The 60,948-nt window shown below is 37.9% G+C and overlaps 3 protein-coding genes and 1 long non-coding RNA gene across 13 annotated transcripts; 2 read left to right on the plus strand and 2 right to left on the minus strand.

Moving 5' to 3' along the window:
• The first annotated feature begins 635 nt into the window (after positions 1-635).
• On the plus strand, positions 636-25,516 carry Acsm3 (acyl-CoA synthetase medium chain family member 3). The gene is made up of 15 exons (XM_027940861.3): positions 636-765; positions 3,342-3,461; positions 8,649-8,922; positions 9,786-9,996; positions 13,389-13,596; positions 15,888-16,031; positions 16,233-16,389; positions 16,656-16,735; positions 17,435-17,558; positions 18,486-18,566; positions 19,844-19,945; positions 21,069-21,196; positions 21,286-21,385; positions 24,938-25,057; positions 25,430-25,516. The coding sequence occupies exons 3-15, from the start codon at positions 8,722-8,724 to the stop codon at positions 25,514-25,516; spliced, it is 1,743 nt and encodes a 580-aa protein (XP_027796662.1). The 5' UTR covers positions 636-765; positions 3,342-3,461; positions 8,649-8,721.
• LOC139702921 (uncharacterized) lies at positions 10,556-16,224 on the minus strand. Its single transcript, XR_011705476.1, has 2 exons — positions 15,747-16,224; positions 10,556-10,941 (listed from the first exon to the last, which is right to left on the minus strand). It is a non-coding gene; the product is annotated as an uncharacterized lncRNA (long non-coding RNA).
• On the minus strand, positions 24,908-34,173 carry Eri2 (ERI1 exoribonuclease family member 2). Of its 6 annotated transcripts, none has more exons than XM_071605505.1 (9): positions 34,049-34,167; positions 32,086-32,153; positions 31,917-32,000; positions 31,313-31,440; positions 30,520-30,676; positions 29,188-29,288; positions 28,695-28,776; positions 28,024-28,112; positions 24,908-27,826 (listed from the first exon to the last, which is right to left on the minus strand). In XM_071605505.1, exons 1-9 carry the CDS (start codon positions 34,147-34,149, stop codon positions 26,489-26,491), a joined length of 2,148 nt encoding a protein of 715 aa, XP_071461606.1. In that variant the 5' UTR covers positions 34,150-34,167; the 3' UTR covers positions 24,908-26,488. The 6 variants fall into 6 exon arrangements, with proteins under 6 accessions (XP_071461606.1, XP_027796660.2, XP_071461607.1 ...); XM_027940859.3 differs by having other exon boundaries at positions 34,053-34,129; XM_071605506.1 differs by lacking the exon at positions 31,917-32,000 and having other exon boundaries at positions 34,049-34,173.
• Rexo5 (RNA exonuclease 5) lies at positions 33,730-57,259 on the plus strand. 5 transcript variants are annotated; one of them, XM_071605502.1, is made up of 20 exons: positions 33,730-33,748; positions 34,530-34,671; positions 36,317-36,429; positions 37,398-37,524; positions 38,509-38,605; positions 41,137-41,280; positions 42,396-42,484; positions 43,564-43,679; positions 44,710-44,848; positions 44,991-45,085; positions 46,121-46,223; positions 48,304-48,386; positions 48,951-49,068; positions 49,178-49,282; positions 49,662-49,799; positions 52,451-52,543; positions 52,797-53,013; positions 53,259-53,446; positions 54,324-54,442; positions 56,944-57,259. In XM_071605502.1, the coding sequence occupies exons 2-20, from the start codon at positions 34,534-34,536 to the stop codon at positions 57,026-57,028; spliced, it is 2,307 nt and encodes a 768-aa protein (XP_071461603.1). In that variant the 5' UTR covers positions 33,730-33,748; positions 34,530-34,533; the 3' UTR covers positions 57,029-57,259. The 5 variants fall into 5 exon arrangements, with proteins under 5 accessions (XP_071461603.1, XP_071461602.1, XP_071461604.1 ...); XM_071605501.1 differs by lacking the exon at positions 33,730-33,748 and adding an exon at positions 34,281-34,364; XM_027940507.2 differs by lacking the exon at positions 33,730-33,748 and adding an exon at positions 34,299-34,360.
• The last annotated feature ends 3,689 nt before the right edge of the window (positions 57,260-60,948 follow it).

The raw sequence follows: 60,948 nt of genomic DNA on the forward strand, positions 1-60,948 counted from the left end.
AAGGGGTCCAAAAAAGCCCAAGGCTGGAACGTGCATGGTTTGTTTGAGAAAAGGCAGGGTGCTGATGTGGCTGAAGTACAGTGACACAGAGGAACAAGAACAGGCTGTGCGCAGAGAGGACCCTGTGCCCTACCATACAACTTCTTGTCGACATGAGGATTTTACTTACAGTGAACTGAGAAGTACCAGAGGATTCAAGTAAGAGTGACCTGAGTGTTTATGTTTAGTCCTGACCAGTTCAACAGATATACAAAGCAACTGGTTTGCTGAGACCTAGGTTAACTCATACCCACTCCTCAACTTCTTTTCCTTACCTTTCCTTCCCCCGCCCCCCGCATTTCAAATATCTCTACATATTCTTCCATTTGTTATTTCCTCCTTCTGAGAACTTCCTCTGTCCCTTCACAAGACTAACCCTTCCAGCATCTTCTGGGGCACTGTCCTGCTTGTGAATAAATTGCTTTCCCAGCCTGCTAGAAGCCTGCCAATGAATGTAATCATTACCTGTAAGCAGGACAGCCAAGGATTGCATAAACTTTCAGTGTAAATTTAGCCCTGAGTTCCTGCTCCTCCCTCCAAAGATATTCTACCAATCAAGAAAAGAAACCATTCTGGGCACATTGACTACTTGTGACTGTCACACCACTTCTCTCCTCTTTGGCCACTAACAAGACTAAAGTAAAGGTGAGAAATCAAATTTCAGGACTGCTCTTCCAGGAAATACATCTGCCACCACCTTCAGCTGTGTCAGAAGCCACAATTTTAGTGAGTACCTGATTTGCTGTGCTGATACAGACTTTTTTTTTTTCGAGCAAAGATAATAAATTATAAAGAAGCAAAATCAACTGATCCAAAGACATGCTGTCACTGAAGTCAGGGGCAGCCAAGGAATTTCTCAGTTGGTGTGTGAAACTCCATTCAGTAAGTGATGAGGAGTATGCACACAGAAAAGGCTGTAAGCACAGCAGCTGAATTTTCATGTCAAGACTTCTGTTGCTTTTTGATCTTTTTAAAGCATGTTCATGCATTTACTAGGTAAAATGTTTTCAAACAAATTTTGAGACTGAAGAGCAGCTAGCTGAGTTTTTCAATGTATTGTTCACTTAGCTCCCACCCTGCTCAGTAGCAGATGGAAATACATCTTCTATGTCTTCCAGAAAGCATGCAAACAAGTTCTAGGAAACTTTGAGAAACATACAAATGCAAAATCTAAGAATTTGGGGGTAGCTGCTATTCTCCATTAGGTGGTCAATTGAGGGAAGCTGCAAAAGTTGTATATGGGAGAGGTTTCAAGCAAGATCTTATTGGGGACAGGAAGAATGTCTGGGCCATAAACAACAAAACACTGTTATTATTTGGTAAGTTATGGGGAGGAGTGTTTATGGAGATGTAGGGAAGCCCTGTTGGCATCTATGATTATACAGACATAATGCATTTCAGATGAGACCTTAAATACTTTCAAAAGGCCATCTGACCAGCCAGTGGTGCTGTCTTGCTTAGAAGAATTTTCTCTGGCAATATTTCTGTGGACTTGGTGTAAAACTCTGGTGTCATCCAAGAAAAGTTACCTCAGTTCTTTCATCTACAAGGAATTTTACAAATGTTAAGATCATTAAAAAGGTAGGAACTGAGCTTTTATGGGGAAAAGGCAATATTATGGTTTTGGTGAGAAGGATGTTGTGTATTGTCTTTCTGGTAGAATAAAATGGTTAGGTTCATTTTAAGCTCCAAATGGCTGTTCAAGTTTCTTTTTAATGTATGTTTGAAGGATTATGGATGTTGTGTATCAGGGATAGGGAAGAAATCATACTGACTACTGATTCTACTTAGTATCAGCAAGCTGACTACAGTGTATTTATTCCTAATTACAATATGTGCATACTTGTTTAATAGTCTTTAAGCTTCATGGGGGCAAGACTAGTTATATTTTGCTTGCATCTGTATTTTCAGCATGTATTATATGCCTGGCATGTAAGTGCTTAGGAAGTGTCTGGTGAATGAATGAGGGTGTCATTCAATTTGGATATGCATGCACTTGCCTTTATGTCCTTGTTTGTAAAATGGAAATGACAAATCAATGCAAAATGTTCAGCACAGTGAAGCCACTCACCAGATCTCAGCAAAAATGTCATTCCCCAGAGAGACCTCCTAAAAAAGGCTCCCTTTTCTCCTGTTACTGTTTCTTTTTATACAGCACACTTATTTGTTTTTTCTCAACAGAAAAGAGTCTTGTTCATTCACCTGTATATCCTCTATGTCTGCAAAATGTTTTCATAGTAGGTTCTCAGTATCTGCTGAATAATAAACGAAACATACTAAGCTACCAAGAATGAAGTGTAATGTCCCAGTTCTAACTAGTCTAAATTCCTGCCTTTTTATTTTAAGAGGATCAGAAATCATTTTATTGTATATCTTAACTATTTTTAAATACTATTTGTTTTTACATCCAAGTAATGAGACAAAGAATCAGGATATTTCTTTTGAAGGAAATAGTTTCAATTTTTCATACAAACTGCAAAATAATACAGACAACTCAAGTGATTATTGCTAGGAATGTGGGTTAAAGAAGTTATGGGTACGGTCATGTATAACTAAAAAGAACAAATGAAAAAAAGAAATTATGGCGTAGCCATTTATTAGAATTTAATGTAGCTATTTTAAACAAATGCAATGAAGAGCATCATATACTGATATGAAGAGGTCTCTAGAAACACATTTTAAAAAATGTTTTCAGTGGTCAGAACAGTGTGTATCTAGGCTATCTGTTGTGTAAAGTGGTGGGAAAAATAATCTATAGTCATATTTGCTCAAATGCACCGAAAGAAAGCTGAAAGATGCATAGAAAAAATAACAGAAATTCCTTGAGAGGTATGGAACTGGGAAGACTCAAGACTCAAGATTTTTCACCATGTACTGTAGGGCATGATGTAACGTGGGGCATGTTGCATCAGAAAAGAGGAAACTTAAATTGCTGGCTGCACCCGCTTCCCAATCCTGGGGCCACAAGTGGCCGAGAGAGCACCTAGCGATTAGCCAGAAGGCATTGCCCTGGGTTGTGATGAAGAATCGGACCACTTCTAGGATAGGCTCAGAACCCTTACTGCGTGTAGGATGGGTGTAGATGTAAATTCTCCCCACCCTGCTGATCTTTACCCTGATTGGCTCCTGTACATTATATTAGCTGTGTAGGTTTTCTCATTAAATGACATCCTGCTTTGACTGTTCTCCCTGGCCTGCCTGATTGTCCTCCGGCAAGGGAGGGCTGGGTGTGGGCGGCCAGTCAACCTTTACCTTTCTCAGCTCCAGGGTGTGCTTTCCCCATCTCTCCATCTCTCCCGCAGGTCAGGTGGAAACTGGAGGCTAAAAAACCCTGACATCTGGCGCCCCACGCGGGGCACGAAGAACTCAGTTCACCAAGAGTGAGAGTATCGAGCCCAGCCAAGCCAAGCGAGTTTTCCAAGGTAAGGGTACCCCTAGAAAGATGGGGCAATCTTGCACTAAGTAGGACGACTCAAATTGGGAAATCCTTGTTGAGGACAGACTTGGGTCACAGCGAGTCAGTCCTCTCGCTGTCCAGGAGGAGAGAGGCTTAAAGCCTCACTCTGACCATGGCCTCCTAGACCTTTTTGATCTCCGGCCTGGTCCTCTGGGTTCCGCACCAAGTGCTCCTGTTCAGGAACACATGGTAGGCAGTCGGGATAGGGAGCCACCTTCGTCACACTCATCCCCATCGTGTATGGCTTTCCCGGTAAATGTTAACCCTGGGGGCAACAGACCGGCCTTATGGTATCCCTGGGAGGACCAGGACTTGAAAGAACTCAAAAAGGCCATCTCTGAGGATGGACCTAATTCGCCCTGGGCTGAAACCATCCTCCAGGGTCTGGCCCACCAACAGTGTACCACCCAAGACTGGAAAAACTTAACCAAGGCTGTGCTTCCTGGTCCCCTGTACCTGAAATGGTGTGCTTTCTTTAATGAGGAGTGCCATGCTCAGGCTGAGAGGAATCAGGCTGTTAATCCTCCGGTTCCTGTAATTTATGGGATGTTGTCGGGGTCCAGTGATCAATTTTCCATAGGCCTTCAGCAGGCTGCTATCCCTGCCCCCTACCAGGAGCAGGTATGGGCTTTGGGGCTGGCAGCATGGAAAAAGTTGGAGGAAGGCTCCTCAGAGCCCCCAGTAGCAGGAATTACTCAGAGGGCTACTGAGGATCTTGCCACCTTCATCGATAGGGTGGAAAAGAGCCTCCAAAGGAAATTCCCCCCAGGGCCTCTTCGGGACCAGTTTGTCAAGATGCTGGTCTGGGAGGGGATGACCATAGACCACAAACTAGCCTGTGCGGGGATGAAGGACAGATCTATGGGGAGGTGGATAGGTGGCCACTAAGGATGTCGGTACTCAGGCCCACCAATCACAGTCGTTGGTCGCGGCCTTGCAGGCCCAAACGGCTTCGCTTGCTGAGGTCCTTACTACTGCCCTAGCCTCTTCCAGTGGAGCCGGGAGAGGGGTTTGTTATGGATGTGGTCAACAGGGCCACTTCAAGAGAGAGTGCCTTACAGGCCCAATAAGACTCGGTGCCCCGCGGGGGACGTCCCTCAGGCCAAACTAAAGGTCATACTCCACCTAAGACGCCCTGCCCCCGGTGTAGAAAGGGATTTCATTGGCAAAGGGATTGTAAGTCCAAATTTGATGTTATGCTGCTTCTATGCCAATCACTCTGGTTTCATCCAAGACAAGATCAAGAGACGACAAAAAGACCTTAAAAACTGTAGAATGAATTGCAATCTAGCTTTCTATGGACTGGGCTAAACGGGTGGCTCCCTTATCGAGCCAGAGCTGTTCAACTGATGGTGGTCTGGCAGCAACATGCTGTCTTACAAGATACTGACTGGGAACTCTATGAGGTTGGCCACGGCCCCTACCAGGACATGCAGGTGTAAGCCAGGAGCAGAAAGGTTTCCTTCGTAGGCGATAGCTGTCTCCCTTCCATAAAGCTTCCCATTGGGTCTGCCGACCCTGCAGGTGAACTGCCTGAAGAGCCAGAGTGGTAATCAATGACGGGTAAGATCCCCAGAGGGGGACGACCTAAGACAGGCACACTCTCAAGTAAGGCAAACATCTGCTAATAAAACAAAACGGGGGAGAGGTAGGGCATGATGTAACGTGGGGCATGTTGCATCAGAAAAGAGGAAACTTAACTTGTTGGCTACACCCGCTTCCCAGTCCTGGGGTCACATGTGGCTAAGAGAGTACCCAGCGATTAGCCAGAAGGCATTGCCCTGGGTTGTGATGAAGAATCGGACCACCTCTAGGATAGGCTCAGAACCCTTCTGCCCTCACGACATTCCTGCGTGTAGGATGGGTGTGGATGTAAATTCTCCCCACCCTGCTGACCTTTATCCTGGTTGGCTCCTGTACATTGTATTAGCTGTGTAGGTTTTCTCATTACATGAGATCCTGCTTTGACTGTTCTCCCTGGCCTGCCTGATTGTCCTCGGGGAAGGAGGGCTGGGTGTGGGCGCCTGGCCTTTACCTTTCTTGGCTGGTCCTGGTTGGGGCGTGCTTTCCCCATCTCTCCCGCAGGTCAGGAGGAAACGGGAGGCTAAAAAACCAGACAATGTACCTTTGGTATTTTTTTGAATCACTTGAAGTCATTATGCAAAAAATTAAGAACAGAGACAAATTACATCTAAACACTTAGTGTTGACTCTTTCCTTCAGTGGAAAGAAACCTATTGCTAATTCTGTTAGGACAGACAGCAGCCAAAATGGCAAGTAGCATTTTGCCAACAAAGAGCAAAGACGAGTAGTTCTTTCTCTACCCAGTCCCCAATGCCAAGCCAAATGACATTTGAGGACTTAAGAACTTAATATCCAAGGAAACTAGGCCTCAGAGTGATTTTATTTCTGTACCAAAGAACAGTTTTTTCTCTTTAGAGCCTGACGTTTCTGTTAATGCTTTTCCTCCTACACCCTTTAGGCAAGAGAATAGAGATGGGCAACACTTACTAAACCCGGATCCTTAGAGAAATCTTATCTCAGGAAACCTATCCTTTGATTTTCCTGTATTTTAATGTTCTATATCAGTCCAGTTCTGAGCTATTATCAACACTATTAATACTATCCAGAAGAATTCCCTGCAATAATAGAAATTTTTTTATGTCTGCACTGACCCATACATCATAGCCACTAGCCATGTGTGGCCATTAAGCACTCGAAATACAGCCAAAGTGAGTAAAGAACTGATTTTTAGATTTTATTTAAATTAACTTAAACAGTTACATGTGGACAGTGCAGGTAGTCACATAACTCTGATTAAGTAGCAGAGGTCCTTCTTAGGTCTACTGTAATCCTGAGTTATTGAAGTTAACTGCATCCAAAAGTTCTCACTTCTAAAAAAATTTCTTATTAATTCAACATGTTTCTTAAGCACCGACTCTATGCCAAATTCTATTATAATTGTCAAGGATAATAGCAGGGATGTAACAGACAAGGAAGGCTCCTCCCTCATTAAATTTATATTCTACTATAACCAGCAAACTGCAGCCCATGGGATAAATCCAGCCTCTGCCTGTTTTTGCACAGCCTGCAAACTGAGAATGGTTTTCCCATTTTTAAATGATTGAAAAAAAATTTAACCCATAAAACTCCATCAAATTCAAGTTTTCATATTCATAAATAAGATTTTTTGGAAAACCCATCCACGCCCATTAGTAATGTATTATCAATGGCTACAACAGAATTGAATAGTTGCAACAGAGATCAGGTATGGTTTGCAAAGACCTGAACAGAATGTTTATTGTTTATCTCTTTATAGAAAAAGTTTGCCAACCCCTGTTCTAGTAGAATAGTAGAGAGTAATATGGCAGGCACTATGGTAAACATTTTTGCATGCATTATTATATTCAGTCTTTGGAGCAACTCTCTGACAGAGGTTCTATTTGTCTCTCCACTGGTAAAATGTCAAACTGAGGTTCAAAGTGGTTAATAATCCAATTAAGGTTACAGTTCATAAGTGACTAAACTTGGACCCTATCACATGTCTGTATGGTTCAATAGCTAATGTATTTAGCCAACGTGGTATGATCCAGTGCTTTTTATGCTTGAAGGTACACACTAACCCCCTGGGAATCCTGTTCAAAGATTAACTCCATTAATTCAGTGGGTCTGGGGCCTGAGATTATGTGTTTCTAGCAAGCTTCTAGGTGATGCTGATGCTACTGGTTCAAAGACTATAGCCTTTAGATGAATGATTCTTAACCCTTGGCCTTGCATTAGAAACCTCCAAGGAATTTCTAAAAATATGGACCCAGGGTCCACTCCCAAAGATGCTGATTTAATTGGTCTAAGACTTAGTCATCAGGTTTTTTTAAAAAAGCTTTTCTAATGGTTCAAATATATGGCCAAAATTGAGAATCACTGCTTTATGAAATAATACTGGACTGAAGTAAAAACATTCAAATGGGAATTCAAAACAAGAGAGTTTGGGTTCTAACTCTAATATGACAGGTTGAAACCAGTTGCCTCTCCTCTCTGGAGCTCCAGATGTCTTTGTAAGTGAAAAATGAAGCTCAAACCAGATGATCTCAGAGGGCTCAAGAAAACTGACTTATCAGGTCCTCACACAAAGAAGTGAGAAGGTCAGAAGAAGTATCCAGGCTTCCAATTTAGTACATCAACATGAGGCCCAAACTCCAGGTCCATCTAGGAGAAAACTAAGCTGATATCTGTTTTTATGTATTGTTTGGGCAGTTTATCAATACAGAAATGTTTCCAACAGCCAGGCTGCCTTATGTACCAAAAAGCTAGAATTGCAGTTAAAGTTATGATTTAATGATTATGAAAGTAACACATTTACAAAAAAGTAATTTACAAAAAGTAAAATTTAGAAAATTACACAAATTATAAAGAGGAGAGCCCCAAATATTCATAATCCCTAGAGCAGTATCTTTAACAGCCTCAACAAATAAATAACATTGTGATCAAATTATTTCCCACAGAAGAAGGGAGGGCTAGGGAGCCCCAAGGGGCCTCCCCCACAAAAATCCCTAAAGGTTAAAGCCCTATTATTACATCTCCAACAAATGCAGCTTCTAGGACTCGAAGGTCGCGTGGGCTCTTACTGAGAGCATGGGAACTGCAGCCTATAAACTAGACAGATTATAAACTACTTTCATGACTATTTGGTAGTGGGCTACTCTTCATTTCTTCATCTGTAGATTATCCATTGTGAAAAACTCTCCTTAACTTTTTGTACTCCTTTGAAATCTGCAGATAAAAGACAAGAAGGCTTTATCCTTTTGCAAACAATGAGATTACCTGGGTATTCCAGATCTTTATTTCTTTAGAAATACATGTGGGAAGCAATAGTACATTAGAATGGGCTGAGACCTGATCGTTCTGGGTTTAAATCCAGCCCAAGTTCTCTTGCTAGTAATTTTCACTATCAATAAACACTGATGGTAACAGTATGCACTTCACAGTGTTAATGTAAAATACTGAGCACAGTTTTTAGAATATAGGGAGTATTCAGAAAATGATTCAATGATGGTGGTGGTGGTACTAGTTAATAATAATAAAACTTAGCTGCTTTGGGGTATGGCTACCCTTGGAACAGAAATAAATGTATGACCTTTTTGTTTGTCTTTTAGATTAATTAGTCTCCATGGAAATCTTGAGTGCTAAAACATCCAAGAAAATTGACGCTAGCTAGTGCTTGTCGCCATGTCGCTACTACTCCGTGCCAAGTGTTTTCAGCGCCTCACAATTTCTGGTTTTGTGAGAGATTTGCATGGAGAGCACAGAACAGCAACCCCTCAGAATTTCTCCAACTATGAGTCCATGAAACAGGACTTCAAATTGGAGATTCCAGAGTACTTCAACTTTGCTAAAGATGTCCTGGACCACTGGACCAATATGGAGATGGTATGGAGAAAGGGGCCAGTCAGATGACAGTTTCTGAGCTGGGAGCAATTTTGCCCCCTGTGGACATTTAGCAACGTCTGGAGACATTTTTGTTGTCCTAGGAAAATGAGGGTGGAGGAAGGGGACTGGGGGGTAAGGGAGGCTGCTACTAGTATTTAATGGATAGAGGTGAGGGATACTGCTTAGGCAAAAAAAAAACTCATATAAAGGACAGTTCTTTACAGAATAAATAATTATCTGGCCCATGATGTCAGTATAATCAGGTTGTTTTTTTAAAAAACAAAAAGTATACTGAAGGCTGAGGTTGTGGCTTAGTGATAGAGCGCTTGCCTAGCACGTGTGGGGCGCTGGGTTCGATCCTCAGCACCACATAAAAATAAATAAATAAAATAAAGGTATTGTGTCCAACTACAACTAAAACAAAATATTTTTTAAAAAAGTAATAGTGAAAAGTGACTCTAGGCCTGGGGTTGTGGCTCAGTGGTAGAGCGCTTGCCCAGCATGTGTGAGGCACTGGGTTCGATTTTCAGTACTGCATATAAATAAATGAATAAAATAAACAGTCTATCAACATCTAAAAAAATAAAAAGTGACCCTTAAGAGTCAGAAATGGTAGGAAATGAGGCATAGATACAGTAGTCAGAGAAATATGAAGGAATGTAATATTCCTTTTTGGTAAGAGAAGCAACTGCACTAAATAAGAAATGACATCACTCCCTAAAAATAAGGACCCCAAAGTTATTTCCAAAGACTCAGTGTAAATCCTAATGAATATATTCAGAGGATGTATTCCATTTGTTCCTTGAAATAGAATTTAACTGTCTAACAACTTCTAAATCCATGACTGGTTTGTCTTTCCTTAGGCTGGACAGAGGCCTTCCAACCCAGCCTTCTGGTGGATCGATGAAAATGGAGACGAAGTGAGGTGGAGTTTTGAGGAACTGGGATCTTTGTCCAGGAAATTTGCCAATATACTTACAGAAACCTGTTCCCTGGAAAAGGGAGATCGAGTAATTGTGATTCTGCCTAAGATCCCGGAGTGGTGGCTTGCAAATGTGGCCTGTTTGCGAACAGGTTAGTAATGTTTGCAATCCAATCGTATATAAACTACGCCAGAGGAGAGATTTTTTTAATCATGAGATACTTATTTGGATATATTATTTGAAGAAGAACCCTGGAAAATGTAGTATTATTCTCAGGACCCATAGAAATGTGTTGGAAACATGCTGTCTTTTGACTTACATGAGAAGTTAGGTTAGTGAAATAGATTTTTAAAGTGAAATAGATTTATAAAGCAATTAAAGCTTCATACCTACTTTCCCCTCTCCTTCTATAGGATCCAGTATATTTACATAGTAAAAGAACTCAATTTTTCATGCTTTTGTTTCTGCCCTGGTTAATTATCCCCAGCTGTTCCCCTAAGGCAACCACCAACTCCTCATTCCTAATAAATTACTACGCCTTATAAATCTGACTGCCTACCTGCCTCCAGATATTATTCATTGCCATTGCTTTATTTCACATCTTTACCATCTCCCAAATGGATTCTCCCCAAATTCTTTCTAATTCTGCTCTTAAGTTTGTGCCCATACACCTACTCCAATCCAATTCCAGTCTTTTCCCTAGAACACAATTTATGCAATCATTTTGCTGTTTAACATTATTTAATACTTCTCCATTGCCTACCAGATAAACTCTGAAGTTCTTTAGATGCACCATGAAAGACTAGCATTTTTTTTTTTTATTGCTGTAACACCATTATACTCCATGATTACGCAGAAAAGCTATCTCTTGGCTTTTCTACTTACCAATACACTTAATCACATGGACAATTCTTACCGACTTTCCAGTCTCAGCTTAATGTTACCTTCTCGGACAACACACCCTGATATCCTGACCCACTGAGCTGCTCTCTTCCTGGAGTCTCAGGATGACAAGAACTTTGTGAATTCATCAGTTGTGGCCATTCACTTAGTAGATCCGAAGCCTCTTGATGTCAATGCATCTGACAGTGGAGCTCTGCATTTCAGGGCAGAGGGACAGGTGGCTCTTAGTATTATGCTTATGGAATGGAATGAGTAAAATGATATTACCAACATTTTCATTTGCATGAAAGGTAAAAACACTCTGGCATGAGTAGCCCCTTTCTCCTAGCTTAACAGACCTACATGAGAAGACAAAGTTTAAAGTTTGGCAGTTTGCGGTTCAGAACAAGTGATATTCACAATTCAATTTATTTGCACCAGGATTTGGAAGTCTGACCCATCCTTCTAATACTCACACGTCACTCCATTCAACAGGTTGCTGGGTACCTGCTGTTTTAGGTGCTGTGGGCTTAAGAGTCCAGGGATAAGACAGTCATGAGGAAAATGAACATATAGTGTGATACAAAGGAATTGGTGCAAGAGTCACTGCTGTCAGGGTACTTGACATAAATGGAGAGGAAGCCAGGGGGATATTAAGCTGAGACCTGAGAAGGTGTGGGTGATGGGAAACAAAGTCAAATGGAGAAGCTTGTGCAAAGTCCCTGAGGCAGAAAATAACTTGTAGGTTAGAGAAAATGAAAATAGGCCAGTGTGAATACAGATATTGATTAGCAGCCACATTATTCAAGGGACAATAAAGTGAAATTCCCTAACAGAGATTTCTTCCCTAGACAGGCTTGGATGTACCCATGGGTTACTTTTGTGTTGCTGTGACAAGAACATCTAGAGGAGGGAAAGTTTATTTTTGCTCATGGTTTCAGAGGTTTAGTTCCATGTTCAGCTGAGTCCATTGCTCTGGGCCCAGGGTAAACAGAGCATTATGGTGGAAGGGAATGGTGGAGTGAAAGGACACTTGCAGAGTCCAAGCAAAGTCCAAAGACCACGCCACACACCAGAATCTCATGCAAAAGATTCAATGTCAGTAGCATGAGGCAAACGGACAAGGCTGTCCCTCTAAGGAGAGCAGCACTGTGTCGGCACTCACAGAGCAGCTTTCTAGCCTGCAAGAGAAATGTCATAAGCTGCTTAGGAGTTGTGTCATAAGCTGGGGTGGGGTTGATCTTTAATCAGGCACAGTTCTTATGGGAAGTTAAGCAGCATTGCCTCAGAATGGGAACTTTGGAGCCTCTAGATAAATTGACTCCCAGCCTAAAATGGCCAATCTGATGCCAATATTGATCTGATGCCAATATGGAGGAGTTCTGTTCACCTCATGATGGCCAGCACAGGAAGATCGAGGGCAAAGGCCACAGGGAAGATGACCCTTTCAGGGCACACCACCCCAAGGGCCCACCTCCTCCAGCCACAACCCACCTGCCTAAGATTACCACCCTTCAGTCTAGGTGGACTAATTAATTAGGTTCAGCTCTCACAATCCAATCATTTCACCTCTGAACATTCCTGCATTAACACAGGAGTTTTGGGGGGACCAGTCATATCCAAACCATATCAACTCATCAGTTTGCTCTAGTGAATTTCCTTTATCTATTTTCTGTAGCAGCAATACCCATTTCTGAGACCAATTCTGTGTTAATATATCATATATTAGGATACAGTTTAGTCTTGCTACTTTGTGAATTATTGTCTGTCTACATGTCTCTGTTCTGATCTATTAAGTTGAGTACATAGTTTAGCTTTAGGAGACAATCTATTTCCTTTATTTCTAAGTTCTTAGATCATTCTATTACCCTCAGTGCCAGCAACAAACTCATCACACTTTAACTTTCAAATACTCTTTTTATGTATTATCAAATGCCATTACAATAAAAATCTTAGTATATAATTATTAAAATAATTATATTAGTGTATAATTAATTAGTGTATAATTATATTAGCATATAATTACATTAGTATGTTATTAAAAAGTATTAATTCTCAGTAAGCTTATTCCTTACTTTGAGTAATATTTTCCATAAAAAACTGGCACTCAGTTGCAGATATTTAGGACATTTCTATGATGTATGTGGTTTCTCTGGCTTTAAAATAAGCATTTGTTTATTTGCTCACTTTCTCTTCAAGAGAGGCAACACCGCCAGTAACAGTATTATTATAATCCCCATTTTATAGATGTAGAAACTGGGCATTTACAACTCAAGTACTCAATAAATATTGGGAAATATTACTTTTCAATCATAACCCTCTTTAAACTCTATGTTATGAATGATCTTTAAATGTAGGATAATTATCCAGCATTTACTCTCCTCTCACGTGAGGGCTTAAAAAGGTTTAGCGGGCTGGGGTTGTGGCTCAGTGGTAGAATGCTCGCCTCACACATGCAAGACCCTGGGTTCAATCCTCAGAACCACATAAAAATAAGTGAAATAAAGGTATTAAAAAAAAAAAGGTTTAGAGACTTTTAAGTACTCTTTTACTTGAAGGGTAAAAGCAGAATAATGAAAGACAAATAGATATCTTACGTGGTAAACTGACTAACTAATCCATAATGAGAATAAAACTTTCTTCTAAACATTGCTTCTTTAGGGACAGTTCTTATCCCAGGAACTACTCAGCTGACCCAGAAAGACCTCCTCTACAGACTACAGACTTCAAAAGCGAAGTGCATTATTACCGATGACTCACTGGCCCCAGCAGTGGATGCTGTTGCATCTACATGTGAAAATCTCCACTTCAAGCTACTTGTGTCTCAGAACTCCAGAGAGGGTTGGGGGAACCTCAAGGAGATGATGAAGTGAGTAGCCTTCCTTGTAGAACACAGAAACAAAGGCAATAACAAAAAGTAGTGATCAAACAAATGCTAATTAAAGCAACAGGCAAAGAAAACAATTCCTAATTATTGCTTTAGTAGTACTAAGCTCTGAAGCAGGGAGGGGCTTGCAGTGTTTTTTTTTAGGTTGCGATGCCCAGGAAGAAATTAAGGAGATGAAAAACAGTGTATAAGATGTTTATTAAGGTGTTTTTTGGGGAATCAACAACTATGAAAGAAAGGGAAGGATGTGGGATTGGGCAAAGGAAGAAATGAACCATGATATATTCCCTGTAATAACTCTTGGCCAACCCACTGGCACCTCAAAACTGTTTATAGCTAAAGCAAGAGGTCCCGGCCTTATATACCCACATCTATCAGTTATTGGATGGTGACTGTCCCTAGAGAGAGCTCTCTTCATTCAAGGCAATCTCTAAAGAGGGCTCCTAGCTCCTGGGGAGAGTAAGTCCTTCATCCTGTAGAGGGATCCAGCAGGTACATCATCGTGCCAACCACAAAGCTGTTACCATCTTCCAGGGAAATGGATCATAATTGGTCCTCTGTGTAGGCTCTAACATCCCCTGCTGATAGCACCACTTCTGTTGGGTTATAATTAATAAAACAGCATTGATGTTAATGGGTGCAATTATAAAATGAAGTTACACTGATGTTCAAGTCCTTCCCTGGGGTGCTTCTAGGAATCAGTAGAACTTTGCCAGGTAGTGGCCATATCTCAGCATTAGGCTGGCAGAGATTTCCTTTTCTATAATGAGCTGCCTACATTTTTGCAAGAATTTGGGAGCATGCTTGCAACTGTGGACTTGTTCCTACCTCCTTTATGATAGCCAACTCTTATCAAAGACCAAGTACTATTCTAACAAAAATAGTATTAAAATGGCAATGATAGCTAACATTTATATGGAACTGTTTGTGTTTCAGAAGCTGTTCTAAGCTCTTCAGATATATTAAGTCACTTAAATCTTACAATGACCAGAGGATAGGTATTATAAGTATACAGATGAATAAGGTCAGATGGTAGTGTTTGGCAGAGCTGGGTTTTACAGCCAGCTGGCTTCTGAGCCCATACTCCTAACCACTATATTTACAATCTCTAGTAGTAAGAGATCAGCACAATAAGCCAGTTTTAGATTTTGAGGACAACCGTACCTGTGATGGAGATGATAGGCACATGACTATAGGTATTATTTTCAAGGAACACAATTCTGGACTCATAGACTGGGTTTGAAACCAGCTTTTCTATATTTCTTATGGCCTGGATATTTCTTTCCTCTCATTCTGAACCTAGTATTCACAGATAAATCTATAAACTTCTTAGATACCTGATGTATACGCATGCAGAGTTTGCCTTCTCTTGGCTGCCCTAATGCACAAATTATTTAGAACTAAAAGATCTTCTTCCTCTTTCACCAGAGTCCTTCCTTCCCTGGATAGAGGACTGTATCCTCTTCAGTCTTATTTTTGATTATACCCAGAACTGTGCAGAATCTTGTGGGGAAACAGAAAAACTATCCTTTCAGAAGTTGGCAAATATTTTCTACAAAAGAGAAAGGAGCTTCAATATTAAGGTTTTGGTGGGCGTAGACTTATGCTCTGCCATTACAGTGTAAAAACAACAAAAGCTAATACACCAATGGACATGGCTCTGTGCCAACAAAACTTTATTTACAAAAATAGGCGGCAGGTGAGATTTGACTGAACAGCCATAATTTATAAGTCCTTGTTATTACTCATGATCTGTATTAACATAATCATTTTTAGAATTCTGTGTGTGTGTGTGTGTATGTGTGTGTTGTGTGGTGCTTGGGGTTCCAGGGCCTTGCACATGGGAGGCAAGTATTCTACCATCTGTAAATGCAGCCCAACATCCTCATTTTTTTTTTTTAAATCACATTTTAAAGCATTCACAGTAGAGAGGAAGGGGAAATTCTTCATAAGTCCATGATTTTAAGAGGGTAGAATTCTTATTCTGCCCAGCAATTGTTTTTATGCTTTAATCCTTCTTTATCATATAGTAAGAAGCCACAAAATCATTTATCATCTATAAGTTTTTGATAGCAAAGTTTATTTTGATTCTAGAAAGCACCTAAAAAGATGGAGGTGGGGGTAACTTTTACCTTGGGATTCAGTCCAAGTCACTGGGGCCTGATTCATAAGATGAAGAGATCAGAGGAGATGGCTTCTCAAATCCCTGTCAGTGGCAACAGTCTACAGCGTTGTGTTTTCTGTACATAATCATTACACTCTTTCCTTTGCAGACATGCCAGTGACAACCACACCTGTGTGATGACAAAACACGATGAGATGATGGCCATTTACTTTACCAGTGGAACAACTGGACCTCCTAAAATGATTGGACACACCCACAGCAGTTTTGGTTTAGGATTATCTGTAAATGGAAGGTACTTCCACAGACCTTCAGCTTGAAGTGTCAAAAATGAAATGATGATTCATGTGTTGGCCTTTAAAATGTGTTTTCCTACAAATTTAACATTTTAACACAATTAACAAATTTATCCATTAAAAAAATTTATACATATATTTATACATGTCAAATTTCTAAAATTTAACAGATTTATACATCAGGATTATTATTCTCCCAGGTTCTGGCTGGATTTGACACCCTCGGATGTGATGTGGAATACCTCAGACACAGGCTGGGCAAAGTCTGCATGGAGCAGCGTTTTTTCTCCCTGGATCCAAGGAGCATGTGTATTTGTACACCACTTGCCCCGTTTCGAGTCAACTTCCATCCTGCAGGTAAGGCAGAGCGAGAGGGAGGTCCACATTAGAAATGCATCAGCATTATCACTAACTGGTGAATAGCCTAATTTGCAAGATCAGATAGATAACATGATTTAAGATATTTCACATCTAGAAAGTCAATAAGCCTGAAAAATAGAGAAAAGTTGTAAGTGCATTTACATTAAAATAAGCAATGTCTACATTGTGCTGTGCCTACCATAGATATTTAAGCATATAATAAAGCTGTAGTAGGCCAAGAGTTTGCTTTTTCTAAATTGCAGACACTCTCCAAATTTCCCATCACCGTCTTCTGTTCAGCGCCAACTGCATACCGAATGCTTATACAGAATGATATGAGCAGGTAAGAAATGTTGGTAAACAGGCACTTAGTAGAGGGAGGAAAAAGCTAGAAAATAAAAGACCTTTCTGCCTAAAAACATTGCTCTCGAGGAGGGGTGCAGGATCTAGCAAACTCTTCCTTTTCTTCCTCCCTCTTGCTGACATTCTGTGAATGGTGATTACTGTGTCCAGGGCAGGTTCCCCCAAGGAAGGAGAGGAAAGGCAGGGTGAAGCCATGTTTACAGCTGAGTCCAGTGTTTATAGGCAAGAAGATACTTAATCTTTTGAATGGTGACTATTACCTGAGCAGAGACAGCAGAGAAGTTCCTCCTATTTGGAACCTTGTCTCAGCAAACAGAAAAGAAGATGCATGTCTCTAAATCTATTATGGATTCCATTTGAAAGGGTAGATTGGTAATCTGAACCAATTTTACTATACTCACAATGCTCAACACTTCCCATCTCCAGATGTGAGGGAAATTTTAATTGATCATTAAAGATGTTATTATGGGTTACCTTCCCTAAGGATCCCTGGTTTTTCTTCGCACAGAGTTGTGTCCTCCCCAACCCAACCCTCAAAATAAAGGAGAAAAGGAAAAGAAAATTTGGTATTTTCTGTGTCATTTTATGATCTGCTTATTTTGTATCAGAAGTAATCTTAATTTCCACTTCTTTACACTTTCTCCTCCTAAACCTAACTGCTTTCCTGTCTTCTGAGAAGCTATAAATTCAAAAGTTTAAATCACTGCGTGAGTGCTGGGGAGCCAATCAACCCAGAGGTGATTGAACAATGGAGAAACAGGACGGGCCTGGATATCTACGAAGGATACGGACAGACAGAAACGGTACCCGACCCCACTGAAAAGATGGGGCTCAGCTTGATTTAGTCGGATGAATAAAAACCAAAGTCTCTGTGATGTCCTCGTGCATCTTCCAGGGATACAGGAAGGAGTGGTGTGGCTAGAAAACAGTTATAATAATAAAAGCCTCAGGAAGCGAGTTGGAAAAAAAAATCTCTGAAATATACACTTGTTTAATAGCCACTTGTTGAGGAAAAACTGTTATTAACTGATCAGCATGAAGGCATTAAGATATTTTTTTAAATGAAAAAATATTGGATCTATGTAAAGAAAGGTTTCTCCTAAAAGTGATAAGGAGCTTCCTTAGGGCTGCCTCAAAATGGAAAACGCTGGCTAAGCTCCTTGTTACTTGAAATATTGAGTCTATTAGAATCTCCTTGGCAAACATATTCCAAGAAAGTTCTTTATAAAGAGTTTGCAGAGATGAGAATAAGAAGAAATTCTAGGGGACATTAATGAAGTAAGAGCAAAGGTGGCTATTTGGTAGAAGGAAGGGTAAGATGGAGCAGATGAGCAAAAGGTTAAAAGGAAGTTTTGTCTTTTCATGATGCTTCACTGTATAATGCTTGAACTTATCATTGTTAATGTATTACTTGATCCAAAATTAAAATAACCAAAAACAAAAAGCAAAATTGACAAATTATTTAAACAGAACCATCATATCAATATTAGTATACCCTTCTAATGAGTACAAATATAAACCTACTCATGTTTTTATAAACATTAGTTATGGATTTACGTCTTATAACTTTTATTATGTATTTTGTACATTTTCCATCTCTATACTCTGTGAGAATAGAGACTTTATTTTGAGCATGGTTCATACTAAGTTCTTATTAAATATTTGTTGAATGATAGATTAGTAAATGAATCTTAGTTACTTATATCCCCTTTTTCTTCTTCTTACACTAGGTGCTAATCTGTGGAAATTTTAAGGGAATGAAAATTAAACCTGGCTCAATGGGAAAACCTTCTCCTGCTTTTGATGTTAAGGTTTGAACATCCCCTTCCATGACAATGTCTAACAACCCAATGTGTTTCCCACCTGTCCCCATATACCACTCCTTGTTTTGGAGACAATTCCATGTTACTTCCATGATACCTTAATTTCTACAAAGATGGATATGGGCTAGAAATTTTAGCTGGGGTCCCAATTACTTTACAATATCTATATTGTACTATGTAGTTCCAAGCATTTCATAAGTATAAACTCATTAGTTTCCAGGAGGAACCTAAATACATACTAATATTAGAACCATTTCCTGATAAGGACATAGAGAAGGAACAAATCCAAGGTCACAGAGCTGGCAGCTGCTAGAGTAAGGATACAATCCCAAGCAATCTGCCTCCAATATCATACTCAACCACAACATCATATGCATCTGCTGAGGGGGGTCAGTATTTCTTGTGGGGATCAACTAGGCCAAAAGAGGCACAAGTTCAGAGTGCCTGCCTATTTCCAGGCTTTTGTAACCACTGCCATTACTACCAACTGGTGATTAGAAAATATTCTGCTTCTCCATCTGCACAGTGTACAGGGACAGAATTGTTCTCAGACTGACCCAGCTGCAAAGCTAGGGACAGACAAGGGAACTTTCACTAATATGAAAGAGAAAGCAACAGCAGCCAAAAGGCAAGATGGATTCACTTCCAGGGGAGGGAGCTCAGATTCTATCTTACATGGGGCCTTCCCTGGAAATTCTGATGTAATAGATTTTGTATAGGACCCTAAAATCCATGTTTTTATTTTTAATAAGATATATTGCTACATAACCTGGTTCATGCCTATAATCCCAGCACCTTGGGAGGCTGAGTTAGGAGGATCTCAAGCTCAAGGCCCACCTGGGCAATTTACCAAGACCTGATCTCAAAGTAAAAGAGCTGGGGATGTAGCTCAGAGGGACATTGCTCTTGGGCTTGAGTCCCAGTACCACGGGTGGCGGGGGAGATAAAGCAAATTGCAAAACTATATATTATAAAGTGATCTTATTTTTTTCTATGTCTATGTTGCTAAAAGAATATTACCAAAATGTGATTATTATTACTGGATGATAGACTTTAAGAAAATTGTTATCACATTTTGGCAATCTGCATTTGATAATATTTTATGTGTGCAAGAAGAATTTAAATATATACATTTCTCTAAGGCATACTTAAAATATATTTTTGAAGTCTACATCCCTAAGTGGTAAAAAAAAATACAAAGTTAAGATTTAAGATGTGATATTGAATAAAAATTCTCTTAAAATGTTTTTTCTGTTTTATCTTAGATTTTAGATGAAAGTGGCAATATTCTACCTCCTGAACAAGAAGGAGATATTGGAATTCAAGTTCTACCTAACCGACCATTTGGCCTTTTTACTCATTATGTAGTAAGAGACTTGTTTTTAAATCTCTTGTTTTCTATTTCTCAAAACTGCTTGGTTAAAAAAAAAAATCATTTAGGCAGGTACTTGTCCCTTTCTGAAGAGATTCATTTTCCTGAATGGTAATTCCACAGAAAGGGAATTGAAAAAACATTTGAATGCTTACTAAAGAGCACAGTGGTCCCACAGGCTAGATAGTCATAAAGGCAAGAAGGGAGCCCTAGAAAGAAGACAGCCTGTTACATCCACATCCTCTTGACATCCACTGATCCTCTTAACCATCAAATCATACCCACTCATTTTCCTGACATCCGATTAGCGCTGTCTCTTCTTAGGAGGAGTGGGAGGAACAAGTATTAGGGCAATCTGATTAAGTAAATTCCTCCCTCTTGAGGCTTTCCAGTTCCTTACTGTTTGCAAGCACATTTCATCTCTAATCATGATAAGCAAATTAAAGCAAAGTTTATTTCAATATAATAAGAGGCATAGGTCCAGGTTCTACTTGCTCATGAACTTTACATACTATGACAATTCTTCATTTATTTTTCTTTTTATGCCAGAGTTCTGTTTTTGGTGTTGGTGCTTTCTTTTAACTCTGAGTATTCATTTCTCTCTTTTTCTACCAGTGTTAGGTATTAGCCAATTAGCAAAAGACTTAAATTAGCCTATTTTTGGCAGGGGGCAGGGTCCTGGGCATTGAACTCAGGGGCACTCAACCACTAAGCCACATCCCCAGCCCTATTCTGCATTTTATTTAGAGACTGGGTCTCACTAAGTTGCTTAGTGCTTCACTTTTGCTGAGGCTGGCTTTGAACTTGCAATCCTCTTATCTCAGCCTCCTGAGCCAGCTGCTGGGACCACAGGTATGAGCTACCCCACCTGGCTTAAATTAACCTATTTCTCTGAGCTCTTCCAACATTTGTTTTGTGACTTATCTATTCTTTGTAACTATAGTTTTCCTCTCTTAGGTTGGTTGGATTGGGTCCATGTTGGAATTTCATCCCAATTTCATACTCTGGTCCTCTTCCTTCTAAGGGTTTCTCAAAGGAGATAGACTTTTTCTTTGAACATTTAACAAACCAACTGAACAGAAGAGTCACATTAATAAAAGCCTATTTAATTTTGGCAGGATGATCCTTCAAAAACAGCTTCAACTCTACGAGGCAACTTCTATGTCACGGGTGACAGAGGGTACATGGATAAAGATGGATATTTTTGGTTTGTTTCAAGATCGGATGATGTCATATTATCCTCTGGGTAATTTTCTTCTCCAACTGTGTATGTCTGTGTTAACTGATCATCAGTATACAGGAATGAGTCTTGACTCCTGCCATATGCTTTTTCAGTTATCGGATTGGGCCATTTGAGGTAGAAAGTGCCTTGATGGAGCACCCTTCGGTTGCAGAGTCAGCTGTTGTCAGCAGCCCTGATCCCATCAGAGGAGAGGTAAATGAACTGATTCATTTCAATTATAATTGATTGGCAATCTAACACATATTTTTACACAGTACTTCCTTGAAACAGAATAACACAAATGCTTCATTCACTACATATGCAAGCCTGACAAATATTCATTTACTTAGCCAGGTAGATTAGTAAACCATACCTGTAATCCTAGATACTCAGGAGGCTGAGGCAGGAGGATCACAAGTGAAAGGCCAACCCGGGCAACTTTGAGACTCTGTCTCAAACTAAAAAGGGCTGAGGATATAGTTTAGTGGTAGAGTTCTTGCCTAGCATGTGTGAGGCCCTGGGTTCAATCCCCAGTTCCACACTCACCAAAACAAACAAACAAACAAACAACAACAAAAAAAAAAACATACTAAGTGCAAGTTACATAGAAATATGCTAGTCAGAAAGAACTGCTACAGACCAAAACTGAAAAATGTGTACTAGAAAGAATCTGAACTTGAATTCCATGGAGTACTGGGACAAAGATGGGATGATGTCAATCATCCAGAATCACTCCAGGACAGGGCTTTAGAAGTCAGATGGATCAAATTGTTACCCAAAAGGGGTGGAAGCCAATAAGGTGCTTGGCATTGCAAAGGAGGACCTGGTGTCAGACATCAGTGGTGAGATGAAGGTCAGAGTCAGGAAGTGAGGCAGCCATGAGTAGAAATGAGTAGGCCTATGAGCAGAAGTTTCAGAAATAAGCAGGGGCTGACCGTGTGGTAGATCGTGCTTAACAGTCCATGCCGCTCTTCAGGCCTCTTTTGCCAAGCAAAAACGCCTCCAGCGTTTGTGTAAAAGTAGGCTCCATGTTCCCACAGTATTTTTCTAGTCCATATCCAGTCTTGTATAGCAAATTCCAGAAGAATTGATCAAAAACAGATAAAATGAAGATTTGAGGACGGTATCTCAAACACTGAATCAAGTTTTGAAAACAACATTGACATCAGTAGTCCAGAATATTCTGTACCATGTATTTGAGTATCTTATCTCGAATGCCAGGTGTAGGACTTGAAGTTCCAGGTAAGGGGCAGGGTTACAGGTATTTAGTCTCAGTGGCTGAATAGGTCAAGTTTAAGGCAGAAATGGGAGAGGTTTATTGTAGTACAAACAGGGTATATTTGTGTCCCAGGACTGATTCTCTTAATTAATGTTTGATGCAAGAGGATAAGCTTTAAATCTTCCTAAATGGCCCAAAGTAGTTTTGGATATTGACCAGCACTTGCTGGTTTGGAATGTTTCTATAACAAAAGACCCTATTTATTAGGAAAGGGAATATATAGTCCCTGTAGGTAAGAGCAGATCTCTTCACTGCATTCTACCGGCAGGTTTCCAGAGTCTCAGCCTCTCCCATGCCCTTCATTACCTTTACCCACCTAGACAAGTGCTGACTTGAAACACAATGGTCCTGGACACTTTAGGGCTAGGATTGGCTGATACCCCACAGATGACAGAGCAAAGATCTGATAAGTGGGTTGTGCAGCCCTGATTCAACTCTGGGGTCTTGATATAGGACTTGGACTTGGCCAGTTTCCCAATACTTGTGGGCTGCAACATTTCCTGGCAAAAGATGCATGGGTGTTTCAAACAAGGGGTCCATGCCATGTGCTGTAGGACATAAGCAGCTCTTTTCTTTCTGGTGGCAGACCTATTTTAGCTGGGTTGGGTCCTTTTCCGGGTTAGGTCCAGCCATGTCTTTGGGTAGCAAGTTCTAGAAGAATTAATCAGGGGAGGGAGGGGAAAGGAGGGGGCAAGGGGATAGGAATGATGGTGGAATGAGTTAGACATCATTACTCTAAGTACACGACATATAAGACAAGAAAGGTGTGAAAATATTTTGTGTATAATCAGTGACTTAAAAAATTGTGCTTTACGTGTGCAATATGAAATGAATTGCATTCTGCCATCACACATAACAAATTAGAATAATTTAAAATAATTTAATTAAAAAACAGATAAAACGAAGATTTGAGGACAAGATTCCAAATATTGATAATTTTTAATCAACTACACCATAGTCTTTCAATCTAATATGTACATTTTTACACTGTTGCCTATATTAAACACTGTTGCAGTGTTTGAACTTAAAAAAAAAAACTACTTTTGACAATTTTCATGAATATTTAATTTTTTTCTCTGGTAAATTATCCAAAAGCAAATAGGGTTTAAAATGAGTATTTCCTTAACTTAACTCCTATATTGATAATTTTTGTACATTCTCAGTTGATTTTCACATTTTAATATTTTCAGGAGTTTCACATGGTTACTTTGCTTTTAAAATTTTTTAGCCAGTGAGTTACTTCATCTATTTAACTACATTTTCACGATTTTAAAAATGTGTGCTTTTTATAGCCTCTTTAAAAGACAAAATTTCCAATGTGTTAAAGGAGTGGATAACTTGCATTTGTTATTTTTGAAAATAACAGATACTTTAAATACTATTTTAACATTGGATTGTGAAATAAAGAGGTGAACACTATTTGTTGAGATGACTGGTTCCTAAATTTTTCTTAGCTCAAACATCACTCTGAAAATTTGAAAAAGGCCATAGGCCACTGTCTTCCTTAGGCAATGATAAAAATGTCCTATATTTGCACCATTCAATATAATGGCCTCAGATTATTTTAATACCTGAAATGCAGCTACCATGACTAAGGAAATTTAATTTTGGTTGATTTTAAGTTAAACATCCACATTGCTAGTAGCTACCATACTGAATGATATAGCCATAGACTTAGAAAAATCCAAGATTCACAGAATTTCAGAGAAGCTTTGAAGCCCATATGTTTATTTTTAGGTTAAAAAAATTAAAATAAAACAAAACAAAACCCTAACTCTTTGTACTTTTACTACCATACCTATGAACTATCATTTTTGATGACTTCCTATGGGACAGGCATTATTATAAGCCTTAAGTCTTTATTGACTTATGTACTCCTTGCAGCTTCTTTTACAGAGAAGGAAAGTGAAACACAGAAAGATGACCTAACTTGCCCAAGATGACACAACAGACTATGACTTGAACCCAGGTTGTCTGACTTCAGAGCTCATACTCTTAACTATAATTTTAGGTTGTTCCTTGTTAATTTAACATGTTTCTGCAATGTTCTGTGAAGACTTTTAGAAAGACATAACAGAGTTTATTTGGGTAGAGTCTTAGAAACTACACTGGAATAGAGTTTGTTGTTACAAAAAGAGGCTGTGCTTAGTGCATTGCCAAGTTTCAAGAGGAAACTTTATTAAAGGAGATAAAAATAAGGCAATAAGTCAAGGACAGAGATGGTCAGAAATAGGTCAGAAAGCAAGATTTCAAAATGTAGTTATACGAGAGAGTTCAAGAGTATACCATAAATAAATCAGGGATCCCAGAAAGTCTCTTGTATTGGGTGTGGAACAAGAAGTGCGGGAGTCAACTGGCTAGTTTAGCTCAAACTGTTTAACTTTTTGTGCACACTACCCAGCAGCACAAAGATTCCCAGTTGGAGAAAGTAAGATGTACTAAAAAAATACAACTCATCTCTCTGCTGTTTCAAATATTTATTTTAGGTCGTAAAAGCTTTTATTGTTTTGAACCCTGATTACAAGTCACATGACCAAGAACAATTAAAAAAGGAGATTCAGGATCATGTAAAAAGAAGTACAGCACCTTACAAATACCCAAGAAAGGTAGGCATCCTATTTATGATGAATATTTGTTCAGTGTTATGGAATTTTTTTCAACTGTTTATTTTCTCCTTTTTAATGAACACGCTCCTCAAACATGCTACATAAAGTGTTTCAAATTGAACTAATGATGTGTAAATAAGAATCTGAATTTTTAAAATTAAACTCTTAACTTGGCTCAGTGAACTTGCGGTAAATACTAAATATCAAGAAAAAATCTCCTTAACAATACCCCCTTCCCTATTTGGTTACCCAAAACCCACAACAGGTGTCCTAATCTTTTCATCTAGAATTCATAATAGAACTACTACATAAATGGCTTTATCTAAAGATGAAAACTTTTAGACTAATTTTCTTCTTCTTGATATTTAACAGGTAGAATTTATTCAAGAGCTGCCAAAGACTATTAGTGGGAAGATAAAAAGAAATGAACTGAAGAAAAAAGAATGGAAAACAATTTAAATTCATCCCATTATCATAGTACATATGAAATAAACACAGAGGCTGAATTTGAAATAAAAAAATTCAATAGATTCCTATGCACCAGTGTCAATGTTCCTATAATTTGGCATCACAAAATAAATGTCATCAGTTGCTCAGGAATTTTTATTTTGATACTTCTTTTTTGTAGTACTAGGGATCAAACCCAGGGCCTAGCACATGCCAGGTACATGTTCAATAACTGAGCTATATCCCCAGATCACAGCATTCTTAAATGTTTGGTATAGAAGCAGTTTCTATCAATCAATCAAATCTCTGCCACATTGGATTTTAATCCTTAGTTAAATAATTCCAATATGTGAATATACAAATTGGAATAATTAAGCCTTGAATAAGACTAAACAACTTATAATTTTTCAGAAAAGTAAAAAATATCAATCTGGAGATTATCATAATTATCAAGTATCTACCTAAAAATAGAGTAGGAAATTTTATTAGTCACATTTTTATTCAAATAATTTAAAAATAGCTTATAATTTGTTTCAAGGTCTAACTAGAAAAATGAACATCATGTACTATTATTGCTTATTTAACCTAATGAATACAGTTTATAAAATATTTTGTCATTCTTCAAGGAGGCATGAAAATTCAGCAAACATTATTATATGAAATATAAATAAAATGTGTAAGATAGTACCAGAATATTCATGTTTGGGAATTTAAGGAGTAATTAGGATTCATACCTGAACACAGAAGGCAATTGTTAAGCAAATGGTGAGTGAAAGTGGAAGGCATGAAATATATTTTCTTTCTGTGTATGTGTGCTTGTGTGTGTGCACGTGTGTGTGTGTATCTGCTACAATACAGTCTACAGAATTCAGATATGCTAAGACTCCGTAACTCGTAGCCCTATACTTTTTTATCTTTCCTGCACTAAAAGTCACATAAAAGTTATCCTAAAAGTAAAAACTGTTTAACTGTACAGAAAATTTATCAATTCCTCATTGAAGGTCTGAGTCTCAAAGAATTTTTAGTAGGAAGACAATTACTGTCACGAATATGGCTTGTTACTAGAGAACTAAAAGTGAGTCTCCCTGAGGAATGAGAGAGAAGCGTGTTGTTGGCTTTTTCCTTTTGAAGTGTTTGTTCCCATTTAAAATAATCACAACACTTTCTGTTTTCTTGATATTTGCCAATAGGGCAACAATAGAAGACTCTTCCATGGTTTGGTCCATTGTTAGAAACAACAAGTCTCTTAGATCTCCGGCCACACTTGCAAAAGGGAGGTGTCATTTTCCCACTCTTCCAAGGCTCCTGTAGATTCACTGCAGAAGTTAATACAGCGGGGGCAACCTTCTGACAAGAACTTTTTCCTGGGGAACAATCAGATGATGCTGGCTTTTCTTCATGAATAGTGAAGGTCTGTTTTTTTGCTGGTGGGAAAACTGGGGGACTAGGTGAATTCCTTTTAGAGACACCTAAAGAAAGAGGATGTTTCCCCAAAACTGAAGGATGAGATGCACTGGCATTAACACTGTTAAAGGCACATAATTTGCGTTCAGGTAATTTAAAGGCAGACACATCTGAACCTGGATATTTAGCTTCTTTTACATTATAAATAGTAGTGTGAGGACTCTTATACACAATGGACTTAGTAGTCTCCAATTCCTTTAAAGTTTTCTTGATGCCTCCAAAATTTTCATGACTCAGCACTTCTGACTCTTTTAAAACCATTACTCTTTCTCCAGAACTAAGTGAAGTCTCTACATTTGTGTCACTAATAGGAAGTAGACTATCTATATTTTCCTCAGGTTGAGATGCTGGCAGTAAAACTATGTCTTCCCATTCACCCAACATAGGCAAAGAGTCAAGAGTAGAACTCATTTCCACTTCAGAAACATGATTAACAGAAGGAATGGTAGTAGAGACAAGTACCAATTCTGAATTAAATGTTGAAGACTTAGATTTGGTATTAACTACAAGATGTTCATTTTTTTTTTGCTTCTGCACATAGATAGATGAATTTAGGCTGGGAGACTGCAACTGTCCCAAAGATGTAGAGGGCTTAGTATTAAAAACAGATAAGCAACTTTCGACATTGTGAGGACCGGCTTTTATACTGTTCTTTACTTGTAACTGATCCTTTTGTACTGTTATAGGGGAATTCACACAAACTAAATTCATTTGAACCTTTTCATGAGCACTTATTGTATTTTTAGGCTCTCTATCATGTATATTGGAACCCTGGATGCTAATGTTGCAGGCAGATGTTTCTTCTTGATTTGTATTCAAATTTCTGGCCAGAATGTTGGGCTTCTTCTTTGTGAGAACCTACGATTCCACAGACAAATCCAACAGCTTTAGAAATTCTGCATTTATACTTTCTTCAGCAGAAATTATGTGATATGACAAAAAAGAAATATGTCATCTGTTAATAAATGATCACACATATGAAATCCACATTTCAGTGAACCCATGACTACTCTGGAGTTTGAGATAACTGAATAAAAAGGGAATATACCACTGACCTTGTTGAAGGACCTTGTAATTTTCATTAGGCACCCATCTCTGATCATTTTCCAAGCAAGAAGAGCAGTATTGCGAGAATCATCCAACCCTGAGGAAATAGATATCAAACACTGAACTCAATAGTAGCGTAAAGAAAAAAAACAAGAAGAAAAAATTACCACTTAAATAAAATTGGGGCATAGTGTTAACTTTATAATCACCTACAAATTTTAATCACAATAAACTGGTCTTGTGGAAAGCTATGGCCACATTATCAATGAAAGAGATCTCCTAGATTTGCAGAGTAGGAAGTAAAAATTTGTTTCAGTTACTAAAAATGTAACTGGCATTCTATAGGAACCATGATTTGGGAATAGCCTTGTTTAGTTCTTTCACTAATCCACTGTATCATTTGGGTACTTGTTTAACATCTCCATTTGATTTGACTGATTAATTCTTTTCATTCTTTTTAGCAACTAGAAAGCCACTAGATGGCAATTTTTACATTAAATAGTTCATGAAATTGGTAACTCCAAAAACAGAAACAATTTGAATTGTGTAGATTAGGAGCAACTTTTAGGTTAAAGGATATTTGTTATTAATGGCATTATCAAAAAATGAAGTTTATATTAAAATTTTTTACAACACTTAATTGAGTTACATAATAAAATGATTTGCCACTTATACAAACCAGAATGTTCTCGTCCTGAGAATTCTATTCCCACTTCCTGCAAGGCACCGCTTAGTCCTTTTGGCTTTCTTCTATAGAAAAGCTGACCAAATCAAAGAAAACATAGCTAAAAATATTATTAATACTTGAAAGGCTAGATAGTAACCACTTTTTATAATTTTAGTTCTATTGAATTTTAAATATGCTTATTTCTTTTTTTAAATATTTATTTATTTTTCAGTTTTGTTTTTTTTTTTTAGGTGGACACAATATCTTTATTTTTATTTTTATGTGGTGCCAAGAATCAAACCCAGTGTCTCACCCATGCTAGGTGAGTGCACTACCACTTGAGCTACATCCCCAGCCCCTGAAATATGCTTATTTCTATTGTATTGTTTTTAAAGTCATATTTATATGAATATTCCCAAAGAAAATACCAATACCATGTATGGGAAATAATGTAATCATTTTTCAATAGAAGGAAAATGAACATGCCCTTGCCTTTCACCCTTACCTTATAAGTTGCTCTGAGATCAATCCAGGAATTTAAGAACACGGGTTTTAACAGTTGTTTTCTTTTACACTCATACTCCAGGCAAACCCCCAAGTCCCAGTCTTCATTAAGCAAATTAAAACAGAACAAAGTTATTTACGTCAGAATTTCCTTCCACTTACAAATAAATACGGAGGATGATATAAAATAGTACAGTAAGGCTTAATTGCTCTTCTAATAACTAATAATGCTAATAAATAATAACATGTATGCTTTTTATTCCTTTACATAACTTATTATTAAAGAAATTACATTGGTAACTTAGTTTCAAAATGATTTCTTAAACACCCAATAAAACCCTTATTGTTTCAGAAACAAGATGTTAAATTAGGAACGTCATATTTCTTATATTCTAGGAAAATGTTAAAGTAATTGAAAAACTAAATATTTTATAGCAACTTGAATCCAACTATGACTATCAATCTGTGTTTTATCAAGGGTGCTATACTGCTATCAATGACAATTAATGGCAATTAATTATTAATTTATCATGGTCATACAAAGACCTATGTTAAATGGTTCATTTTTTTTTCTTAATGTCTATATTAGTAAGGATCAATGCATAAAAGCAAAGGATGTGACCTCATGACTCTTTATTCAAGGATACAGAAAATACCATAATGAGTTTTCAATGAATCATTGTCTGAATTCAGAAGAACATAGAGGAACACCTTGAAAGATTCAAAAAGCTGATGCTTATATTTTTAAGGTATCCAGTATCATAATGTTAAAGATATGAGCAAATTTACTTTTCTTGGTTAACACTGTGAGGAACTTGAATTTATTTTCCTGGTCCAGGTTAAGAAGTATAATTCTAGCTGGGCGTGGTGGCATACCTGTAATCCCAGTGGCTGGGGAAGCTGACACAGGAGGATCTCGAGTTCAAAGCCAACCTCAGCAATGGCGAGGCGCTATGCAACTCAGTGAGACCCTGTCTCTAAATAAAATACAAAATAGGGCTGGGGATATAGCTCAGTGGTTAAGTGCCCCTCAGTTTAATCCCCTGTACCAAAAAAAAGAAAAAAAAAAGTATAATTCTAGATTACTAAGTAGAAAATTAGCAATAAAGATTTTCATCGTTGGGCTGGGGTTGTGGCTCAGTGGCAGAGCGCTCACCTCGTACGTGTGAGACCTTGGGTTCTATCCTTAGCACCACATAAAAATAAATAAACAAAATGAAGATACTGTGCCCATGTTTAACTAAAAAAATATATATTAAAAAAAAGATTGACATCGTTATAATGCTACCCATTTGTGGTTGATAGGAATAACTCAATTATTATTATTTTTTACCTGACCAAGTAACAAATGCACACAATTTTGCTGCAGAAGTAGAAGGCTCCGAAACCCCAGTAGCAAAAACAATTTTCTTCTGTTGCTGAATCTTATGAATCCATTTACAGAACTGAGATAAGCAAATCTTCAGAGGGGCTCCTTCATCAACTTGAGCCTGATTAGAGTCACAAAATCTGAATTCAACAATCAAATTCTATAATTATCAAGCAGACATTGTAATTATATGGGAGGATATAACAAAGAGGTTCTAACTGGCAAAGAGTTTATCCAGTGAAAAAATGTTAAGATACACAGGAGCTCTTTAACGATTAGAACTCACCAAGATAAGAATTTGGTTGATAAATCTAAAATTGGACAGAAATATAATCATTAAATCCAGAGTGACAGAAATAAAATAAATTTGAGTCACTTCATTTCCTTAGGATCATTTCTTTGTTTTTTTCCCCTTCCAATGCTGGGGACTGAAATCCAGGACTCCCACATGCTCAGCAAGCACTCTACCACTGAGCCGTAGAGCCAGACTTGATCGTCATGTTTATAACACAATTCTAATTTTTAAACATCCCAGTGGATTTTGGGAGAGGACATTGTTTCTCTTAACACTTAATAAATGGTATTTTAAACACCCAATAAAACCCTTACTGTTTCAGAAACAAGAGAAAGATGTTAAATTAGGAATGTCATATTTCCTATATTCTAGGAAAATGTCAACGTAATTGAAAAACCAAATATTTTATAGCAACTTTTTTTTTCTAAAACTGATTTATGAATCTTAAAATTTGCATCATACCTGTTTTATGCCTGTCAGCTCCATGCAAAATTCCGAAAGAATTGGATGTTCTTGAGGCTGAACATAAGCATGGAATTCGCATTCAATCTCTCCAGTTAATGTGTTCAGCAATACTGCTGGAAATTCAACTAAATCAAAGAATTATCAACCAACACTTGAATATACAAGTTTTAACAATGCTATATTCATTTTAAATTAAACATATATTGTCAAAATAGAATTATTAAACAATAAATTTCAATAAAAGCATAATAAGAGACCAAAGGAGTATGATATGAAGTAACAATAAACCATAAATAAAAATACTGAAATCATATTCATCTCTATAGTTCCATAATTAAATATGAAGACCATATGGAAGTTGAAATAATTGTTTTAGTTTCTATGCATTTGAGGTTTTGTATATAATTCTAAAACAATTATTTTACACAATGATACATTTAGGTATTTGGGATTTTGTTGTTTTTAAATAAAGACAGGTTTTATATAAAACTACCAATTCATAGACCATCTCCTAAACTATTGGCTGGTTTATATCTCTAAACTTTAAAATGACTACCTTAATGCTAAATTTGTTTGGAATTTATTGGAATTCCAGACTTACTTATTTCCTGGCTATTGTGGTGTTTCCCATCATTCCAGCAGGTGGATTCAAAATCAATCACAATTAAGTAGTCATACAACTGCTCTGCAAAAGATTAGGGTGTTCTTATGCTTCACTAGTGGTGAAAGTACAGGCTACAAAATGTAAAGAAATTAAGAGCATTACTTACTGGATTTGCTTCTTCCTAGTTTGTCATTTGCTGGTGCAATTGATTTTCTCCTAATTAATCCAAGCTGCCTAAAAATGTAAAACAACCCAATAAGATCAATGAACCCATTCACACTACTGGGCAAATGGCAAAGTACTCCTTAATGTGTTCTGATGGAAGAGAAACTAGACTTTGGGAGGAAAGACCTGGGTACTTTTTTTTTTCCCCCTTCACATCATCATACATATAATCTGTATAAAGATGAGGGTCTCCTTAGGGGAGGGGAAGGGGAATAGGAAGGACAGCAAAATGAAATAGACACTAGTTTTGCCGTATGTATATATGTGACTGTATGACCAGTGAGATTGTGCAACCTGTACACTCAGAAAAATGAGAAATTATCCCCCATTTGATTCAAATGTGATATGTCAAGATCATTGTACTGTCATGTGTAACTAATTAAAACAAACAAAAACAAATTAAAAAAATAAAAATAAAAAATAAAAAGACTTGGGTTCTGGTACTGTAATCCTTTTTTTTTTTTTATATTTATATTTTATTTTGAGACAGGGTCTCACAGAGTTGCTTAGTGCCTCTCTAAGTTGCTGAGGCTGGCTTTGAACTCATGATCCTCCTGTCTCAGCCTCCTGAGCGGCTGGGCTGTCATCCTCTTTTGATTTTAGTAGTCATTTTACCTACATAGACCTCAAGCACATATTAGCAAACTTAGGTTAATTTTATCTGCTCCCTGTATTTTACAGTAATGTTGGGGAACTCATGATTGTAGGGGTTCAGAAACACTGAAGAGCTTTAGTTATTTTTGTCCTTACACTTTTTTTTTTTTCCTTTTTCAAGTCTTTGCTATGCATACAGCACAATTCTGAGAAAATATGAACACAGGGCTGTGGAGAGCCACAGCTGAGTCAGAATGGCCCCTGGCATTTTGCCAGAAGGAATGGTTGAGAGGTGAGGCCAGCGAGCCATTAAGATGATGATAATTAAGTTAAGCTGTGTATAATTGCTGTGACTGGATGATGCTGGATTGAAACGGGCTTTCTATTCAGTTGTATATAGACCCCTGCTGGCCGGCAATAGGCCCAGTCCTTCAGGACAGGTGTCTCAGTGGTTCTCCTTTGCTAGCAAATCAATAAACCATCCTTTTTCCTTCTCAAGACCATTTTCTCTTGCTGGATTGGCATCAAGACAAGGACAGCTTTCTACACCAGGACAGCGTTCCACAACAAGGACTCAAGTACAGGTGAGACTCTGATGGGCAGGGAGAGTTTTTAACTGTTGTAGTGCTGTTTTGTATTTTTGCTTTGTTGTTATTGCTGCTAAGAGGTGGAAGGTGAGGGTAGGAATTTGGGAATAACTAATAACTAGCATTTACTGACTGTTACTACACAGCAGGTACTAAGCATACATGGTGAACTCATTTAGTCAGCAACTCTAGGAGGCAGACATTTTTTTGGTCCCCAAATTTTTTAGATGAGAAAATGGGTAATTTGTCAAGTGGACCGTTTTGGCCGGGCGCGGTGGCGCACGCCTGTAATCCCAGCGACTCCGGAGGCTGAGGCAGGAGGATCGCTAGTTCAGAGCCTGCACATTTTAACTGGGTCATTCGTTAGTCGTGCGGCCAACGGCATGATAGGTGCACTGGCGCCGGCCTGGGACCTCCCAACAGGTTACACGGGGCTGTCACGTCCCGTGGTTTTTCCCAAGGCTACAAGGGGCAGACGCAGGCTCCAGGCCACGGAGAAGAGAAAGCCGGGGCTCCTCGGGCTCCTTTCCGCCTAGCGGAGCGCAGCCTGGGGCTGGAGACCCAGGTTCCGGCAGGAGCTTTTCAAAGCGTGCAGATCCCGGACGCCGAGAATGCGGAAAACCGAGGCCGCCACGGCGGACGCCGGCAGCGCAGCCCTGCCCGGGATGCCTGCGCCGGACCCAGAGCGACCACCCTCCCTGGCACCGCGGAGAACCCACTAGCCTACCGCGCCAGGCGCTTGGTTGCCATTCCCAACACTCCGGGTTCTCCGACGTCCAACTGCCGGAAGTCCACTGACTTCCACTTCCGGTCCGTTCAAACATCCGGCGCGGCTGAGGCGGCGGCGTTGGCAGAGGCGGCCGCAGCGCCTGGTGCTCCGTTCGTCGCTTCTCGGGCGTTTCCGAGACTTCGGGGTTGTGGGAGTGGTTTCAGGCGGAGAAGCCGCTAGGGGGCGCCCCCTTCCGTCTTTGCCAGCGGCCGACGGCGTGGCCGGCGTTAGGGAGCTGTTTGGAATCCGGCCTCGGGAGGCGGACGGTTGGTGCGCGCGGTGGTGGGCGAGTCCGCGGGAAGGGGAGGCGCGTTGGCACCTTGGCTACCGAGGGCCGACGGGGAAAACGCTGTAAAGTGGGGAACGAGGGGCGCCTCGAGTCCCAGGGAATGGGGTCGTCGGAGTTTGTCAGATGTAGCTTGTCTTTCCCCACAGAATCATGGAGCCAGAGAAGGAGAAGACCGGGAGGCTCCCCAGGAAGGGCAGGAAGAGGAGACGGGTCCCCAACAAGCTGATCAGGACCCCCGAGGCGAGGATATCCCGTTCCGATCCCGTGGACAGGCAGCCCGAGCCCAAGGTGAGCAAAGGGAAGCCTACAGACCCCTCACTCCAGCCTCCTTCGGAGTCTCGAACCGGGATCCGCCTCACCCTCCCATTGCCTTTGCTGAGTGGGCTCTGTGATCGGTAAAGTGAGAATGATATTGTGCTGCTTTCCACTTTGGGGGCTGTTCTTTAAAACTTGCACAGTGCCTGGCGCACATACTTAACTGAGGTCTTCAGGATGCCAGGAGGCTTTCGAAGTTCTGGGAATAGCCTCGTGCACAGAAACACACAATTGGAATTGCGCTCCTGCAGTTCGCGTTCCAGTAGAGGAATAATGATGACAGCCAAACATACTTCATTCAGACTCTTCATTAACCGTAGATCTCTACCTTAATCTCATACATTTGGTTAGCAATATTTATCAAAAGATCTACCTGCTCTATTTGACTAGGAATTTATCTTGAAAATTTTTAGGTAAGTGTTATCAATATGGAATTTTTTTTCCAGATAGATAATAATTGTTAGGGATTATTATCTAATAAGCTATTCATTAAATGATAGGGAAAGATTCATTACATTAAATGATAGGGGATGGATAGTAAAAAGATGAATAGAATTGGGGCCTTGTAGTCTGTATTCTAATTGTTCTATTACCTGTTCATTTCTTTATTATAAAATGAGAAGTGTAGTACTTAAACAGTTGAATTCAATGATTAAACATATGTTAAGTGTTCAGAACTATATCTGGCTAACAGATGCTCAATATTAGCTTAAGGCCACGGGAGAAAATTTATCAATAACTACCTATTTACTTATGTCACATAGACTTAATATGCTGCACTAGCAATCTCATGGATAGAATTATACTTTACTCACAGGAAAGTAAGACTTGGAAAAATTAAGATACTTGTCCAAGATTATAGAACTTGATATTTGAACTCTGGTAGTATGATTCCCAAGGTTTGAATTCCTGACCCCTACACTCAATTATGCTTTCCAGACAAAAAAATGAGTCATACACATGGATTTCATATTTATCTATTGTGTTTCTATTATCTATTACCTATTTCTTATTTTCTGAGTCTTTAATAACAACCATGACAACCATGAACTACTTTGATAACCAGATATAAGTGCAAAGTTTTCTTAAGGAGGTGGGAGATTCATTGAACTTCCTGTTGGCTGACTGCTTAGCTTAGTATGATCTAGTTGCTGTGTCCTTTCCCTCACACTACGATAACTGCAACATGCAATCTTGGCCCTAGTCAAACCATATTACCTGTTTGGACACAATATTCTTTCCAATGCGACAGACATTTTATTTTCAAGGCCCAGCCCTAGTGCTTTTCTGTCACTGAAACTTTTGGTCCCATATTTGTAATAGCACTTCCTCATGCTGTGTTGTAATTACCTGTCATTTTTCTTTCCTTAGTGGGATGGACTCCTTGAGAGCATGAAGCATTTTATTCATCCTAATATTTTTAGAACATAACCAAGTATAATTCAGGTTCTATAACAATGTTTATTAAATATGATAATAATATCACAGCTTATTTTAGGGCTTTATTTTTAATTAAAATTCTTAGTTATGATTGTAAAACTAATGAGAAACTAGAATGATTATTTGCCTTGCTTTATTGCCATTCTTGATCATCATGGTTTGCTATGCCCCTTTGCAGAGAGCCCGATTGGCTAGCATTTTAATTGCTGAAAACTGTGAAGTAACCCATGAACAGTTATGTGAGTTGCTGAAGTATGCAGTTCTGGGTAAACCCGATATTGAGAAACCCAGGTATGAGATGTGTATAGATCAACGGTCTCAAACTAGTATCTAAAGGGCCATGTCTGCTTACCAACATCTGTTATTCCGTGTATCCTCATGTAATTTTTTAGTAATAGCTGCCATCAGTTAAATTTGGGAATTTCTAAATCAAGATTTTTTGATGTCTTTAAAAAACTAAAAAATCTAGCAACTGACTGTCTCTCCATTTGGCAAGTATTTGTCAAAGCTGAGTAATGGTTTTCCTCTTTAGATAACGTGTGTATGCTCCAGTGTCCTATCTGACCTGCTTCCCTTAGATATTTTATTTCTTTCTCCATGGTGTAGACCCATAGAAATAACCTGATAATATGTTAGTAGTTCCAGTCATTTTGTTTTATGAATAAAGAGCAAAGAGAATTTTGGTATTCTGATAGTCAATGCCATTATTATCTTATGACTTATCTTTTGAAAATTGTTTTTATACCAACAAATTATTACCAATTAATTTTATACCAACAAAATTAAAATTTTTAAATACCAGCATTTTACTGGGGGAGGTTGTTACAAATTGGCTAGATACTTCAAAAGCCACCTTCCTTATCAATAAACTGTACTATTAGTTTGTCAATTTATCTAAAATTGAATTTCTGGAAGCCAGTCATTTGATTACTTGGTTTAGGAGGGGCTGCATGTAGGTTGAGATCTTGGGATGAGTCTTTATAAAATGAGCTTTGTTCTGGTTTAAAGCAAATCTTAATGGGATAGTGAATTTAAAGCCTTGTGTTTCCGTTGGTATTTTACTTGAATGAAACAAGTATTTGTCTTAAGAGATTTTTGAGTTCTCTGTAATAATGACTTCCAATTCCAGGAAGTCAGTGGGTGATAAAAAATTCCATTAGCTATCCCTGTTAATTTTTTCATACTTCCCTTCAGTATACCTGAAACTGAGAGTATCACTCTGAGCTGTATTGATTTGATGTTTTTTTTTTTTTTAATAGGTGGTGCCAGCTTCTTTACCAAAGCCAACTGAAGAGAATAGTGGTTGTCATCCTTCAAGGGATGAGTCAACTACACTTCTACAGGTTCTATTTGGAGTTTGGATTTCTCCGAAAAGCCTTCAAACACGTAAGTTAAGAAAACTTTGTATTAGAGGGGGGGTGAGTTAGGTCATATCATTTAAAGACTAATACATGTATCTGAAAACATGCCTCATAACAACCTAACAAATGGCAGGGAATATAGAGAGTTAGAGGCCTCATGTTAATGATATTAGATTTCTCTCTGATTTTCTTACACTTACTTATAAATTATAGTCTGTATCTTCCAGATTGATATTGTCCTATTTAATTTGGGGTATGATATTTTCAGATTATAAAGTTTATATAAAATCTTTATTTTTTACCTCTTTAAAAAGTCATAAGATTGGGCCCCCCTAGAAGGGTATGCAGAACTGAATAGCAGCTGTCATCTTGAAAAGGCATGTGCTCTATTTTCCCATAGCCGCCTTCATTCCCTAGTGGCTTCTTTTATCTATTTACTTCTGAAGGTGTTTGGTTAACTCTAATTTAATCTCCCTGAGTCTGCATTTTATGAAGCACTTCCTATATATTAAATTCTATATTAATCATACGGCATTCATCAGTTTTAATTGTACAATAATCCTATAAGAGTTTTTATCCCTGTTTTATACCTAAGAAACTGAGTAACTTGATCAAGTTACAGCTATAAAAAGTGAAGGTTAAACTTAGGGCTAGAGCTCTCTCCCTCTTTATCCTATTATCATCTGTTTTCACTACCTTAAATGCTGTCCAGTGAAATAATAAATATTGAAGAGCTTTGAAAATACAAAAATGTACATTTGTATAATGTTTGTCTTTTTTTTTTTTTTTTTTACAAGGTGTAACATGAAAGACAAAATTTCCAGCAGGTGGTTATTAATACTAATGTAGCTTTGTTTACCAAGTCACTTCCATATTAAGGAAATGGATTTTATTTTACAGTACAAACAGTTAAGGTCTAGACCTTTCATTGCACTGAGCTAACAAAGTTCTAGACCATTCATACTATTTCAACTGCTCTCAAACATTTTTATAAAAATCTTAATTTCAGAAATTCCGCTTGCCTCCTCCATCATCTAATTTTCTAGCTGATATTATTGGGCTACAAAATAAAGAAACAGCTGGATATCTGCCTAAGACCATCGAAGGTATGACTATGACTCTGTTTATCAAGTGTATTAATGCAGGCAACAAAACTGAATTTTGACTAGCTGAGTCAGAAGGCTTTTTTTTTTTTTTGCGCAGGTACGTAGGGCGGTTATACATAGAAACCACTGCCAGGGTCATAGCTCAGAAACTCTAGCTAAGGATACTCGGATATCACTAACACTGGAGTCTTAAGAATTACTGTGAATAATTTCTGAACCATGACTGGATCTGTGTACTAGCATACAGGGGAAGAGGAAGATTTTGCCTTTAACTAATGTTGGGAACACTTACTAATACTATTTGAGTGATGAATGGGAAATATAGATGCTCCTAGTTCCAGCAAGAGCTATAGACTCAGCAATTAAAGTTTCTTGAAAGTGTATATTATCCATAGTAGCTGTGTTTCAAGATGTGGATTATATCTTGCCAGCAAGTTAAGCTAACTGTTTTGCGGGGATGGAGGTGAGTGGAAGGATAGAATAGAACTTATTTGAGCATACATACAGTAAAGATAAATATTGTCCAGTTACATTTTATGTGTTCAAAAATAATTAAATAATGTATAATTGCACTGAAGGGACATGAAAAAAAGTGAAGAATAACCAGTGATTCCTTCACATGTCCTTAAGAACAGTGCTTCCTATTATCCTTCGTCTCGACATCTTTAATTTTCTACCTTTCCTTTGTTTCCTTCTCCAGTAGATGCCCATATCTAATTTGAAGCTGTGTCTGATTTAACATACACTGTATTTTAAATATTTCAATAAATCATGAGTCATCATGATTTTAGGCTCAAATAAAAATCTTAATTTGAAAGAAAAAATAGAAAAAAGAAATTTGAAGAATAGCAACTGGGAATGTTGAGGGGGCTAGGAGGTAGAGATGAAGCTGGAGAGGCAGGGTAATGCCTTGTCCTATAGATTTACTTATCAGTCTTCATGGATGATTTCTTCATAGATGATTTCTATGATCTCTAGATTTTCATCTATCTGATGGACATTGTTAATGGATATTTCATTGTCCCCCCAAATTTTTTATAGGTAAAAAATTTTTCTCATCCCCAAATAATGAGCTCCTGTTTTTAAGTCCTATCTCCTCTTGGTACACTTCTTGAAGACACCAGTCTTGAATTTTAGAATTACATTTTTTGTTTTTGTTTTTATAGCTCCCTGTCCCCCAGCCTGCATGGCTTATTCCCTTATTAAATCTGTATTCAGATGTCACTTTATCAGAGACCTTATGACAAACAGTTTTCATGCCTTGCTAATCCTTATCGCCTCCTCTCCTATACTTCACTCTATTTGTTATCCCCACCTGATGTATTAAATATTTAATATTTATTTAATACATCTTCCCCACTAGCATTTAAGTTCAATAGGAGATTTTGTTGGTATTGTTCATTGGAATTCTTGGTGTCTACAGCAATGCTGAGCATGTGATAAACAGTTATAAGTATTTTGTTGACTGAATTATTGTCACCATTCTGTACCAGTTTTTCTTGTATTTATGTCTAGTCCTTTTCCACTATCCCTTCTAGCATCTTGCTCTAGACCTGAGTCATAATTTTTTTCCCCAACAACGTTTTTTTCTAGTGTCTTTCTACTGCATTTTCCCACAAATATTGGAGGTTGATCTTTCTTAAATTATTATATTGCTTCCCTTCTCAAGAACTTTCTCTTGCTCCCAGTTACTTACTGAATGACCAGAGGTCAAACTTTTGGGCCTGGCACGCACATGTGATGGTCTTTCTTTCATCATTTTCATTCAGTCTTGGTTCTTACACTCCACTCTCTTACAGATCTTTTCTTCTTAGTGGTCTAGTCACTGCCAAGCCAAGTTATATATATTTCTATCTTACCTAGAATGTCTTCTTCTGCTTATGACACTTTGGCTTTAAGAGCTGTTCTCCATCCCTTTCATAACATCAACTTATGTGTTTTATTTTGTCTTCTAATTGGTCAAGTCTCTATATTTTCTAGTTAAAATTTTTAAGATAGGCAGTCCATTAGCATTGCTAAAATGTCCCATTTTATCATGTTTCCACAAGGAATATCTATAGACTATTGGTTATTCTTTACATTAGTTCTTCTTGAGCCAGGTCCACATCCTTAACCCAAACACCAAAAGCTTCTAATTAAGGAGTAGGATGGTGCTACTGGAGTAGATAGCTATAGTAGATGACTGTTTGAGTAGATGGAGTAGATTTGCTAAAATGGACTATTGTGTAGTCACTATAACATACAGGACTAACACCAGTATCAGAATTCTGCCTTTTCCACTTTGGACTCAGCTTCTATCTTTTCCTCTCTTGAACTCTGACCACTTGAGCCTAAAGCATAATCTTCATTCTTTTTCTTTTATAGCCTTTATTTTTATATTTCATTGGGATTTATTCTCTTTGTATTATTACAACTGTATTAGATAGCAGCTGCCCTTGAAAGCTGGGGCTGGGTCTTCAACAATGTTAGGATGCGTGTCATAAGGTTCTTAGATATCCTAACATACATTCTGTTGTATTTCTTTGTTTTAGGATCTTTACCGTCTACCATTACAAAACCTAACATCAACCTGCAGAATGACCCTATCATTCAAAAGTATGGCTCTAAAAAAGTGGGCTTGCTCCAGTGCCTTCTGACAGAGGAGGAAATGAAAACATTTAACTTTCCATTACAAGGTTGGCTTAGACGTAATCTAATGTTGGTACAGTTTATTTAAGTACTGTTGCTGAAAGTTCATTTTTCTGGCTACTTTCCAAATGGGAGATTTTTACTTTTTCATATTTTACAAGAAAATATTTGAAGTGCATTGTTTCTCAAATTAAGGGATATAAACCATGATTGGTAAAGTGATTATTTAAGATAGTGTATGAAAATGATATTAAATAACATTAAATATTTAATATTTATTGCCTTTCATTCTTTCTCATTCCATATTCTTTCATTCCTTCTCAATATGTCTTTAACATTTTTCTTTTTTTTTTAAAGAGGAGAGAGAGAGAAAATTTTTTTTTAATATTTTTCAGTTTTCGGTGGACACAACATCTTTATTTGGTTTTTATGTGGTGCTAAGGATCGAACTCAGCGTCCCGCGCAACCTCTTGAGCCACATCCCCAGCCCTGTCTTTAACATTTTTCTAATACCTAATGCCTCATTTCTTTAATAGAGCAGGACTAGGCTCAGAATCTTGGTCAGTTACATAGGACTAGGTCAGTTAGTGTATAAAAGGTGCATAGCATGTTGTTTGTTTAGTAATTTTTTGGCATTATTGCCATTGATGTATAGATGAGTAGCAAGTATAATGCATCTCAGATTTGGGGTTGCCTTTTCTGGGCTAAACCATATTTTGATTTCTTATAATTATTTAATATAGAGAAGGTGCCTAGGAAATATATTTGATATTTTTTTGCCTGGATGAATCTAGAGTGATGTTTACCATTTCTAGTCTTTGTGTGTGTGTGTGTGTGTATGTATGTATGCTTATGTTGGAGATTGAACCTTTGGGTACTTTACCACTGAGCTACATTCCCCACGCAATTCTCCCTTTTTAAAATTTTGAGACAGGGTCTGGCTAAGTTAAGGATGGCATTGAACTTGAGAATCCTCCTGGGGCTGGGGATATGGCTCAGTTGGTAGAGTTCTTATCTTGCATGGACAAGGCCCTGAGTTTAGGCCCCAGCACCACAAAAATCCTCCTGTCTTAACCTCTTGGGTCACTAGCAGTACAGGCTTGGGCCACTGCACCTCACTACCATCTCTATTTCTAAAGGCAAATATTATTTTTCCTGATAGGTTCTCCTGACTGTGAAAACTTTATAACTACCAAATGTAATGGATCTGTAACAGATAACAGCCCTCTCTTTGGGCTTGACTGTGAAATGGTAAGTACTCTTTGGTTTTTTTGAGCTAGAATATTGGAAACTGGAAGTTAGTATAAGACAGTTTCTAATAAACTAGTGAATGAATGCATTTAGTTCCAGTATTCAGTTTAAATAGCTGAAAATAGGCCCTTTTATGTATATTTTAGGAAATGTGAATCTGTGAAAAATAGATATGTAAGTTTTTCAGCTAGTTGCTTTGTTTAGGTAAGTCTTTACACATTATTTAGAGGTTTACACCTGTCATTTGAACAGATATTTTATTGTTGTTGCTATGAAAACTCTGCCTTAATATTTTGGTTTGGTTCAGATTTACACATTGAAGATTAGAAGTAGGATTTTCCTGCTTTAGCACTGTCTGTTTTGGTTTGCCTAATTTTAGTAACTCCTTTCAAAGTGCATCTTTCAGTACTCAGGAACATTTATGTTCTTTAATTCTTAGAGTAGCTAACAGGTAATATTTTGGAGTCTTGACACAATCAAGATGTGTGTCTTTGTCTTTGCTGTTGGTGTCTATATCTCCTTGAACAAGTCCCCTAACCTCTCTTAGTCTCAGCTTCTCTCTTTGAAGTTGGGATTTTAAAAAAAGCTACCTCATAAACTATCTGAGCTGGGCATAGTGGGGCATACCTCCAATGGCAGCTTCTCATGAGGTGAGGCAGGAAGATTGCAAGGTTAAGGCCAGCCTGGGCAATTTAGCAAAACTGTCTTTTAAAAAAAAAAAAAATGCTGGGGATGTTGTAAAAGTGCCTCTGGGTTCAATCTCCAGTACCACACATACTCAAAATAAGCTATTAGTTGTACTTACCACAATACTAGATGTAATATACTTTCCATAAATGGTAGGTATAGTTATTATTTCTATTCATCTTCCTTGAGAACATCATTTCCCAGAGAAATTGTACTTTACTGCTTATTACATTCAGTGACCTGCCTAGCTTTAATTTTATTCATCCTGGATCCTCTGGTATACATCTTGCCACTGCTGCAGGGACCCTGATGGTTGAGGCTAGGTGGCAGTTGTGAATGAGAGGAAGCAATAGCTTTTATAGTTCAGCAGCCTGACTGTTCTGATCTTTCAGTGCATCACATCCAAGGGGAGAGAACTAACTCGCATCTCACTGGTTGCTGAAGGAGGATCATGTCTTATGGATGAATTGGTCAAACCTGATGACAAGATTATAGACTACGTCACCTGGTATTTTTCATTTTTATTTGAGCTTTCTTAGAGCTGTCAAACTAGATAGAATGGAATAAGACTTAACAGGAAAGGCTCATAGCTTCTGTTTACATAGATTTTATCCCCTTATCTAATATCAGAAAAGTTTGGGCAATACCTTGATATTTTAATATTGAAGTTTTACATACAGTTAATGGGTAATGTTTTTGCCCTTCTCATCCTCTAATATTCTTGTGATGTTGTCAGCAAAATATTATCTTCCTTATCCTAGAAGCCCCAGTTCTCTTCTTTATCTAGTAACTGCCAAACAACTGGAGGGAGCTTTGCTTTCTGGTAAGACCTGAAAATCTGAAGACAACATCTGGCAGTCAAATGATCTTACTACTTAATCTGCCTTGAACCCTCATAAAAAAAATAATTTTTTTCCATAAAAGATGTTGAGGCTCAATTTTAGTCTTTTTCCAAAGATTAGCATGTAATTTCAGAATGTACTCAATAGTAATTAGGCAAAGAAAAAGTCATTGAAACATTACTGTTTCCATCCTTTAAGATATAGATTTTTGCTTACTTAGGCATAGAGAGACCATGAGACTTGATAGTTATATAGACTGTCCCATTAACAAAGATGTATGCACAAGTACATTTGTCATAATATTGCAAAATATGGGAATATATAAAAGTAAAGGTTTAATTCTAATAAGTCATGCATATAATGGAATACACTTAAAAGGATAAAAGGATGTGTTATGTGAAACTTATGATATATTTAAAGTGACAAGCATGTTATAAAGCAGTACATGAGTTATGATTGCATTTTTGTAAATTATATTCATGAATAAATGTGTATCAAATATGGAAGGATATTTACTAAAATGTAAATAGTGATAATCTCTAATGGGATTATGGCTAACTGTTAATTTCCTCTACTTATTTGTATTTGCAACCTTTTGTACCTTGAACACAGGAAAATGTTTATTCTTTTTAAAGACTTTTTGGGGAGAAAAATTTGTTAATATTTTGGCCTGTCCCTTTCTATATTTATTGAAAGCTATTCAGGAATCACGAAGAAGATGCTTAACCCAGTGAAGACAAAATTGAAAGACGTTCAGAGGCAGTTAAAAGCACTGCTTCCTCCTGATGCGGTGTTAGTAGGTCATTCCGTAGACCTTGATCTCCGAGCATTGAAAGTGCGTATGTGATTTCAGGACATTGTCTATTATAAATGCATGCTCTGCTTCATCTCTAATCCAATGCATTGCTCTTCCTCCAACCCAATGGTTTTTGCCTTTAGCATAAGATGCTACTCATTCTATTCTTTTTCCTCCTCAGATGATTCATCCATATGTTATTGATACCTCATTGCTTTATGCCAGGGAGCAGGGCAGAAGATTCAAGCTAAAGTTCTTAGCCAAAGCCATTTTGGGGTATGTTTATTTTACCTATTGCAATATTGTCTTGATAAACTACACACAAGTTAGCATAACATTTGATAGTACATATTACAAAATTCAAGGTCTCTTTTCTCCCTTTTACTTTGTAAATATTATTCCTTTCATTTCTTTTGGTACCAGGGATTGAACCCAGGGGTGCTTAACCACTGAGCCACACCCCCCAACCCTTTTCTATAGAGACAGATTTGCTTAGGGCCTCACTGAATTGCTAAGGCTATCTTTGAACTCAAGATCCTCCTATCTCAGCCTCCTGAGTCACTGAGTCACTGCCACCACACCTGACTCCTTTCATTTCATATGAAATGCAAAAATTATGGAGACAGGACTTATAATCAGTTGAGGAGGCTTGATGGGTAGAGCCAGACAGGCAATAACATAAAAGTTAGCTGACTTTTCAAAATATAACTTACATTCTGTGTGTCAATACATGTAGAAAGATGTTTGATATAACATGGTTCAAAATAGCATTTCCAGCTTCTTTTTTTTTCTATCTGAAATAATGAACATTTTGATTAAAAAAAAAAAATGGTTGCATCTCTGCTAATGTGGAAACCCCTCTTAAGCCAGGCATGGTGGCACATGCCTGTAATTCCAGCAGCTTGGGAAGGAGTAGTTTGAGGCTAGCTTAGTGAGGCCCTATCTAAAAATAAAAAGTACTGGGAATATAGCTCGGTGGTACAATAGTCAGTAGTACAAAAACAAAATAAAGAAATTACTTAGAATAAAATGGTGTTGCAGAGGAAGGCATTGATACGATATGGATGTGCATATAGACACTTGAATGTAAATAAAGTTTCTGGAAAATTCTGGAAAACAGTTGCTTTGTCTAAGAAATGAGAAAAGGGACTGTTGGCCAAGGAGTAGATTAGACTTTTTGTTGGGTAGCCTTTTGTCCAGATGATACGCTTGGTATGAAACAAAGCTGCATCTCCAGCGCCTCTCTCAGGGTTGGAGGGTTAGTCAGAATAAAATATTCCCAGGTATGTCAATTTTATCTTGACTTTCCAGGAAGGATATTCAGTGCTCAGAAAGAAATGGTCATGATGCCACAGAGGATGCTACAGCGACCCTTGAATTAGCTCAGTATTTTCTCAAGTATGGCCCAAAGAAGGTTAGTATCTTTGATCAGTGTGTTTGCCTTTCTTAAAATTATGGGACTGGATCAAACGACCATATACCATCTATTTATATACATTTCTTTCTAAATAAATATGTGTGATTGAGCTGAGCATGTATTTGGAATTAAGACCCATATCACTAGGATAATGCAGTGGTAAAATAAAGTATATAGTCTCTGAAGTTGTGCTTACTTGTTTTTTAAGTACAGGCTCTACAGTATCTAGTTGTATCATGTAGGCAGTTTGTCCGAATAGCTTGTCTCTAGATTTCTAAGTTGGGAATACACAATTCTCTGGGATGTTGATGAGGGAAATGAGAGACAGTATATAAACCTCTTAGCACCGTGTCTTGAATATATTAAGCACCATGTTGTTGGCAGTGACTATTGTAACCGATGCTAATAATTACAAAATAAGTCTGTCAGATTTCTGATCTATTCAAATGGAATGTGGGATGTACTATTGTTTTAATGTCAGTGTATATAGATTAGAATAACATAAGAGACATTGAAGAGAATAGTTTCTCAGAGAATTATAGTGCATTCTAAACTATAGTTTACACAATAACTTCCATTGTGACTGTCATGCAATAAATTGTAATCCATGTAAAATAGTAACTTAATAGTATTCTATGTCACTGTGGTATAAAGACATTCAAAAAGATCTTATTTGGGCTCATAAATGTAATAGTCATTCACTGAGCTCTTACTAAGTCCACTGTTCTAAAAACACCTTATAGACATTATCTTAATTAATCCTCACAGCAACCCAGTGAGACAAATTATTCCAGTGTCATACAGTAGCATTCTGAAGTTTTAAAAAATTAAATAACTGGCTGGTGGAACCAGAATTCAAACCAGGACTTTAAGCTTTTAAAGCATGTCTGCTTTTTACCAGGGTTCAATAAACTTTATTTTCCATAAAGGCCAGATAATAAATATTGTAGACTTCGTCTCTATCACAGTTAGACTCAACTTGCTGTTATGGTGCAAAAGTAACTATACACAGTGTATCGACAGTGGGCCCAGCTGTGATCCAGTATAACATGACTAGATTTGACATGAGGGCTAGCCCCTCCCTAAACCACCTCAACATGGGTTCCGAGAACTTGATGGTCTCAAGACTCCTTATCTTTAAAGAGCTTTTGTTTGTGGATCATATATCAATACTTACCATATTAGAAATTAAATATGAGAAAAATATCTTTAATACTTATTTATATTCAATAGAAATAGAAATATATCAATAGAAAATACCATAAGTAAAAAATATCAAGAGAAAAATAGCATTTTCAAAAATTAGTGGGAAAATGTTTTACATATTTTGCAAATCTTTAATCAATGGAATACAGGTAGGTTTTCATTTCTGTGTCTATATTCAGTCTGTTGAGTTGTGCATTTGGAGAAAGGAAGACCTCTTAAACTCATTCTTGCAGGGTCTCTGGAACCCCAAGGGTTCTCAGACCACATTTGGAGAATGTGCTTGATTTCTAATAAAAATTATATTTCACTTGGATTAAAAACTAAGGAAATCTGAACTAAGTTTGTTCAGTTAATAATAACATTCCAATATTGTTGCATTCATTTTGACAAATGCATCATACTAATTTATTACTAATAGGTAAAAATAGTCATAGGTGTCAGTGAACTCTGTACTTTTTCATTTTTATTTAAATCATAATTCTAAGTAATTTTTTAATTGTATATTTTTAGCTTCACAATTGCCAGGTAGACTCCCACTTTATGGAAAAAGAATAAAAATCAATTAGGGTAGATTTTCCATGTTTGTTCATTAAACTAATGAGACTTTTTTTTCCCTAATGTTGCTATAAAAGCCAATCTTATTAATTCCAAAAGGTGCATGTCATTTAATATTGGTGGCTGGTAACAGATTGCCATTCTTGACTGCACAGCCAGAAACCATCTGGTAACTATTGAAGCCAACCCAAGATTGGCAGTGGCAAAGCCTGGTCAAAATAAACAGAACAAAGCTTGAGTTGGTTTTGGTGTTGTATTTCTTTTAACCTCAAATGCGTTGCAAGAAATTAAAATTTATCACGTTGTTTTCTTTTAGATTGCAGAACTCAATCTGGAAGAGCTATGGAGAGACCAAGAAATAAGAAATATAAGAGAAAAGTTTCAGTACACATACAAAAGGTGATGTTTTTCCAGTTCTAAACAAGAGCAAAGGCAGATGGAGAATCTAATTTATAATTTTCTGAATCTAGGGGCTAGTACAAAATTAAGTGACTAAATTTACAAAATAATGACTAGTACATTGAACTAAATAGCATTGGAGATGATAGACTTGTTGGTATTTTGGTTGGAAGACTCACTCTACAACCTTGATATATTACACATTAGGAAAAACAAAATGGACTCAAAGGATTTGACTCCTGCCAATAAATAATGTATAAGATCCTTAGGATTGGGCCCAAACCTTGATAGAAGGCTTGGAGTGTCTTGTCTTTCTTCCCTCCCTCCCTCCCTCCCTTCCTTCCTGTAGAGCAACACTGTCCAATTCTGTTTTCTGCAATGATGAAAGTGTTCTATATGTGTGATACCTAGGGTGGTAACCATTAATCTCATGTGACTAGTGCATTTGAGAAACTAAATTTTTAATGGTAGTTAAATTTGAATATATGTTGCTAAGAGATGTGTAGGTATAAAGAATGTCAGGATATGGAAAACAATTATTCTTTCCTTTCTGCCTCTTAACAGTGTTTTGAAATGTTTAGATTCAGTTGATCAGAAGCTCCTTTTTTTATCCCGAGAGACAGATAATATTGAACTCCCTTCTAAAAATTGTGAAACTATTAAGTGCCTTTCAAATAAAGAGGTGAGTGACTTCTTGTGCCTTCATAGGTTGCATTCAGAGCACCGTCCTAGAGCCACAGTAGAGTGGGTATGAGGCTCCTACCTCACCTAGGCTCTGCTGTTTTCTGCAGGTCTTTGAGCAGGCCAGAAGGCAAGTCGACTTCCACCCATTCAGTATTGTTCAGTTCTCTTTTGAGCCTTTTTCACCTCTCCTCACTGAGGAAATGAACAAAAGGGTAAGTAGATGGGTTCTGTTAAACAATAGTTTTAATAAAAGAAAGTAATGCAAGCCTTTTATGACAGATTTTTTTTTCACTGTTTTGTGACTTCTTTTTTTTTTTTCCATTAAAACCATTGTATATCTTATTTTCTCATTTTTAAAGAATGCATAGTTTTTCACTATATGGTATACCTGTTATTGACAGTATTATGGTGCTTTAATAAATTTTCCTGTTAGAAATAATGTTGAACTGAAAATCCTTGTAAATAAAATCTTGTATATTTGCCAAGTATTTACGTCAAAAAAATTTGAGGTGGAATTATCCCATGTTTTGACTCAAATTTCATTTCTCTTTCTATATCCCCTTTTCCTTATATTCTGTTATTTTCACATAGATGCGGATCAAGTGGACAGAGATGTCAACTATCTATGCTGGGCCATTTAGCAAAGATTGTAACCTAAGGGCTCTGAAGAGGCTATTTAAGAGCTTTGGCCCAGTTCGTACAATGACTCTTGTTCTTGAAACTCATCAGGTAAGGAAATGAGAAAATTCACATTTTGATCTTCTAGATCAGTATTAGAAATTCAGATGATTTCTGAAACCATGCAGATAACAGATATTAGTGAAGTGAGCTTGATTGTCTTCAACTGTCTGGTAGGAGCGAGCAGTTGTTGACCTGTAAGAATGTATACCTTGCATTGCCTGATTTTCTGATTTGGACTATGTTTTTTTTGGTTTTGTTTTGGGAATTGAGAAATATGTGAATTTTCATGTTGGCTCCAAATTTCTTAAAAATTATGTAGCTGGACAGAAAATGTCTGGTTGGATGTAGCCTGTGAGCCTTCTGACTGTGCTCAGTTTTAAATGACAAAGTGCCCTTTCAGAAGGAACTATGACTTCTATATATCTTGAAGTATCAACTGTAAGGTAGACTCATAGCTAGAAAAAATATCTATCTTTAAGTATAGAAGAGCTTTAATATGCACACGAGAATTTGGCACTGTTCTATACCAGGATTTACAAAGAACATTCTTTTCGAACAGTGGATTGATTTAAGATCTATTGATGTGACCTCATTATTATTATTATTTTTTTAAGCAGCAAAGAGGTGTTTATTGCGAGCTAGCTCGGTCCTCTGCACACACAGCAACTGGTGACACTGAGAGGCCATAACCTCATTATTTTGTGGAGTAAAAAATAATTACACACCTACAGTTAGTTTCTAAACAATTTACACTATTTTATTTCCTTACATTCTATTTTTTGTTTGTTTTTCATTTTTTAAATTCTTAAAGTGTGGTGGGGCTGGGGTTGTAGTTCAGTGGTAGAGTGCTTGCCTAGCACATGTGAGACACTGGGTTCAGTCCTCAGCACGACATAAAAATAAATAAATAAAATAAAGGTATTGTATCCATCTATAATTGAAAAAAAATAAAACTTTAACAACTAAGTTTCCATCTTCATTTTCATATCAGTATTATTTAATGAGTACAAATTGAGGGTGATATCTGAAGTAATAACATTCTGAATAAGTGCATTATGTAGAGATATGGAATAAACCATGAAAAAAGTTAAAAGATATAGTATAATACTATTAATCTATAGAATAACATGCAGTGACTTTAATGGAGCTCTCCAGAAAGAGGAGCTATGTAGCTGAGGAAAGGGGTTAGATAATGACTTCACTGTAAATTTTTTGTATCTTTGGAATTTGGAACCAGGCAACATGAAACTGCTACATTAATAATAATTGAAAGATATAAAAACCTCAGTTGATCTAAAGAGTCCCAGATACTCAAATGTGCTTTTTCCAAATCTATCTTATGTCTTTTCTGTGATTAAAAATACATATAAAAGATGGACTGGGGGATATATAGTCTTTTCTAGAGGCTTTTTTTTTTTTTTTGGCAAATTATAACATGAGATTTACCTTTTAACCTTTAACTTTTTCATCATTCCAAATAATAATTCCTTATTATCCCCTCCCCAATCCCATAGTAACCTCAGCTAATTTCTGTAAAATTCTATGAATTTTATCCCTCAATATGTGTCATAAATGGAATCATACATTATTTGATCTTTTGTGTCTGGCTTATTTCACTTAGTATGATGCCTAGGTTCATTCATACATTAGAACTTCATTCCTTTATAAGACTAAGTACCATTATGTGTGTACCATATTTTGTTTGTACAAGTATCTCTTCAACTCTGTGTACTTGGTTCTTTTTGCATATACACATAAATGGAATTGATGAATTATGTAGTAATCCTGTTTAATTTTTTGAGGAACCACCAAACTATTTCCCACAGAAGCTGCACCATTTTCCATTTCCACCAGCAAAGAACAAGGGTTTTAATTTCTCCATGCATTTCCCTAATGATTAATGATGTTGAATATCATTGGCTATTTGTAGATCTTTAGAGAAGTATCTATAGAGGTATTTGCCCATTTTTAAATTGGGTTGTTTTGTTGTGGAGTTCTTAGTAATTCTGGATACTAGTTCTTTATTAGATGTGTGATTTGCAGATATTTTCTCCCCTTCTGTGTGTTGCCTTTTGACACTGTGCATCAAGTGTCCTTTACATAAAAATTTTAAATTTTATTGAAGTCCAGTATATTTTTTCTTTGATTGCCTTTGGTGTCATCTTTGCGAGATCATTGCCAAAAGCAATATTGTAAAGCTTTTTATGGGGGAAGTGCTTTTTCTCCATGATGATGCTACAGCTTAGATAATCACAAAGATTTAGGTACTCTTGAGTCAACAAATAGAAAAGTAGATGGAACATGTGGTCTAGACTTTGGAAGAATTTAGCCTGTCTAAGCTTATAAGAAGACTACCTGTCTAAAGTCAAGCTAATAAAACAAACTGGAACCTCTGCCTGTGAACTTTAATGAATTTAGTGATTTATAATGTTATGAAAAGTAAGTTGTAATAAGGAATTTGTTAGTGCTTTCCCCATACAACCCAGGGCAGTGGGCTTTGAGTTCAAATGGTAAATAAAGATTAGTCATTGTCCAAGAACCAATTCCTGGACCATCTGTAGTCACCACCTGTCTAGCCCAGTATAGCAAGGGCGTTCATTCTGATGGTTCTGGCCACTGTAGTTCAGGTCCTTTTCCCAACTCTTTCTCTAGCAGTTTGTGCTGAAAAGCAGTAGTGAAGAAAACTTGTCTTTCTGCAGCCTCATCTCTATATACGGTATGAAGTCCTGGAAGCTGCCCAGCTGGCCATAGAGTCCTTGAATGGCGTTCTGGTAGAAGGTGTATACATAAAGGTAAGATGGTCAGAGAAAGCTGAAAGCAGCCCCTGCACTTAGGCCTGACCTAGCACAGCCTGTATCTTATAGTGCCTCATGACATACAAAATGTCCTAGAGAGACCCAGGAATGAGACTCTGATGGAAAGTCTTTAGCAACTCTGTAGCCTCCTTACAGATTAGGAAGCTACAAGACTAAATTATTTATATGTAACAGGCTCAAAAGTGAAAGTGGTGACTCTCTACCACTAATACCACGTTTTCTTGGTTAGGTACAGAGACCTGTGACAGAACTCACTCTGGATTGTGACACACTTGTTAATGAGCTGGAACAAGATTCTGAGAACCGAGATACTATTTATCTGTCTGGAGTTAGTCAAAATTTCTTAGGACATCTTCAGGAATTGCCAAATCTCTTTTTTGGTCTGGAAGCTGTGATCGTGCCTACAGATCCTAAAAGCGGAAGACAGAAAAAATATTGTTTCCTGAGTAAGTCTATACCACCAAATGTAAATGTGAAGGAGGAGATTGGGGATGGTGGTGACCTCTGGAGGTCAGAGAGGGGAAAGTTTTACCAAATAAGCCTTCCTAGGATAAACCAAGGCCTGAGCTCCTAATTCTGTCCCTCCCCCTTGTTCCCACCCCTGGGCTGCAGCCAGGCTCCAGCTTGCACACTGATCAACTTTCTTGGATCTTAGTAACAGAATATTGGGGGGGATTGTTCTTGCTTTCAGAATTCAAAACTTTTGGCAATGCCCAGAGGGCCCTCCATATCCTAACAGGCAAGGACTGGAAGCTGAAAGGCAGGCATGCCCTAACCCCCAGGCACCTCCATGCATGGCTTAGGGGCTTACCACCTGAATCAAGAAGGCCCCCAGGTCTTAGAGTTAGACCTCCTCCCTCAGAGCAGGAGACCTTGCAGGTGAGTGAGAATGTTTGGGGTTAGAGGGGGAAGACAGCTACTTTGGCTCTGGACCTTGGACCTACATGTTCCTGGAGATTAGTCAGGACAGTCCTACTCAGTGATATTTGATCCATTACTTTTTTTTCTACTTTGACCCATCCTGTGTCACTTTTAAGCTTCTTGTAGCCCTAGCCAAATCTGATTTCTCATACTGTGTTCCCTTCCATAGCTGCTAAAATCAGGTTTTTAGCGTTTGAAGGTGGCTCTCTGAGGGACTTGAGGGACTGAGGTGGGTGGCCAGAGAGTTGGACAACTCTTATTGAGGGTTTCCCAAACTGTACACACACCAAATAAGTTTTGATAGTTGTGGATAGACTTTTTTGCTTTCTCGCTTATGTCGACTTGCTTTTCTAACAGTTAACTAAAGTATATGACCACATTAAACTTCAAGTAGTATTACTTACACAAGGCTAAGAAGGAGTTTCCTCTGTTTAAAGGAAAACATAAGAGGCACGTAAGAGGGGAAAGAGGAGAATGAGTGAAGCTTGGGAAACCCTGTCCTAATCTAATCTCCCACACTTAGCAGATGATAAATGGAGGCAAAAGCTGGTAAGTGACTTGCCCAAAGTCACAAAGATATTAATCATAAAGGCCTCCTCAGTGACATGGCTACCATAGCTTGGGGTCCTTAGTCGAGGAAAGGATAGCACCTCTCTTCCTATAAGGAGGTTCTAAACCAGCCTGAAGGCCCACAGATGGGCTCCAGTTTCAATGGGATCTGTCCAGAACCTACATAGGGATTTCATGGCCTTAGAGCCTGAGGAAGTATTATATCCCCTCCAAAGGTGGATAATGTGTATTCTGACTAAGTGTTGACACATGGCTTTAATCCCAGAATTTAAAGGCGGACCACCCAAAGATAGCAGCCTGGCGTTGGAGCCGGAAGATTGGAAGGCTCTACCAAAGCCTGAGCCCAGGTACCCTTTGTGTCATCCTCCTGCCAGGAACCACTAGGTAAGGACTGATAGATTTTCCCTTATGCCTATGGCCCTTAGGCTTAAGTTGTTCTTGGAGAAAGGCCTTTTGATAATTTCCAGACACATAATCAGCACTTAAATGAGTCATCTCTTAATTCTCAACAGTTCTAAGAGATAGGAATTATATTCCCAATTTACATTGATATGGTTTTATGTTAATTACATACACATAGTGGTTCCTCAAAACAGATCATCCAGTTTAAAACTAGAGATCTTGGGTCCTGTAGTCTCCCTGGATTAAGAAGTAGCTGCTTAACTTTAGAAAAAATGTCCAGATTTGTCCTAGGATAAAACCCAGGATCAAGTGTGATCAGGGTCTACCCTCCTCACATATCAGTGTGCTCTTTCCTTCCCTGCTCTTCCCCCCATTGTTTTCTGTTTAAGAGAAAGTAGGGCCCATTTGGTTAATTCTAAACCTAAGAAACACTGGAATAGAAATAGGACTTTTGGTCCAGTTCCAGTTCATCTCAATCTTTCCCACAAGTGACCAAGCCACTTTTTCCCCTTGTGGGTTTCAGTTTCTATTCTAAAATGAGGGATTTGGGGTAAATCAATGTTTTGTTTTTTAAACTATAAACCTTTTTTTTAAAAAAAAAAAGAAAGAAATTGATGTTAAATCCTAAAGTACAGCAGTTTTGGAATGAGTGAATGGGTGGATGAATGAGTAAATGTATAGAGTAAGAAGGGAAAGAGGATTGTTTTTTGGAGTATTTTTAAAATTATCACATTCTGTGAGATTCATTTCCTGTTGTAAAATCCTTAAAACACATGTACTTACTGGTGAGATGTCTTCCTTCTGGGCTAACTTAAGAGTAAGAGACTAGGACTGGAATTGTGACTCAGAGGTAGAGCGCTTGCCTAGCATGTGCAAGACCCTGGGTCGATCCTCAGCACCACATAAAGATTGTGTCCAACTACAACTAAATATTAAAAAATACTAAAAAGTGACCAGAAGCTGCCAATAAAGCTTAAGAGCAAAGGCTCTGGGGGAACACACAGACCTGCCCTTAGAAAGCTCCTCAAGTAGAATAGAGGAGTAGTCTTTATGTTCCCAAGTAGAATACTTACATTTCAATCTCCATTTAGTAGGAAAACTAAGTCAAGGGTGGCTCAAAGCATTCTTCTTGCAGAAATAGTCTTCTAGATATTCCACAGAATGTGAAGGCTTGGGAAAGGAGTATTAGGGTCAGGGAGTAAAGGCTTAGGTTCTGACTGAGTTAAAGATTCTAAGATGAATTTGATAAGTCAGGAGAGTAAGACCTTCTTTGAAGTAGCAAATTCTATAAGAAAACCCAAGTTACAACTTTCTTTTAAAAGTCATACTCTGATTTCTGTAGCAGCAATATGTCTGTTTGCTGTGACTGACCTCTCCAGGCATCATCTGAGCGGCTGCTAGTGGACACCTTAGGAAACCAAGTGCTCAGGAAAAACAGACAATAGGTTTCTTCAGCCAGAGGCCTGACTCAGTTCTTAATCCTTACATTTCTAGTTGTTTCTGAAATAATCATTGCTATAATTTATCAGACCCTTTAAAAGAGGCTATCTCTATACACTTTTGGTTGAAATTCTCTCCTAAACAAAGAGAAAGTTTCTGCTTAAACGACTTACCTAAGGCCATACAATTAGCAAATACATAGGATTTGAGATCAGAGTGACTCTTTTGCCCTCAGAGCTCCACTCCATCTTCCCCTGAAGGCTAGTGCTTGGCAGCTTAAGGTCAGACATCAGGGGAAGACGAATATTGTCTTTATTCATTTTACTTACATCTGCTTTGTGACAGAGCTCCTTGGCCTTCTAACTCAGTTCCATGAATATTCATGACAGTGGCAGGGAACTAACAGCCTTTGGATAGCTCCTAAATTATAAGTGCTGTGCTCAGTATTTTACAACATACTTTATTAATAGTTTTTCAAACAATGATTGGTATAAAGTAGGTGTTATAAAATACTTTAAGTAAAATTAACAACATATTAACAGCAACTTAGGTTTCTGAAGATAGAGTTCCATTTTTGAAAACCTGGTTCTTAACAGCTGTATGACTTGAGCAGGTTATATAGTGTCTTTGAGCCTTTCTTTGAAAAATGGAAGTTACAGTAGTATTTATATCAATGAGCTGTTTTGAGGATTTAATGAGACAAGTGCTCAGAACAATCCTTGGCATGTAATATGTGCTTAAGTGTATCTGGCTTTTATTGTGTGATTCTCACAAAAGCCCTGTGAGATAGTAATTTAAATATTGTAGAGCTTTATAGTCGAAAAACTGAGTTTTGGTTGAGATGTTTCTCCTAAGTGGCAAAGCTAGGCCTCTTGGGACTAGTCAGTGTTCTTGCGTTGAATCATCTTTAGCAGGCAGCTTTCCATAAATTTATCTGCTTCTTGCCCCATGACATGCACACAGACTCTGAAACTTTACCCTTTCCAGCCTAGGAGGCTCAACCCTATTGGTACAAACTTGTCTTCATTCCTCATTTATTGCAGCCCTCATGGATCTCTATCTGGCCTCGGACTCATGGGAATAAAAGATGATGAAGAGGAAAGCACCACCCCAAGCATGGGTTTGTGAGTCTGCTCGTCACTTGCCGTTTCTTATCCTTCCTGGGCAATGGTGGAGAAGACGGTCAGGCTGCAGCTTCTCCAAAGACTGCTGGGCCTCTTCATTCAGTGGACAGCTTTGTGTGGGAAGTTGGTGTACCGGCTAACAGGTCTAATCCATTTACATGGCATGCACAAGTTTTCAATAAATGCCTAAAATTCAAGCCTTCCTCATCTTAAGACAGGGTGAGGGCGGAAACTAGCTTATTTTCTCTTTGTGAGTTTGTTCTACTCCCATAAAGTTTTGTATATAGGTCACAAAACCAGCCAGTTATGCAGTTCATCAAGAAAGTTGATATATCTGAAGCAAATTTCTGTAAGGCAAACTGTTTTCACCTTGGCAAGTGTTATAAAATTGAAGGAGAAAGGCTGAATGGGAAAATCTCACAAGTTCACCACCATGGTTTTAGCTTTGCCAGTCTTCTAATTCCCATGTTTGGAAATCTCTCCTTCAGAATGCGGTTGCAATGCCACCTTTTACCAGTAGGTGCCTGTATCACACCACTTTTCCTCGGTTATTGGGCTCTTCAAATTCAGTAAAACCAGAGCTCAGCTTAACAACTCTTACTGATAACATTCTGTATTGGGAAGAACATGGGGCAAAGGCACACAATTCCAAACTGGTAGAGATATTAATGGTTTTCCAGAAAAAGGTATAATATGAAGCACATCAAATGTACCAGGGATTGAACCCAGGAGTGCTTAAACACAAAACCACACCCCACACCCCAAGTCTTTTGTTTTGACACAGGGTCTCACTAATTTGCTGAGGCTGGCCTTGAACCTGTAATATTGTGAATCTCTAGTCACTGAGATTACAGATTTGTACCCCCACACCTGACCAAAGTGCCTAACTTTGAATCCCAGCTTTTTGTTGAACTTCGATAAGTTATTTAGCATCTGTGTTTGGCATATTTAGTAATGGATAGGTATCTTAGATTATTGTGAATGCAAATGAGATCATGCAGTGATAGTACTGTATATTATTTGACATATGAAATGTAGAGGGCTACAGAATAGTATGTACAGTTTTGAGTCCGTACAAAGCTATGTATAGGCTTGGAACCAAACTGGTTCTTATTTGATAAAAACTGGGCCTTATTTGACAAGATGTTTACAGTATTTTTTATCTAGTAAGATTGGCAAATTAAGTTTTATCAAATGATTTTTTTGTGTGTGTATAGGCTGGAACAACTTGAAATTCATAGTGTTGCTGGATTCCTTCCTGCCCAGCTGAGCTCCAAAGCTGTGGGAGCTTAGGTGATATTTACCTCTTGAGTTCCTGTCTTGACAGACAAAATAAGTGCCTGACTGGGATATGGATGGGTTCTACTCTGAGGTATTCTTGGGGAAGGTAATTAACCTTACTGGAGTCCATTTACAAATCTGTACAAAATGAGGAAATACCTACTTTTAATAATTGTATTTGGAGAATAATTTGTGGAAAATGTCAGAATAGTGGACTGTGTATGAATTATTTTGTCAGCCTCAGTTTCCTCACCTTTAAAATGAGGAAATTATTACCTCTTCATAAGGTTATTCTGAGAATTATATTAGGGAAAACCCACTGTTAGTGCTTAATAATTGAGGATTGTTTTCAAAGTGCAGAAAAGGCAGATTAGGGCTCCCTGAACCTAGACCATTTACCTTGCTCCCAAGACTAGCGAAGACCTTTTCCTTCTGGATAGGTAGGGCTAGAGGCTTCCCTGTATGCCTTAATTCTATTCTGCAGAGAGAGCCCTGGACCCACTAGGCCTCTGAGACCTCAGTCTGCACACTCTGTTCTTGATGCTTCCACCTTTTGGAAGCCAAAGCTGCCAACTTGGCCTCTTGCAAAACACACATTCCATTCATAAGTGTGTTTGTGCATTTTTCCTCCCACACCCTTCTAGGCAGCCAATGCAGCTGCTAGAGAAGCAGTAGCTCATGGGGGGAGGGGGAAACAAATCAAACTTTTTTAGAGAACTCTTGATTTAGGTTTTAAACACATTATTCCCATTTTCTGGTTTCCCAGCCTATAGTGGGGTAGACACTTAGCCATGTTGTTTTTGTTTCCTTTGTCCTCTTCTTTGTAAATGTCTTTCCTTTTCTATAAATAGAAAAGCCATTAATGGAAATTTGAAAATCCAGGAAAATTAAATCACATCTAATCCTATAATCTGTCAGAGATTTGACAAGCTTCTCAAACTTTTCCCATCATTATTTAAAAGCAGATAGTTTAATAGCTGCATAATACTGTACATTGATATGTCATAATTTATAAAACACTATCCTATTAACACAAGTTCTTCCCAAGTAATGCTACCAACTATATATTTACATATACACACTTGGCAGATAGTACTTTAAGTTCTTAAGAGAAATTATTGGATTAAAGAGTATTAACACTAAAGGTTATTTTAATGCCAGAAAGCCTTTACTGTTTGCCAGTATGGATTTGTTTCAAATCTTTGCCACTTTTGGTATTCTAATTTCTATTTTTATGAAAACCCTTTAGATTGGCAAACATCTTTTTTTTTTCCCCCAGAAGCTTTTTGGCCAATTTTTTTCCTTCGGCAAGTTGACCATATCCTTTGCCCATTTTTCTGATGGAAAATGAAGTACTTTTCCATACTGCATTTTTAAGGGCTCCTTACAGATTTAGTGTCAATTTGTTAATTATTACAAACACATTTCTAGTTTACTTTTTAAGTTTTATAAGTTTCTTCCATTTACTTTTATGGTTAGAATGTCCTGATTGATCTAGAGGTCAACTTCTCACTGCAAGTTCACATATTTCTAATGATTTAAATTTTTCTACTTCCACTTTTATTCTACCTAGAACTTATTTTGGTGTATGGTAACTTTTCCCAAATAGATGATTGGGTCTATCATTACCTATCCAATATAGGAGGAAGCATCCTTTACAAGTCAGTGTATGTACTAGAGCTGGCACTCATGGTTTCTTCTGTTTTGCAATAGAACACTCTTATAACTTTCATATATAATATACTAGCAATTTCAGCAGCAACACCCAGGTAAGAAAAGGGCCCTTAGAGTCCTCATCAGCATGGATTTCTAGACCCTCCGCTAGAGTTAATATGCTTTGCTGCTGACTGCATTGTTATTGATCTTTATTTTACCAAGACTTTATTTCATTCAGCCACTCTGAATCAAGGTCAGAATATTACAAAGAATGTTAAACCTAGATAGGCACTTGATAGCTTTAAGACAGGGCATCTCAAAAGACAAAGGAAAGGAAAGGAAATCAAGTTAGGATACCTAACCTCTCCTTCCCAGTCAGACTAACCCTTTTCCATCTGGGTCAAAATTCAGAGTTAGAGGGATGATTTTCAGACCCAGCATAGCCATTTGCTTTGGTAACTGGATGTGACAAGAGGCCAATGCTGAAGTGACTCTTCTGGATCCAGTAGACCACCTTCAGTACACTGACTTGTTAGAAGTCCATTCCACATGCAGTTACACTTAGTCTGGCAATTGTGTGAAAGTTGCTTGTCCCTCATCTTACTGAAGATTGAATTTTAGCTGTATGTAACCAGCACAGCACTGTGACACTTGGAATAGCTCCAGGCTGTATTCAAATACACAAATCAACATCCTGTTTGGGGGGAATTGCCACATGTCTTGGGGGGACATACTAAAGAAAAGTCACCCCTTAGATTTCCCATTCAGCCCCCACCTGATGTTGACCTTGGTCAGGAAGAAGAAAAATCCAACTCAATGAAGAAATCCGAGAACTTTCCCAGCTAGGGAATATAGCCATAATTTCTAAGCCCTTTGCAACTGACAAGAAAAAGCACATTTAATCCCTGCCGCTGTACTTACTTATTTTTAGGAGATAACAACATGGGGCTAGGAATCTTTGGGGAGGACATCATTGTCTTCACCAAA

Source organism: Marmota flaviventris, chromosome 19, assembly GCF_047511675.1.
Source record: "Marmota flaviventris isolate mMarFla1 chromosome 19, mMarFla1.hap1, whole genome shotgun sequence".
Classification (NCBI taxonomy): Eukaryota; Metazoa; Chordata; class Mammalia; order Rodentia; family Sciuridae; genus Marmota; species Marmota flaviventris.

Bases quoted from the DNA above. Each gene is read 5' to 3' on its own strand.
- Acsm3 (XM_027940861.3), top strand. From the start codon at position 8,722: ATGTCGCTACTACTCCGTGCCAAGTGTTTTCAGCGCCTCACAATTTCT. The intron at 9,997-13,388 runs GTTAGTAATGTT...TTGCTTCTTTAG, and splicing joins TGTGGCCTGTTTGCGAACAG to GGACAGTTCTTATCCCAGGA. The intron at 13,597-15,887 runs GTGAGTAGCCTT...TTTCCTTTGCAG, and splicing joins AACCTCAAGGAGATGATGAA to ACATGCCAGTGACAACCACA.
- Eri2 (XM_071605505.1), bottom strand. From the start codon at position 34,149: ATGTTTGAACGGACCGGAAGTGGAAGTCAGTGGACTTCCGGCAGTTGG. The intron at 32,001-32,085 runs GTAAGTAATGCT...AATCTTTTGCAG, and splicing joins ACTAGGAAGAAGCAAATCCA to AGCAGTTGTATGACTACTTA. The intron at 28,113-28,694 runs GTTTGTATAAGT...CTATTTCCTCAG, and splicing joins CTCAGGACGAGAACATTCTG to GGTTGGATGATTCTCGCAAT.
- Rexo5 (XM_071605502.1), top strand. From the start codon at position 34,534: ATGGAGCCAGAGAAGGAGAAGACCGGGAGGCTCCCCAGGAAGGGCAGG. The intron at 37,525-38,508 runs GTAAGTTAAGAA...TCTTAATTTCAG, and splicing joins TCCGAAAAGCCTTCAAACAC to AAATTCCGCTTGCCTCCTCC. The intron at 53,447-54,323 runs GTGAGTGAGAAT...CTTTAATCCCAG, and splicing joins CAGAGCAGGAGACCTTGCAG to AATTTAAAGGCGGACCACCC.